This window comes from Cygnus olor, chromosome 20, assembly GCF_009769625.2.
Source record: "Cygnus olor isolate bCygOlo1 chromosome 20, bCygOlo1.pri.v2, whole genome shotgun sequence".
NCBI lineage: Eukaryota > Metazoa > Chordata > Aves > Anseriformes > Anatidae > Cygnus > Cygnus olor.
Window position 1 is genome coordinate 2,966,309 of NC_049188.1, and position 63,894 is coordinate 3,030,202.

Below are 63,894 nucleotides of genomic sequence, written 5' to 3' on the forward strand. Positions count from 1 at the left end.
GCACTTCTGCTTAGAAGGAAAGTGAACAAGTCCTCCTCCATTTATACCCAGTGCCTTTCTGTATTTTAGTACAGCTCTTCTTAGGCAAAGGTAACTCAGTTCCACATACCTTGTACACAAAAACGAGGCCATGCAAGACAGAGTACTAGCATGACTTTCACTTCAGCCCACCTCCAGCCCTACAGTAACCAGTCACCTCCTACTGCAAATGTATGAAGTTTTATTTCTCAACTGCTTAGATTCTGCTTCTAAATGCTGTATTAAACTAGGCTATCCCTCTTCTTAAAGTGCTCACGTAGGCCAGAACAAAGGTTTCAAATAATAAAATTACTGCTGGTCTAGAGTTGGAGTGATACTGATTTGTATCAGCTACACGAGGCCGTATTCACTTCACTGTTTACTCAGTCAAACTCATCCTGGTCAGATAGTCAGCTTTTTCAATATGCACTACGACATCTAAATTTTGAATTTTTAATAGCAGGTTTCTATGAGGGCTTCAGTTTTAATAAAACTGAAATTGTAGTTACAAAGTTCAAGTAGGCTTCACTTATGCGCACGGGCAATTTTTATCACATAGTCATGGGGAACAGGAGCAGCAGTAAGCACTATGACCAGAAATATGATTTCATCTATACTAAGGCTAGAATCAAAAGAACTTGCGATTATTGCAGTAATACAACCAGCAGCTGCCATCCATTAACACAAATCAAAATGTGAGAAAATAAAAAGTGCCATTACACATGGTTTCTAATTATTACAAGCCACTCAATAAATCTACAAAAAAGTGACATTGTTATTTGAACTGCATCCAGCTTAATTTCATGTCTGTTATGTAGGTCTGTAGCAAAAAGGCAATGAACTTCAGAGCAAAAAGAAATCTTCTGACTGGACATCTGTTGATGGCACACAGAAACTCTGGTTTCCATTTACCTGCAGAACAACAATAAAAACAGAGCCTGAGGTCTCAGGAAAGAAAAAAAAAAATCAAGGTTTGTAAAGTGACTTCTTTAAATTGGTCTGAATAGCCAAAAAAATAATGCAGATGCAACACACTGAATTGTGCATCAAAGAGCAATTCAAAGATCCATTTAGCAGCTGACAAACACAGGTATTAAACTTAGAAAAGTAGGATGTTCACACAGTCCTAATAGATATTTTGTCTTATATACACACAATTCTCGTTCATATACATAGAAATAAATTGTGTGTGTATATCAAACTATGGACATACAGTTTCGGAGTCAAGGATTAAGCTAGCAGGGTGGGACAGACTGCCTTTAGGCACATCAAGGGAAAAAGAAAAACTCTTTAAAATAATACATTATGCATTTTTAAACACAAGCAGGCAATAACACTCCTCACTGTCTTTGAACAGGTATCAATGTCAAACGCAGGGATGGAATGTCATCGCTGCTGGTAGGGCACTACTGTGAGGACACTCAAGTATGCAGTGGTCCCACTGACACCATCAGGTGTTGTTTATGCATGATCCAAGTCTGGATGTCAAGGCAAAACAGAAGGAGCCAGCAGGGAATACACCACAGAAGAATGGGGTAAGAGGAGAAGCATTAGCCATAGATACTAATAAAAATGAAAACATTTTTCCTCCTCTCTTTCAAAGGGGAGGTTATACAAAACTAAATTTTACTGTAAATAGGAATGATCCTGACATTAAGGAGTTGACATTTAGGCTATACACACACTTAAGAAAAGCTTAAAATTGGAAACACATTCCTATAATATTCAGTATCCACACACAAAAAAAATCCTAACCCCATTGTTTAAACCAAATTTTGCTACAGTCTGCCAAAACACAGGACCATTTTGCTAGACAAAGCCAATGGAAAACATACATATAAGTAGTTCCCACTTTTTAAAATGAGCTGACCTTAACGATACTTTTAGCTTCACAGTCCATACATGCTTTTGATTTGAACCACAGAACAGCTTTGAGGAAAAAAAGTAACTCATTTTAAAAGACTAGATCTCTCTGAAACTGGTCTCAGAAAGCATTCAAGTACTTTCCCAGAGGCTTCTTTCACTGCACAAAGAAGCTAAACCCACGGTGCCCAAACACTCTCTGCTTTTCAGACAAGACGCATCACTGTGCAAAGCAGTTCTGCTGCTGGGCAATCACACTGTATTTCAGGAGATCTGAATTCCAACTTCTCTTTTCCCACCCTAGACTCATTCTCCCCCAAGGGAGCTACAGTAAATTACTTGATTTCTTCCTGACTTCACTTCCCATAAATAGATAAAAATATTCCTTTGATTCCCCTCTGTGCCTACTGATTTGGATTTCAAGGTGTGCAGATTTTTAAACTACATCTGCGCAGCACTCTTCCTGTACTGTTTGATTCCCATTGACCTGTGCTAATGACAAAGTATATAAAAACCTCCACCAGCTAAAAGAAAACCGATAGGGGCACATCCAAGTTTACGCTTGCAATGGAACCAGCACTGTTTACACCCAGATGCAAAACTGGAGAGCCTGGCATACAGGCAGCATACAACTGCTGCAACGACCGTTCTACTGCAGGCCTCTCCTCTGAATTTGTAGGATGTGGAACAAGGAAAGCAGAGTGCTAGGGCTTTATGAAAAGGTTACAAACCTCTTCAGTTACAAATGTTGTTCTACGAGGAGACCATAAACAGTAACTATGCATTCACTGATGTAGCAGAGCACACCACGTGAGATGGCCATGAAGATTCAGGTCACAATACTGCTGTAAGGATGCTCTCAGGTAGAGCACACCAATGCATTCACTTGACTAATTTCCCCTTACCAAGGCAACATCAGCCTTCCATAATTATGAGACACACACTGACAAACATAAGATCCAAGACCAGGCTCAGCGTAGGCTCTGTGTTTATTGGAATCAAACTAGATGAAGTACTACTATCAGCCTTTAAACCTGGCCACAGAGCAATTGGTCGAATTATTTGCACGAAACCAGTGCTATCTTGGGACACTTTCAGTTCTCCCCCTTTGCTAAAATTCACAGGAGTCCTCATTAAAGATATGAAGGTGCATTAAATGAAGGCAGAAATTAGAGCTAATTTTAAATATGCACTGGTTTAACAGAGCCTTGTAATCCGCCCAGGTGCATTACACTTGTGATTTCCTTAATGTTTCTTTAATGATTTTGGAAGGCAATTCTCTGCTGCATTGCAAACCAGTTTTGTTCAGACACATTCAAGTTTTCCCACAGTGGAGTAAGCAAGTTATCAAGAGAACTAATTAGCTTGACCTTCTATTTGCCCAGTAATGAGAAGTGCATCAAACAGGTCTCTTTTCATGTCTGCGCCTGTCAATTAAAGCCCAGGCTTTCTACTCATTGCATTGTCCTCAGGAATATTTACCATAAGCACAGCCAATATAAGCTATGCCCTATCCACTCACCTCTTCACACCACCTGGTAATAGCTTTGAATTTTCTTCAGGGGAGGAAGACAGCTTTAAATGAAAATTCCTCTGCAAAAGCCACACAAAATACTCTGAATTTGGAGTTCCTTAAGCAAACTAAGAGCTACAAACTCAGACACTAAAGCACTCTACAAGCAAGAACCACTTTCAAAAGACTAACTACAGCCTGATTTATTAAGAAATCCAGGAATTGCTACATTTCACCAGCTATAGATCCTGATTTCTCTAGCACTCTAAGAGACAGCACACCTTTATCATGCAGCCACTTAGCTTTTATATCCCATCTCCTTTCACAAATAGAGGAAGCCAGAAGAGAAACCATCAAACCATCAAAACCAGAGACAAAGACCTGAGGACTAATGGGAACATGGACTCTGGTGCAGATTATATCCCTCACGTTACACAGACAAGCTCTTAACAGTCAAGGCTGCAGAATGACAGGGGAGCAAACTGGGGAAGGCTTTTTGTAGAGGAAATAAGGTGTTTGTATTTTTTCTACTTTGAGATAACCCAGAAGTCAGAAGTGTAATTCCAGCAATTTCTGCAAGACCATTATATGACCACAGAATCACAGAAGTAGGCTCTAACACCTAACCTAAGACTGTAGCTTTCTATTCCACGGCCTCAGTTCTGCACATTTATGACATCTTCTGGGAATACTTTTACAAACAAAACCAAAAGCCTCGTAACATAACATTCCACGAGAGTTCCTCTGCTTGTTAAGGAAATTTCTAGGTCTGCTGGATTCAATATTCTCTACCCAATTCATGCCAGGTATGCAAAGCACCCCAACTTTGCAGCTCTGGCTCCTCTCCTCAAGCGTGCAATCAAACTGCAGCGAAGCCAGGATCAGGTCCCCACAGAGACTTGCTTCTCACAAGCACCGCAGGTACCTCACCCACATTCACCAGTGCCATCCCTCACTGTATGTACTTGCTGAGCTACCCACCATCTAAACTGCCTTTTGCAAGAGGCAGCATATTTTGCGTCTCCTTCTGCAGGAATCCATTTTCTTTCTCTTGTAGTGTTCACACACCTGGCAACATCTTGACAAGCTGTGCACTTGCAGATTGTTTTACTGAAAAGCAGTGAGCTGTCAATCTTCCCTCTGAAACAAGGCTGACCTGGGGTGTAGTGGCATCCCCCTCTCACCCAAAGCCCTCGTGCTCAGGAGGTAGGAGGTCCAGTTTCAGTTTCCTCCTTTGCTGGAGGGAGGTTAAAACCCACACCTCTCATCGCCCTATCAGCCAGGGCATCCCAGAGCCCGGGAACTTGCCATCAGTCCTGGGCAGAAGATGATGCAGAAGTGAACTAGCTGGCAGGCAGGCAGGGAACTAGAACTAGACACATTCTAGTGTCGACATCTCAGAGCTTTTAGGAACGGCTTCTCAAGTGATGCTTAACAGACCTGAGAGACCAAAACCCAAGTTTAAGTCGCAGCTTCGATCCTATTCCACTTCACAAAACTAGCATGCTTCTAGAAACCTGCACCCACATTACTCCCTGGAAGAAACAAGAAACTTAAATCACTTCAGTTTCAAGCAGTTTTTGGCAGCAGTCTTAACTGAGAAGATATTATTTGCTCTATAATAAGAATACACTGAATTTTAGACAACATTAGACATCAGAATTCAACTGGAGCTGCTGCCTCATGGATAGAGCACTACCTGGGAACTGAATCTCTCAATTCTGCCTTAGAATTTGCCTTTTAAACCTCAGGAAGGCCACCAGTTCCTCCTTCTCTGACCACTTCCACAGCTGATAAATTGAGATAATCTGTTGTTGCATGTTTTAAGAACTACATTACAGTAAAATAATGTCAGTACTCGGGGGTAATCAGCACATCGTAGTACCTGAGGCTCCTTCAAATCACTGGCAAAGAACCCCTGCACTTGAATTTTACAACAAACCCAGGTAATTACAGTGAAGAGAGTAGCTCCCAGCTAGGCATCTTGTTTTCTCAGTCAGTTTTATACAACCATTGTGAAATCTGTTGGTCCAAATTCCCTGTTCTTCTGATTTCAAAATGAGTGCAGACTCCCTCATTCACTCTCTTGGGCCACCCAGGAGCTCATGCTGACTGCTCAGAGTCCTCAGCAGAACACACAAAGCTTTGAAGCAACCCTGAGCCCTTGCAAAAGAAAGAAAAGTCATTGGATAGGGGAAAACAACACAGAAGAACATTCTTATTTTATAATTAAGAGGAGTGTCTTAGAGAAACGTGTTGCAAGGACACCTGTCCAGATAGTACAGCCTCTGCCTTACTCCCATTATCCACACCACCTAATGAGAGCAGACAACCAGCACGGCGAGGTCAGCTTGCTGGTAGCTGACGTGTGTTTGATTGGCGACTGCATTCACGTGGCATTGTGCAAGTTAACGTGATACACACCAAAGGGAAGTTTTCCTTACACAGCACACATCCATTTTAAACTACTTTGCAGTATTTATATGACGCAGGAGGGAAACAAAATAAACTGGAAACAATTTTAAGATTATAACACCCATAACTTTAGCTGCATAATCAAATGGCAAAATTAACTCATCTATTACATGAGTATTTCTTTCTTAGTGCCATAAATTAAGCATATTTTTTTTGGCAGTTTTTCCTTACCAGGAACAATTCTTTTATTCATGAATCTGCTTATTTTAAGGGCTGAGTCTTTAGAGCCCATTAGGAAAACATCATCAATGCATTTTGTTTTTTTTTTTTTAATGCAAGGAAAACGTTAAGCAAGCTGCTGTTCCCATTTTTCAAAATAAATCCTTTCTTCTCTCCCACAGTTATATGCCAGTACATAAAACACTGATTTCAGTGGAGTTATTTCTGATTTACATGGCTATGGAAGCACAGTCACAAACCCATAGCATACGTAAAAATTTCTGCAGTGTCTCCGTATGTTGCTGAGTCGGCATACACACAACCAAGGACAGCAGAAGAATTTAAAGTGCTATTACGCTGTAAAGGGAAAACGTGCCTTGCTTCCTTGGCTAAGGATTATTATTCATATTGCCACAGTGCCCTGAGAGCAAGACCCTATGTGCTAGTTGCTGTACATATCTCAAGACAGAACATTCTCTGAATATTTACAGCCTGAACAGACAACAGCAGAACTAGAGGTAGGAAGCTGAGACAGAAACTTCCATCAGGACTTCCTCAAGGTCTCCCAGAGCACCTGTGACAGGCCTAAGTGCAGCTCTAGACCACAGCACTGTATTTCTTCTCCATTTGCACTCCCTTTGAACAGGACAGGGCTTTCTGCTACAGCTTGGTATTGTCCTTCTGAACTACAACATAAATACAGCATGACATACCAAAGGATCTCATACTTTATTCTTTTCACATATGTGGGGGGAAATGGCCTTAACTTCCTCTTTACCTTTGGAAGTACACACATAAGAGTACTTGCTGGTACTTTTTCTCTCTTTTTAATGACAAACAAATGGGAAAGAAAAAAAAACAAAACACGTGTATCCTGCCATCCTGACGTCTGGGTTTAAAAAACAAAGGTAGGTTGCTCCATGGTGATTTTACAATCTTTGTGTACAACAGCGGCTTTCCTGTAGGCAGAAGTACTCCTCTGCAAGTCCCTGGGTCAAATAAATTCAGTTAGGCTTTGCAATTTAATAGGTACTTGGAGGTATTCATGAACTTATGCCTAAAACACACACACTCCAGCTAGTCAAGGCATACCATTGAAATATCTAGCTCCAGTACTTCAGTCAGTTATTGACTTTACACCAACCAGAAGTTCTCATCAATGTTTATTCATAACTTACATGTCTTTATCCAAAAAAGACAAAGATAAATAATTCAGTTCCCACTTCACACTGAAAGTATATTAATTTGTTCATCAGTTAGTCTCAGATGAAAAGCAGAAGACAAATATTCCTTAGCACTGTCAGTGCCACAATCCGACCTGAAATAAAACAGCTCTCAGACCCCTCAGAGGCTACGTGTTTCACCAAAAATAACAAATGCCAGCAGCTCTGCCAAATGCCTCAGCATCAAGGGTGCCACTCACATCCATCCTATTCTCCAATTCACCAGCACAGTCCAAATTCCATATATCCACTTGCAAACCTACAGTAAGATTCTCTCTCTCACACACCTCTTCTTCTTCCCCTCTTTATCGTGCAGGCAGAGTCTGGTTTGTCTTGCACAAAGCTAGAAGCAAAGTGAGTGTGGGAACGTCAGCTGGCTTTGTACTTGCACCAGGGACACAGGCTGCTTGAAGACAGACCATCCCTTCAAGTCTAGCAAGTGCGTAGCACTGGGGGCACTGACAACCAACCTATTTTCTATAGCAGTGTTTTTGTACAGCAGATTTTTCACTTGTCAACGACTGTATTAAACACAAGTATTTAGACAGGGAGGCAACATACCCCACTGCATTGGATGCTGGACTTGGGGCCTGTGTCCAGTCAGCTACAGGCTCCAGTCCTCTGCCTGTCCTGGACGTTGGACTGCAGCTGTCTGGCAGCAGGTCTGTGTGTTGTGTTCAGCACCCAGAGCAAGCAATGTCCAAGCTCCACTGGAATTTCAAACTACCAATATCACAGAAATAAACAAAAACCTAGAATTCTAACTGGGAACAGTCCACTAAACCATGAATTTGACACAGGAATTTGTAGGTCAGAGACTGCCTTTCCTAATATAAAAAGCTGAAGCAAAACAACAATCTAGCTTCATGTTCTGCAACTTTTCTGCTTAAAAAAAAAAATAGTGAACAAACAAGAAGAGTTTGCAGACAATTCATTGATATCCCCCGACCTCAAAGCAGGTATGTCATAAACTCAGTTAAACTGGACTGAGACATATCTCTCAAAGCTGAACAACGGTAACATCTCCTTCCACGTCTGCAGTACTGACTTAGTTGATATCTGTATTTTGCCCCTAATAGGAGAAGGGTAACCAAAATCAAATTTCTTCTAGACCCAATCCTTTTAAGTACTAGCTGAACAGACACGTGAGACAGGAGAGTAATTCACACCTCTGTCTGCACCCTGATTTAGGTCATGAGTTGCAAGTCTGACTTCTTCCACATCTGATGCAAGAAGCTCAATAGAACAACACACCACATATCCCGAAGAGTCTAGTGAAGTTAGTGGGAAAGTTCCAGAAAAGTCATTGCTAGTTCTTCCTGTTTTGCTGCCCAACTTGGACAAAGAATATTTTTCATCTCCTGCCTGATTTATGTTCACATATACATATGACAGAAACCCACGTTACCCTTTTGTAATTAGGCACTGTGCAGCCACCTGCCAGCCTGACTGTGCTCCAGCAACTCAGCATGTTCTTGTACAAGGGAGGTACAGAAATCACTGCAATGCTGCATGGGGTAACAAACTGCAGTAGATACCTTACAGGGAGGCAGTTTGCTTTACTTACATCTAGGATATAAAACCCTACGTCCCACTCAAAAAACAATACCTAGTGGCAGAGAACAGCAGATGAACAGATGGGAGATGTTTTTCTCCTTCCTTGGTATTTTCCAGACTTGCTTTCTACCTTATTGTACCTAGAATATAATATTGTAAAAAAAATTATATTTTTCAGTCTGGGTACCGTTAATGTATCACCACTCTGTATGCGGTGTTTACATCCATACTTTATAAATAATAAACAGTGAAACTAAATACAATTTTCCAAACTGACACTTGATATAGAAGTACTCAACTTGAGCATTAGGGAGGACTTATTTTCAAGATATGGGGGAAGGAAGGGAAAAATCAGGCCCTCTCAAATGAATGTGCAAAAAGCCTCAGAAATCACTCGCTGTCTGTCCAAAAGTGGATTTGCACCTAATTTCCAACAAGGCATCATTAAAATATCAGTGAGACCATTCACATGCTCAGCTAGACATTTTCTGATCAGGAGGGAGAGGCAAAACTACTGAAATCACCTCACTCCCACTGAAATCAATGAATTCCTAATCAACAAGACTTGAGCACCTGAATAACATGAAGGATTTGGCCACGGTTCTGCAATTTCACACAGAGCTCAGATGGCAGCCTGTGCAAGTGTTTAATAATCAGATGACCCTTATTACCTATTATTAGAAGAACAGACTATTACACAAATATGTTAAGCAACACTGCAGCAGATTTATTTTTTTAATTTTGTGACCTACAAATCCATCACGACACATGAGCTAGGCACTCACACGCGCACTGGTCACTTCAGGCAACTCCATCCCTGCACCAGGGCTTGAACTTGCCGTGCTTTGCTGTTGCAATGTACCTACCCAAAAAGCACCTTTAACCTGCCCACTCAGGTAGATACAAAAATGGTTTAAGGGAAATACACGTATGCAAAATATCTGAAAAGGATGTCAAAACCAATTCTCAAGGTAAAACATACATACTTGTAATCCAGAGAGCTTGTATTTTAGGAAGTAAACAGTCCTAGCCAGAAAAGGTTTTCCTAAATTTTAAGTTAACAACTAAACAAATAAACAGACAAAAATTCCACGCTTGCTCAGTCCAGCCCTGCAATCACAGTTCTACAACTCATTTTCCTCTTTTCTTAAATCCATTAAAACCCACTGTATTTATAGAATGACAGAATCATCTAGGTTAGAAAAGACCTTTGAGATCACCAAGCCCAACCATCAACCTGAGCTACCAATTCCCATCGCTGCACATGCCTTAGTGCCACACTCGGTATTAGCCGACCAAATTGCCTACTTTCATCACATATGAAAGCACACATCCACTTTCTATTTGGGGACAGCAATCAGGAAGCAAGCAGGCTGAATGTACAGATTCCCTGTCTTCAACACAACACTCATTTCCCCAGCATATTGCACATTTTTTCTTATTAGGCTTCCTAGGCCAAGTTTACTGCAACTTCACTGGAAACTGGGTCAGACCCAACACCAAAAGTGGTCTTTGGTGAGAGGTGCAAGTCACTACTGGCTGGTCCTAAACACCACCATTTACAAGAAAAGCTAGAAAGCAAAATATTCATTCTTTAAGGAAGGATGAGAGTTTGACATTTGGTTTCACTGTGCATTAAAACAAAAGCTGGAAACATGAGAAAGAGCAGAAGAGAAGCCTTTCTCTAAATCCTCCCAGACAAGACACTGATGTGAAACACAGGAAACCCAAAATCCAATTACAGCTGCTGCTTTCATCCACCTTGAGCAGGGTCTTGAACCAGTTTTTCTCTGAGCAAGAGAAACAAACCTAAAACAAAGCCTAAAACAAAAAAAAATGCCAAAATCTCTCATCAGACTGTAAACTGTTTAGCTCTAAAATTACCACTATGTTGAAGTAGCATTTATACTCCACATGCAAACAAATATCCTCCGTACCATTTCAAATACTACACTTCCGCATGAGGGATCTTATCAGCCCTGTAGCAAAAAGTGCATCCTGTCCTTTGTCACATCCATTTTCATTATGCTGTCTATCGATCCATTCAAAGACTGAGTTCCTTCTACAGATGAGAATAGCCTCTTTTTTCTGGCTGAAGAGTAGATAGGCTATCTAGGACACTAACAGGAAAAGAAAGACTTCAACTTATCTATTATATCCAAGAGGTTTGTCTTCACAAACAATCCCAGTGCAATGGATTGCTCCAAAACGAATTTTCTCTGTTCTCCTTACTATTCAAGTCAGTGGGCATGAAGCACATCTGGATGTGACAAGAAAGAATGAACACGAAGACCAAAGAGGAAAGGTGTCTAAGATAAATTGCATACTTGCAAGAGAAATAAATTAAAGAGCAAACAGCTATTTACAATGGATTCTGTACAATAATTGCAAATACAGTGCATTTGACTTAAAAAGGGAACATGTAACAACCGCCCGTCACGCACAAATTCTCAGGTAAATGCTGTTTCCTCGTGCAGTTTCAATAACCTCAAATACCAACTTTTAGCTCCTCGTACCTCTTTCCCTTGCTAATGCAAACCGTAACCCAAACAATGCATCAGCTTGTGTGCATCCAACGATTTCCCCTCATCACCAGTATTTCTATACTCTTCAACACAAAAAATGTGTAAACATTAAATTGAAAGAGTTGTTACAGAAAATAGGCCTACACATAGCCTCACAGAGACGCCTGGATCAGGCACCCTTTGTAAGTGATATGCCACTCCAGAAGAGCAATAAGCTACATGTACATCAAAAGCAAAAGCTCACTCCTGAGAGATGGTTCTTGAAGACTCTCGCCCACTGCTTTGAAGGAACAACAAAACAGACGTGGAAGCAGGTGGCCAGCACCTAGTCTAGCACTGGTGAAGGCTGTCTGTTTGCTTACAGAAAACCCAGAGGACTGGCAGCACTAGTAGCAGCACCACAGACAACGGAACTTCACAGGCCTTTAACTGAGAAACGTGCAGGCAGGACATCAGTTGCAGGGTACTGTTAAAACTGGAGTAATAAGCTCCAGGAAGATGACAAGCTCGTGGGTACTAAAATGACAGTTTTAGACAGAGCCGTTATTCAAAGAGCTTTCTGCCACAGACGGAAATTTATTAGAACTTTCAGTGTGATCGTAGCAATATGTAAATTGGACTGTTCGAATGAGGATTTATGGTGTCGATGGATGATATAAGTCACCAACTACAAACTAGAAAGAGGGATGAAAAAATGATGTGACTAGTTTGGTAAGGCATGCTGAAGGCCTTAGTTTAACAGATTGAGCAAGATGTACTACCTCAAAAAACTCTCTAGAATATCGCTGCTCAATAATAATGAAGAGTCTGTCTTCAGCACTGAGCTACGGAGTACAGTATGTCAAGAACACGTTATTACAAAGACAGACAAAAAAACATGAAAAATAGATGATTTATGGTCAAGCTAGAAATCCCGCCATCAGTAAAAATTTAGCCAGAAAAATTTAGGGAACTCTTGGATTTGCGTTGCTAAATGGTTACTGTTCAACCTGTACTGATGTTCAGATGTGAAGAACAATTTATAAAGAGCAAATGATTACATTTAACCAAAGCAGGCATGCAAGTTCAGCCAGCACTACCTGACAGTGCTTTGGGCCCCATTTATTTATTTTTATAAATATACATACAGAATCACAGAATCACAGAATCGTCTAGGTTGGAAGAGACCTCCAAGATCACCCAGTCCAACCTCTGCCCTAACACCAACAAGTCCTCCACTAAACCATATCACTAAGGGCTACATCTAAACGTCTTTTAAAGACCTCCAGGGATGGCGACTCAACCACCTCCCTGGGCAGCCCATTCCAATGCCTAACAACCCTTTCAGTAAAGAAGTTCTTCCTAATATCCAACCTAAACCTCCCCTGGCGCAACTTTAGCCCATTCCCCCTTGTCCTGTCACCAGGCACATGGGAGAACAGACCAACCCCCACCTCTCTACAGCCTCCTTTAAGGTACCTATAGAGAGCGATGAGGTCTCCCCTGCGCCTCCTCTTCTCCAGGCTGAACAAGCCCAGCTCCCTCAGCCGCTCCTCGTAAGACTTGTTCTCCAGACCCCTCACCAGCCTCGTCGCCCTTCTCTGGACTCTCTCGAGCACCTCCATGTCCTTCTTGTAGCGAGGGGCCCAAAACTGAACACAGTACTCGAGGTGCGGCCTCACCAGAGCCGAGTACAGGGGGACAATCACCTCCTTAGACGTGCTGGCCACACTGCTTCTTATGCAAGCCAGGATGCTGTTGGCCTTCTTGGCCACCTGAGCACACTGCTGGCTCATATTCAGCCAACTATCAACCAGTACTCCCAGGTCCTTCTCCGCCAGGCAGCTTTCCAGCCACTCATCTCCCAGCCTGTAACTCTGCTTGGGGTTGTTGCGCCCCAGGTGCAGGACCCGGCACTTGGCCTTGTTGAACTTCATGCAGTTGACCTCAGCCCATCGGTCCAGCCTATCCAGATCTTCCTGCAGAGCCTTCTTTCCCTCGAGCAGATCGACACATGCACCTAACTTGGTGTCATCTGCAAACTTACTGAGGGTGCACTCGATCCCCTCGTCCAGGTCATCGATAAAGATATTAAAGAGGACCGGCCCCAGCACTGAGCCCTGGGGGACTCCACTAGTAACCGGCCTCCAACTGGATTTGGCTCCATTCACCACAACTCTTTGGGCCCGGCCATCCAGCCAGTTTTTAACCCAACAAAGCGTACGCCAGTCCAAGCCACGAGCAGCCAGTTTCTTGAGGAGAATGTTGTGGGGAACGGTGTCAAAAGCCTTACTGAAGTCAAGGTAGACCACATCCACAGCCTTCCCCTCATCCACCAAGCGCGTCACTTGGTCATAGAAGGAGATCAGGTTCGTCAAGCAGGACCTACCTTTCATAAACCCATGCTGACTGGGCCTGATCGCCTGGTTGCCCTGCAAGTGCCGCGTGATGACACTGAAGATAATCTGCTCCATGAGCTTCCCTGGCACCGAGGTCAAACTAACAGGCCTATAGTTCCCCGGGTCTACCCTCCGGCCCTTCTTGTAGATGGGCGTCACGTTTGCTAGCCTCCAGTCAACTGGAACCTCCCCTGATAGCCAGGACTGCCGATAAATAATGGAAAGCGGCTTGGCCAGCTCCTCCGCCAGTTCTGTCAGTACCCTCGGGTGGATCCCATCCGGCCCCATCGACTTGCGTACATCCAAGCTCCGTAGCAGGTCGCCAACCATTTCTTCATGGATAGCGAGGGCCACATCCTGCTCCCCATCCCCTTCCACCAGCTCAGGGTACCAGGTATCCAGAGAACAACCGGTCTTGCCACTAAAGACTGAGGCAAAGAAAGCATTGAGCACCTCAGCCTTTTCCTCATCTTTTGTAACTAAGTTTCCCCCCGCATCCAGTAAAGGATGGAGATTCTCCTTAGTCCTCCTTTTTGCGTTGATGTATTTGTAAAAACGTTTTTTGTTATCTTTAACGGCAGTAGCCAGATTGAGCTCCAGACGAGTTTTGGCCTTTCTAATTTTGGCCCTGCACAGCCTCGCAACATCCTTATAGTCCTCCTGAGTAGCCCGCCCTCTTTTCCAAAGATTATAAACCCTCCTTTTTCTCCTAAGCTCGAGCCACAACTCTCTGCTCAGCCAGGCCGGTCTAGTTCCGCGTCGGTTCGTCTTTGGGCACGTGGGGACAGACCGCTCCTGAGCCGTTAAGATTTCCTTCCTGAGGAGCGCCCAGCCTTCCTGGACTCCTTTGCCCTTCAGAACCTCCTCCCAAGGGACTCTGCCAACCAGTGACCTGAACAGCTTAAAGTCAGCCCTCCGGAAGTCCAAGACAGCGGTTTTACTGGTCCCCTTCCTGACTTCGCCAAGAATAGAGAACTGAACCATTTCGTGGTCACTCTGCCCAAGACAGCTCCCAACCACCACATCTCCCACCAGACCGTCACTGTTCGTGAACAGAAGGTCTAGCGGGGCACCTCCCCTGGTAGGCTCTCTAACCAGCTGCATCAGGAAGCTATCTTCCACGCTCTCCAGAAACTTCCTAGACTGCTTTCTCTGGGCTGTGTTGTGCTTCCAGGATATGTCTGGGAAGTTGAAGTCCCCCACGAGAACAAGCGCTGACGATTTCGCAGCTTCTGCCAGCTACCTGTAGAACTCCTCATCCATCTCCTCATCCTGGTTCGGCGGTCTATAACAGACTCCCACCAGGATGCTTGCCTTGTTGGCCTTCCCTCTGATCCTAACCCATAGGGACTCAACCTTATCATTCCCAACCTCAAGTTCCTGAGCATCTAAACACACTCTAATATAGAGAGCCACACCACCACCCCTTCTGTGCTGCCTGTCCCTTCTGAAGAGCCTATAGCCAGACATTGCAGCACTCCAGTCATGAGAGTGGTCCCACCATGTTTCCATGATGGCAACCAAGTCATAGCCTTCCCGCTGCACGATGGCTTCCAGCTCATCCTGTTTGTTGCCCATGCTGCGCGCATTAGTGTAGATGCACTTCAGCTGGGCCATTGCCATCTTCCCCGGCTCTGCCATTGTTCCCCCTGGCACAGCTCCAACAGGCCTTCTTTCAGCCCCATCCCCCTTCTTTCCTAGTTTAAAGCCCTCTCAACGAGCCCTGCTAGCTCCTGGGCTAGGATCCGTTTTCCCCTTAGAGATAGGGACCCGTCTGCGGCCATCAGGCCGGGTGCCGAGTAAAGCGCCCCATGGTCAAAAAAAACAAAATTTCTGTGTTGGCACCAGCCTCTGAGCCACGTGTTAATCAGGTGGGCTTTCCGTGTCCTCTCGGTACCCCTCCCTGCTACTGCAGGGATAGATGAAAACACCACCTGTATTCCCACTCCAGCCACTAACCGTCCCAGTCCCCTAAAGTCCCGTTTGATAGCCTTCAGGCTTCTCTCATCAATATCATCACTGCCAGCCTGGACTATCAAAAGAGGGTAGTAGTCAGAGGGGCGGACCAGGTTGGGAAGCTTCCTGGCAACATCCCTGACCCTGGCCCCAGGGAGGCAGCAGACTTCCCTACGGGTAGGGTCAGGTCGACAAATAGGGCCCTCCGTTCCCCTGAGAAGGGAGTCGCCTACTACGATCACCCTTCTGTCTTTCTTGGTGGAGGCAGTCTTGAGGCATGGGGTCGGCTTCCTCGCCCTAGGCATCCTCCTGGGTAAACTTTCTACCTCGTCCTCACCCACCGGCCTCTCAAGCTCCAGGGCCTCAAATCTGTTGCGTAAGGGGACCTGGGAAGGTGGGGCCGGTAGGGGGGGGCGTTGCCTGAAAGGTCGAGCAGGGACCTGTCTCCATCCCTCCTCAACTTCTAGGTCGCCACCCTCTGCCCGACAGCGACAGGGCAGGGGGTCCATCCCCATTTGGGGTGTCTCACCCCGGTACCTCTCCTTCAGGCCCTGCAGGGAGTCACTCCACCAGTCTATCTCCCGCTCACACTCCCTGATAGCCCTCAACCTCTCCACCTCCTCTTTGAGTTCTGCCACCAGGCGGACCAGGTCGTCCACCTGCTCGCACCTCACACACACAGCGCCTCTGCCTCCCTCAGATGGCTGCAACAGACTCAGGCAGTCCCTGCACCCAGAGACCTGAACTGCCGCATTGTTGAGCAGGCGGCCAGTCTGGGTGGCCACAGACTTTCTAGTGAGAGTGCTCTGCCTAGTGAAGACCATCGCAATCCAGTTAGCAGTCGACAGCCGTTAAAGATGTTGTTCTTATGGGCGGGGGGAAACTCTGCCCTCTCCGCCCTTCCTGCGCAAACTGCCGCGCCCACCCTTCTGACGTGCCACGCCCTGTTTGCCCGCCCTGTTCGCCGCGCTCCTGGTCGCTCGCGCTCCCTAGGGGCTGCTTTTGAACGGCCGGGGAGGGGGCGCTGCTGGCTCCGCCTACGCCTCGTCAGCCTCCCTCGCGGGGGCTGCCGGGTCCTGGCGGCTCTCTCGAGCGGCCTCGACGTCGGAAAAAAAGCCCTGCCTGTCCCGATCCCCCGCTCCGCTGCAGAACGCGTCTGCCCCGGAGCCGATCGCCTCGGCATACATATGAATAGAATATATCTTCTGAGAGGAAAAAGAGCAAAGTTTTCTTACATAGTAAGTCCACCTTCAAGTTTTCAAGTTACCACAAACTAAGACCTACAGCTTGAGAAAGCATGCATAATGTCCTTCAAATTTAAACTGGGATGAAATGCACGGAACCATAGCCATCCAGGGACTACCAGATCCTCCCTTGCTAGCCAGACACCTCGACAAACCTCTACTGTCATCAAGTGCCCAGCATTCTTGCCTTCAGAGCAGCCTCAAAATCATCTCTGATATCTCATTCCTGTACCCCAGGTGCTGCCCATCCCTGCTGGCGCATAGACGAAAGAAGCACACTGAACACAAGGTGTCACCAAGCCCCCCGCTGACCTGCACACCTCCTGAACCGCTGACATACTGAACAGCCCTTGGTACCCAGGGAACTGCAACCACAAGGAAAACGATTTGCAAAAATCCAGTGGGAGGTGCAAAACAGCCATATTGCACAGATTACAAGCAAAGTTTGTATCGTGTAGAAACAGGCACCTTATAGGCCAGAAGAGATCTAAAATAAGTGGAAAAGGCATGCTGGAGTACTATTAAGACACCTAAATCAACATAAGAGCCACCAGAATAAGTTACAGTGAGAAAACACAGACATCTCACCAGTTACTCCATGACTACACCATTTCTGCTGGAATGCTTCCCTCCTTATCTAGGTCAAATCTCAGAGGGCCACTTTCAACCCAAATATATATATTTTTTATCTACAGCACATGGATCCAGTGAAACAAATCGAGTTTTACAGCATCCCAACATATTAACAGTGCTGTTCAGATCACCACATAGCCTTGAACAATAGGGATGCCAACATGTGTTTCTATCCCACCACAGTAAAGCTAACCCTCAAGGCAGATGAGCAATCACACAGAAAATTCTGAGTTTTCTAAGGATGAAAAACAGACACACTTGAGGGCATCTCATCTATCCGTACCAGGGCCCAACAGACCTATCACTTTCCTGTCACTGAAATCAGGGCTCAGGCTGAGAACCGCCACTGACACCTGGTCTTTGTCCACAGCAGACAGGAGCATATGCACTACAAACCAAACTGGCAAGCTTAATACCCACCTGGATCCACTACAGGCAGGAAGGAGCTTGAATAACCTACCTGCAGTGTAACCTACCTGCAGTGGCTCCCTGAACAACTCATGATAACTGGGAGCCACAATGACAGCTGGGCTGTCAATAACAAGAATCTTTCTTTAGGGTGAGGGGGACAAGGTATCTTTTGGAGTAAGCTCAGCACTGCATTTCAACATGCTGCATCTGAACATAGAAAGCTGCTGCAACTTTGGCATGACTGTGTCGCAAACAACAAAGTCATTTCTACATGACAGGGAAGTACTAATTTCATTTTTTTTAAGCAGGAAATTAGAGGGTACAATTAGAGCACCTGTTTGATCTTCAGACTGCAAGTAGCAAGTCTGATATCTGGTATCCAGTTACAGGTTATACATGAGTAATCAGAAGAGTTTCTACTTCCACCTTCCAGTAAGAACAGAGGATTTATTTTGGATGTGTAACTGATGCAATCCTCAACAATACTCACAGAAGCATGAAAAAGCAGACATAATATGGAGGGGCTCCCAAGACAGATCTGTCAGGATCTGGTATGGCCCAGAAACTGAGAAACTGTTGTCCTAGGAGAAAAACTGTCAACCACCATATCTGTTTGGCATCCCTAGAACAAGGTGAAGGCTTCAAGGGTGTAAAATAACCACATTTTTATGCACAGCTTGCAACCTTGTTTCCTGCTTTAACAGAAGTGGTCATGGTAGGTCAGGGTTTTGTTGGCCTTCTACAATATAGCCCTTAAGGCACCTTATACTCAGTTGACTAATAGAAAAGAGACTTTCTAGTAGCTACTACTGAAAACCACAATATATGCCCTGGTGACTGGCAGAAGTCCAAATAAATCAATTACCATAGTGAACTACCTTCCAGGTCTTCTTCATAGCAACTTAACAATTTAATCTAGACTAGAAGGATACTGTGAACAAACACACACACTAAAGTAACTAACCTTCACCAACAGATAAAACTATTCCTGGATTTGCCATTTATAGTGATGAAGTGGCACAACTAACCTCAGCACGACGCAGGCTGAGCAAGTAACTTCTTCTACCAACAGATCCCTTTTTAAGGGCCATATTCGCAAAGGCCAAGTTCCACTCAAGTCCCTGTACCTTGCAATTCCTACCAGCTGACTAAAAATCAGACCACGGCTTAACAACATACTTCAGTCCCATGAGTTGTTCTCTTCGGCAGTTGCTCCATCAGTGGCTCTGCCACCACCTACAAGACACATCGAAGTCAAGTGATTTTAATCCACCTCTTAATTGAGTTACATGACAGGACTTCTGGGACCATCTTCTGAGTACTATAAACAACGACCACAGGTACTGCCTATCTGCCTTTCTACCATCTTCAACAAATGCCTTGCTTTGTTTTTTAAATGAATTCTGTGAATCACTGTCATCAAAAAGAAAGATGCATAAATGCATACTCCCTTTAGAACACAATTAGCAAAGCCTGTACCCTCTCGATGCTGAGATCTCAGCAGTGAATCTCCAGAAATATCACAGCAGTCTTATCTGTTGCATCCTACAGCTGAATGGGGGTGAAAAAATAATAATAAGCAGGACCTTCAGCTTAATCAGCAGCGCATTCCAAGATCACAAATTGCTACAGTGTGCAAAGAAGGATCTGAAATGCAAATGACCAAGAGGCCATTAGAGACATTAAAGATTTAGCAGATTTATGTTCATCCTGTTTTTATTGTGGGGGGGATAGAAGCACTAATTCCAGAGAAACAGATAATGAAACACAGTTACCATATTCAGCCCTTCACAGAATAGTTTATGTGTCTCATTAAGAGCATTCTTACCATCCAATCTTTAACGTTTCATGTATTAAAAATAATTACTCCCCATTCAGCTCTAACTTTAATGACTGCTATTTACACCAGTGATTTCACTTATAGGAAGTGCATGAAATGGAGGTCTACCCCATCGGTGTCCACGCACAGACTTACCTTCAGATGACCTTCCCTTCAACTTGGGACTGGCCATACACTCCTCAAAGGGAAAGAGCATCTGAGATTCCTCTGCTGCCTAAGCTAGCGTAACATCAGGACTTGACAGGGTGGTCTTGGGATACAGATTTTGCAATCTAGATTTTCCGAAGCAAAAAAAATCTAAACCTATTCCTTTTTGAAGGGCACTCCTGACATTTACTGCAGGACAGACATGAAAATAAACCTCATTCATAAGCACATCCAACAAACACCTATGTATGCATGTCAACAACTGGAAGAATTTTCTTTGGATTCATTTAATTTTCATTTCTAACCATCTTTATGATCAGTAGTAAAAAGGTCAAAAACCATACCCTTCAACTAAAAGCAGATCTATAAGCTTCTATTTTCAGTCTACAAGCTTTGGGACTGTATTATTGTCACAGTCACATCATGTTATTTCCACCAAAACAGCTGGAGGTTTCCAGTGTAGGAAGCAATTATTATGAAAAGTGTCAATGTGTCATTCTCCCCAAGTCAAATGTTTAACTTCATGTTACAGCATTTGACAAGTATCCAGCTCTCAGTCTACACCACGCAAAAGGAAGAAAAAGAGCACATGCACAAGTCACAAGAGAAAAGAATAGTTTATCCACTGCTACGCAAGCAAATTTTGACATTGCTGACTGATGCCACAGTTGTGTTTCTGGAGTTTAATTGCTTTGGTGGAAGGCAGGCTTAAGTCCGTATGCATGAATGAACACACCATTTGCCCTGACTCAACAATTAATATACAAAAGGTGTCATTCAAACAACATGCTAAATAATTACAAATTCTACGAGTGGTGCAAGCATTTTAGGAGCTGATAGTCACAACTCATGGAGGGAGGACAGCAGAATATGTCCTGCCTGCCTGCCAAACGCACAGTGAGGAAATAAAACGAATCTCTGCTGCCTTTCAGACCTGAAAGACTCGACCCAACCACAGCTCCAGGCAATAAGGACTACACACACACCTGAAACTTCCTGGCACAAAAACTTCCTGGGATGCACCCACACAGCCACACAAAGGTGTGGCTGTAACCTCTAGCAGGTGTATATAGCAGCACATACCATACCTACTAGCTTAACATACCCACTGTGGGCAGTTGCATTAATACATAATAAGCACCATACGAGCTAATAACAAGCCACTGACCTGACCGCATGTTCCCAAGAGCGTGCAGGAGTCCCTGCTGCTACACCTTCCCAGTAACTGCTGGCCAGTAGGCACGTGCAGCTCAGTCTGGCATGTCCAAGCACACTGCAGCATGACGCTCCTCGGGGGCACAGATATAAATAACCTCCATGTCTTCTCCTGCAGAGAAAATGTGCCAGCCACCCCTGGGTGACCCAGGAAGCTTTGGCTCATGCCACAGTCAGTACATCCCAATGGATGCTCCTCGGGTTCGTGGCTTAAACCACTGCTTCTGACCCCCCACACAGGTCCTGACCCAGAACACCCAGTTGCGTGGACGGGTTTCCTTTCAGAAACACCCCCAAGATGCACTACACAGCAAAGAGGGAAGCCCACAGGTAGCAAAAACCACTCCGCATCCTGGAGTGCTAATGTCTCTTTCTCCCATTACATTTTGGCAAATCAAGGACCATGTTATTAATTTTGAACCTAACAATTTGCGAAGCTACTTGGAGGGGAGACGAGGAGTAACTTATCTAAAAGCACTTCAATACTTTTTAAAATGGAGTCAAGACAAGGAAGTGATACAAAACATATGAGACCCCAAATCCCAATTTCTGCTTAGGTGAGGGAATCTCCTGCTAGTACAGTATATTCTCCAGCAATGCATGATATATTAAATTAATGGAAACTCTGAGCTTTAGCATATGTTTAATAGTTACAGTCTGTTTTTCAGGGCAACTTTCTTACCATATACAAAAAACACATATGGATGCACTTATGTATGTCAAAAATACCTGTGCAGGCTTTGGTATTACTCGACACGTATCGTCTATGGCTAAGCAGTGCTTCAGGCTGCATTGAGCAGCTCATAAGTAAGCTAGTAGTAAGTGCACCAGTTCCTCAGAACCTAGCAAAATCTTAAAAATCAGGAGTAAGATGTTCTTCCAGTCAGCCTGAGTCCAACAAAGTGCTGTGCCTCCCACAGCAGAACTAGAACACTATGCTAGAGCCCAGACCTCTCGCACCCTTCCAGCTGCAAAGGGCTGTGGGATGCAGCAGGACAGCTGGCAATTCTTCAGATGAATTACACACTGCCACTGCCTAGCTGCCCAGGCACATTTTGCTAACCCTTGGTGACAAGTCCCAAGGCAAGAAACCCAAAATCTAATCCTCAGTACATGCTGCCCAGGATGAGGGTGGCATCACTTCCACGTTTCGAAGGTGCTACATAGCAAAATACAGCAAGAATTAGCTGTTGTTGCCAGTGTACCAAAATAACTGTGGAAATGTAATCAGTTGCCTAGAAAGTTAATGAGACAAATAAAAAAAAATTACAGATGCATTGCAAGTCATGGCATTTTGTCACACGAACACTGCGTGGACGCATTCGAAAAAGTCATCTCCATAAACTACTAAATCCGTGTTCCTCAAAATCACTAGCATGCTGCACACTCAACCACAGGAACATCATTCCATTTTCCTCTCACAATACTCGCAGCTGAAAGAAACGCTGTACCAGAACACATGACAACCACACCAAGGTAGCATCACAGCAGTGTGCAAAGGGAAAAGCAGTTTGGCAGAAAGAATGGGGGATTTCTCAAACAGCTTTCTCCCGCAAGTCAAGAGTGACATCTGGTGGGCCTCATGCTGCTGAACACTGGGCTTTCTTCATCGAGAGGAATGAGATTAAGCCTAACCCCAAGAAACCTCCCTTCACTGACTGCCAACAGAAAGGCTTTGATCCAAATAGCCGGAGGGTAGGAGGGAAGGTTACAGAGAAACAGGACAAACTGTAATACCGTCATTGCTGTCCTAGTAATATGGGCAAAGATGCCTCACGTCTGGGCTTTAAACACAATGTTGTGTTGTAGCTTGGATGGAAAACAATGGGCAACGTTATTGTGATCAGATGTACTCCACCTTTCTGTAAAATTTGTACAGGAAAAAAAAGAGGACACAAAATTGTCCCAAGAGTTTCTCCTGCAGTGTCTAGTGTCTGGCTGGGGCCACCACTCTGGTACCTCTCTCCCCATATAACATGCAGATATTTTTCAAATAAGTAATCCCAGACCCATTCATGACAGGAATGCAAACACTTTCTCTGAATGAATGAAAGCGTATTTTCTATGAAAACAGTTTGAACAGCTGTTTCACAGAATTGACAAATTCACGAAGAGGGCCATAATGGAAATCGATTAATGAGTTATTAGCAGAAAGATAAGGCAGAGCAAAGGCCAACACAAGGTAAAGGCATGTCCTGGTTTTGGCTGGGACAGAGTTAATTTTCCTCCTAGCAGCTGGCATGGTGCTGTGTTTTGGATTTAGGCTGAGAACAATGCAGATAACACCCTGAGGTTTCAGTTGTTGCAGAGCAGTGCTTACATGAAGCCAAGGACTTTCCAGCTTCTCACACCCCCTGCCAGCGAGGAGGAGGCTGGGGGTGCACAAGGAGCTGGGAGGGGACAGAGCCAGGACAGGTGGCCCATGCTGCCCAAAGGGATGTCCCACACTACACAGCATCGTGCTGAACAGTTAATGGGGGGGAGCTGACAAGGGGGTACTGCTGCTGCTCAGGAGCTGGCTGGCCATCAGTCAGCAGGTGGTGAGCAATTGCACTGTGCATCACTTGTTTATTTTTTTCCAATTCCTTTTTCTTTTTCCCCTCTTATTAAGCTGCCCTTATCTCAAACCAAGAGTTCTTGCTCTTTTCTCCCTCATCTCACTGCAGGGGGAAGGGAGCGAGCAGCCGTGTGGTTAGCTGTCTGCCCAGCTAACCTCCACAAGGCACCAGAGGTGGCGAGCAGCTCCCCCGTGACACAGACCTGGCCTGCACACACCAAGGCAGAACTGCACGCTCCAGCTGAGAACAAGGCTACATGATTACAGCCAACACAAGGCCATTTCTGAGATAAGGCCCCAAGAAGTCATTATTTAGATTTGTTCTGAAGAAGACCACAAGAGAGCTTGGTAGAGGAAAAACACCTTTTTTCTGCAGTAAGTAACAGAGAATTAGATTTACACCACAGCATGATTTGACGGTTCCTGTACTCAGATCTCACCCTGTGCTATCTCAGCCCCTCTGGTGTGGCTCCATGTGGCCTGTACCTAGCAGAGATCTAGCAGTGACTGGAGAGTTGGTGAGCACATTGCAACTGATTTTCGTACAGTACCAACCTCAGCAGGATTCAGTTTGCGTGGGTTTGAGGAAGGAGGCTCAGGTCACACATTTCCCATTCTATCCCACCCCTGGACCTCAAGGAAAAACAGGAAGAATGGAACAAAGTGTGTGTGTGTGGGGGGGGGGGGGGATGCAGATGAAGTTATCTCTGAGGCAAAAAGTCTCAGCTTTGCATTCTGCAGCTCTTAGTGTCTGTTCAACTCCAGGATGGTGAATGTAAAAATAGTAGAGCATTACTGCCATCTTGTGCTACGTGAAATCTCTACAATCAAACTTTCTTTGCCTGTTCCCCTGCCCTCTCCAAAACTAGGACCAAAACCTGGTAGTAGCCTGCTCAGAACAGCGGGTGAGCAAAACACTCCCGTCTCACCCCACAAAGGGCCTGCCTTGGCCTTTCAGCTGAGTGCTGTGGACAGGGAACCCAGCAGGCTGCGCTCTCCTGAGCCCGGTGCCCAGCGCCCTGCAGGCACCAGCCAGGGCAGAGGGGCCCAGCACAGCCACCCACACAGCACCTCAAGGTGCCAGTTCCCCCAGCTGCCCTTTAACCAAAAGGCACCGATCATTTAACACCTTATTTTCTTTTAATCCTTACTCACTGGTCTAAATCACCCCATGCCTTTTTACTCATGAATTGAAGCTCGCTCATCACAAATGTTTGACATGGCACTGCTTTCATCGTCCTACAACGGGAAGCAAGCAGCCTATACAATCTCTTTTCATTATGGTAATCAGAAACTCCGATTCTGGCTGAAACTACACCAAGTGACTAAACACCAGCACTCACTTTACACAGGCTGTTTCGCTGGCAGAGCTTATGTTTGTTTCCATGCTCAAGCACAGTTAAAGTCATATTCCTATCAAGAAATTTTTTGCTACACTGATTTCCCAGAAAGATATTTAAAGGGGACTGCATGATAATCCACATCTTTGGCAGTCACATACAGATCCTTTATGAAGCAGACCCTTACAATTTATTATAGATGAAATTGAATACCTTCTTCATAAATGACATATAAATGCCTATAAAATGATAATAGAAAATGACAGATATTCTACAGCATGTTTAAACAATCCCCGAAAGCTTACTAGAAGAGTAGAAAATTCTGCAAGAGAGAACAGTTCTTCCACATGACCACTCTCCACTTTCCACAAGAAAGGAGATCTGAACACAAGATTAATGCATTTTAACCAAAATATTTGGCTCATTGATACTTGAGGTTTTTTTTTTTTAAATTGTGCTCATCTCCTTTTATCCCTTGTTTCTGAAATCAATTTCAACTGAAAACTCATTTTAAAATACGTAATCGTGATCATTCTCCCACAGCAGCTTCACATTAACAGAAAATTATCCAAAAATGGCAAAATATTTTCACATCTTAAATATCAATTCAAACCAATGCTAACACAGAGATGGAAAAAAAGGCAATTGGTGAACGAGAAAATAAAGGAGATCTTAATTCCACCACTAAGTACAGAAATGATCTCTCAGAGGGAGACAGGACTTCATTTCTGAACCATCCTGGATACCTGTCCTTGACAAATTGGGAAGAGCTACCTTCTGAAGGCCCTATGTCCATCTTCCATGGTTCTTACATCACAAAATCCTCTAGCCAAAAAGAAACACAGAAGGCTCCTCTACCTGCTGGTACAAGAAGCTGCAGAGAATGTGAAGTCTCACTTATCTGACCAAGGGATTAGCTCTGGCCAGGCCCGTTCCTTACCCAGACCAGATCCTGTGCTGCTCGGCTGATGCTTTTTTCACAAGAAAAAAAAATAGTAGGTCTTGCAGAATTGTTTGATTTTTCCTTCCCTCCATTCCTCTTTCTTGTTCTGTGCTAGGCACCAACATTCAGCAAAACTTTGTGTATATAACAAAGATCTGTACAAAATGGTAACTTTACTTCACTGTCGTTCCTTCTGTCACCTGTTCTGCTAATCCTTAGGTTTTTCTACTCATATTATCCCCTCCTATCAGTACTGCCATAGTTTGGAAAAACAGCATTTAGGTGTGTGAAGTTGGGTAAAAATGAATCCAGGTATACCAAACAGATATTTAACAGGGAGATTCTCTTTTATCCCCTGCTCAGTATATGCAGGAAGGAAGAACTTCACCATGAATCAGGCAGAACGGACAATAAACATGGAGCATCCCCCAGCCCAGTCAATCATCCCATAGCTACAAACTCCAACCAGAGATATGTGCATGCCTTTCCACAATGCGCTTCATAAAAACATTCCCAAAGCAGAATGAAGAGCGTGAAGCTTCCTTCTGCTTCAGCAGGACCTTGTTGTCTCAGATAACCGAGGTATCCAAAGGCTATTAAAGGCATTCTCTGACTAGAAACATTTTAATACTTTGCTAAAGAATACAATTCCTCTTTTATTCATAATTTGGACTAGCAATGCGATGAGTTTAGCAAATTCAGTGCTGCAAGGTTAAGCAGGCACACAGCAGCTGTGCCTTTCTTTTCTCTGCACGATGCTGCAGCCCTGCTGTACGCAGGCAGCCATTTTGCGTTCACTTCAATTAAAGGCAGTCACCAGCATGACCCTGCCACGGCATGCTCACCAACAAAGATCCCACGGTTGTTTCCAGCCTAGAAGAAGTAATTTTGACAGAGACTACAGACAGCCTCTGTGCATGGAGAAAAACCCAGCATTACTGCTCTAATGCTCTTCATCCATCCTCTAGCGAACATGCAAAGCATGTGTATTGTGACAGCCACCCACGACAGGAGCTTGGCTCGTTCACTGAAGCTGTCGGCTCTCATTGTTTGAGCTCTGGAGTCCTCCAGTTCAGTCCCAGCCCGTGAGCCAAAAAACGTGGCTACAACACAGACATGGCTGGAAATACCAGCAGCCAGGCAGCGGGTCTGAGAAACTAGTGCCTTACTAGCAAGTAACTCAGACATATCCTGGGAAGATGGTTTTTGGACCACTCTGACATACACCACAGAACAACTTTTCAGAAAGGAGTTAAAATTTTATCCTTGCCAGCTGCAGAGAAGCGACTCCGACAAAGTGGCAACACCTCTGACACTGCCTCCTCTATCTGGTACATAACCTTGGTGTATTACAAGCTCCAACTAATCCTTTTCATTACGGACTTCAATTTCATATTGTAACTATTTAAGTCCTATTCAGAAAGGTTATTCCCAGCTTAAATAAAACATTTGTCTTTTAAAAGAGGATAGGAGTAATGAATATTATTTTAGTTATGGATTAAGTGTGTTAATACAATACTTCACCCTAATCCTGTTTTCTGAGCAGCATGGGTACTTACAATCTCGAAATGAACTGTGTAATGAGAGCAATTTCATACAGCGTCAAGCTCCTACAGGTTTTACACAAACGTCACAGATGCTGGGGATAACACCCACAACTGATTAAGCCCGTTCTGAGTGGTACTGGAACAAAGTATGAATTAATTACCATAAGAAGGGCAAAGGGTTGAAGGTGGCTGGAATTTAAGTGTCACATTTATCCAAATAAATCAGGGGTGAATGAATACATTGATATACTTCTGTGTTTAAAAATCAATTTGTTTCTGTAGAAAAGAAATCAAATTCTGGATACAAAGCAGTAAGCTCTAATAAAGAAAGACAGCTTCCAATTTCTAGGTTGGGTTCTTGTCATAAATTCACAAAGATTTTCTTGCAAACAATACTTCACTCGTGTTCAGTGGTACACAGGATCCAGGTGCATACACTGTACATGGTGGTGTTACTGCGTACAGTCAGGAAGGGTGCTAAAGCGTGCACAACCTTCCTTTGTATGATCAGCCTCCAAATGACAGGGGTCATGCTGTGATCCTTGCAACTGTAACGTGCTGCTTCCATATTTCTGTCCCTAAGAAATACTGAAAGTTTGTCCATCCCAAAGCATGCAGAGATGAATGAGCTTGTAATCACTTAATTGATACCAGTTGACATACAAGTAATAGGGTAATCACAATTGCTTCTGTGAAGCTGGATTCCTCTGAGCTTCTGCTAGCCGCAGAGTTGAAGAGGCTAGCTTTAACCTCACTGCAGTTACAGCAGGGAGGAAGTTTAGAGTGAGGAGGGGTCTCAGCTGTAGGCCCTGGAAAGGGCCTGAGAGAAGACAAGAACAGAGTCCAGATTTTCTAGCAGAAATGTATCAAACTAAAGGAACATGGTGCTTTTCTAGCAAATCTGTGCCCTCTCATCACCAAACTTGGAATTGGAAATCCCACCAACAAATTAGGATTTTCTGGACCATGGTCTTGCATATTGCAGTTTGGGAACAGGAACAACTCTCTGCACAGAACAGAACCCATGAATGCAGCTCAGCAAGATGCCTGAGGTGGCTACACGTCCGTCATTATTTTATCAGCTGCTTCAAGATCTGACAGTTTCCAGGGTGCTTCATCCTCAGCACAGAAGGGAACTGTTAAACTCTGAGACATCCTTTGCAGGTCAACTCCTCCCCACGTGAACACAAATGTAGTATAAAAGTAAGTAACAAATATAAGCTGCTGCCTTCCCCTGGTGCAGAAAATGCCTGCAACTATCACAGAGCAGCAGCGAAACCGCAGCAATGTCAATGCCATCAGCTGCCTGCCTCCTTGGATTTCTGTAGTGCCAACCAATAAAATCTAGTTTCTCACTTTATTCTTAAAAAAAATACCCAGACTTGATTGAGAAAGAGTGGTGGTCACTGGCTCCATGTCCAGGTGGAGGCCAGTGACAAGTGGTGTCCCTCAGGGGTCTGTCCTGGGACCGGTGCTTTTCAATATCTTCATCAATAACATGGATGATGGAATCAAGTGCACCCTCAGCAAGTTTGCAGATGACACCAAGCCGAGTGGTGCAGTCGATACAACAGAAGGAAGGGAAGCCATCCACAGGGACCTGGACAAGCTTGAGAAGTGGGCCCACGTGAACCTAACGAGGTTCAACAAGTGCAAGGGGCTGCACCTGGGTTGGGGCAATCCAGATATGAGCACAGACTGGGAGAAGAACTCACTGAGAGCAGCCCTGCAGAGAAGGACTTGGGGGTTCTGGTGGACAAAGAGATCAACATGAGCCAGCAGTGTGTGCCTGCAGCCCAGAAGGGCAACTGCATCCTGGGCTGCATCAACAGAGGAGGGGAGGGAGGGGATTGTGCCCCTCTGCTCTGCCCTCGTGAGGCCCCACTGGGAGTGCTGCATCCAGGTCTGAGGCCCCCAGCACAAGAAGGATGTGGGGCTGTTAGAGCGGGTCCAGAGGAGGCCACAAGCATACTCAGAGGGCTGGAGCACCTCTCCTATGAAGACAGGCTGAAAGAGCTGGGGATGTTCAGCCTGGAGAAGAGAAGGCTTTGGGAAGAGAAGACCTCAAAGCAGCCTCTCAGTACTTAAAGGGGGCTTATGAAAAAGATGGAGAGGGACTTTTCACATGGACAGATGGTGAAAGGATAAGGGGGAATGGCTTTAAACTAAAAGAGGGGACATTTAGATTAGAGGGTAGGAGGAAATTCTTCACTCAGGTGGTGGTAGGCACTGGCACAGGCTGCCCTGGAGGTGTTCAAGGCCAGGATGCCTTGGGTAACCTGATCTGGTGGGTGGCATCCCTGCCCTCGGCAGGGGGTTGGAACTGGATGACCATTCAGGTCCCTTCCAGCACCAGCTGTTCTGCGATAAGAAAGGAATCTAGACACTTAGTAGCAGGGATAAAACACAAAGACTTCATCCATGGAACAAGCCCTGCTTTTGGACTGGCTCTACACTAGTTCTTTCTTGCAGCTAAGGGAACTTCAATACTCTTTCACCAGGGAAAATTTTCTTTTTATTCTAACAAGGTTTCTTAGTAATCAAAAAGAACAAAATAAATTCAAACCAAAAGCCCATAAGACAGCACGGTGCATATGTCCTTCTCTCATTTCTAGCTGCAGTTAAGTATCAAGTGAAAAGCAATATTATGGCTTTTTAAACAAGAATATTTTTAAAGACCAAAGATGCAATGAATCCCTGAACCTACAGCACTGTATGTGCTACTGATATTTTATGGAACACATGGTTCAAAAAAATGTCCATTTACATTGTACACATGCTTAATCATAGATTTAAGTACTTGGCAATGAACTGAAACTCTATAAACATCTTTAGATTATTGCACATAAAACAAAAGAACAAAAGAAGATTACAAGCTACATGCTTATGTCTCAAGAGCAAAACGTGGAATTATGCTCAAATGAACTTACCTCTTCCATTTCATAATCAAAATTCCTATCACTTCGCCTACATGGAGTGGAATCTAACTCCCTAAGCGTTTTTAACAACACACGGGCATGCAGCAGAAAGCCCACATAGGCTGTCTAGTTGGTGAGATCAAGAGCTCCAGAGGCTTGCATATAGTAGCACAGCATATCCATCAACCATCTATGGGAAACATAACATGAGAACCCCAAAGGCACTTTTAAATGCAAACCGTTTTTCTGAAGCTCCGATTCCTGGCAGAGCTAGACTGGCTTAGCTCAGTTTTATTGTTTAAGAGTGCTGAGGTTAGACTACACTATGCACTGCAGCACTGGCTGGAAGCCCCAGGGCTACAAGTACTCAAGGCAGAGCAGTCCCACTCAGATACCGGCTTTGTCCCTGCGAGGAAATACAAAGCCACCATAAAGAAATAAAAGTCTTCCATACAAAAAAAAAAAGTCAGTGAAGCTCAGATAGCATTGTCCACTCCTTTTCCCATTCCCCAACCCCACATCTCCAAGCATGGGTTTAGAACACCAATTCCAATCCTACGGCTCCACAGACTGTTTTCTTTTAAACCCCACACTGATGGTACTTGCCTAGCAGCTTTCTGTCAGCGCTTCCACTGGGGAGATGGTCCCTGAACCAGCAAAGCCTGCCCAAGCTGTCCCTAAATATAAGTTGAAGGCCCCTACTAACATACCAGGACACTAAGGGCAGTACCTGCCTGTCACCATTTAAGTTCCTCCCAGTTTTGACTCCTGCAACAAGGCAGAGGCTCCTCAACTCAACACAGTTGCTCCACATAAAGGCCCCCACCACTGCCCCAACCTGTACCACCTGTGGTCCTTCAGGAGCCACACAGCGGCATCCACAAACAAAAACTGACAGAGCTTCCTTTTCTGACCTGAAGTCAAACACATTCCACAACAATTTCACTTGAGATTTTTCTCCAGCTGCAACTATCTGAAGAGCAAAGTAGTAGGTGAAACTATCTGAAGAGCAAAGCAGCAGGTTAATCTAGCAAGTTCAAACCTGCCTTCAAACGCATTTTCCTTCACACTTCAGGCCTTACAGCTTTGGCTAACAACACTCCTACACCAGCAATTTCCATCCTGTGGTTCACACTTCTCTGGGGGGCAGGGAAGGAGCTCATGAACTATTTGTGACAGATTCACAAAAGGAATCTAAGAAAACTGGGTTTGTGCATGCTGTATAGCAACCTGCGTGTGGACCCATCTGAAATTTCACACAACTCCTTTGAAATACGGAGGGGAGGTTGCAAGAGCCTGAAACTACTGTCCACCGTATTTCCCATGTCATTAGAGAAGTCATGGGAATTAGATTTAAGTCTTGAGAAATCCAAGTTATTTTATCAGCTCTCCCTGTCCATCCTCCAAAGTGACAGACAGGACTTACCACTGTTCTGTACCTTAGTTTCTCCACCTGTAGAACAAGGAAGAAATTATTGCATCTGTAGCTTAGGATCTAAGACCTACCTGGGAAGAAGCATTATTTAAAAGGTATGTGTTGCTCTGCCTCTTAAATTCACCTCCATAAACCTCTGCTCAGTACAGCAGGTAGTCACCTTGAATTCTTGAGTCTCCCATAATCAAGTTCTGGGACTCAGCACTGGATGCCACAGAGCTATAAACCATCTTGCTTGACTACACATAAATAACAGCTGTCATGTTGCTTCCGTGTTTACACGGGGTGGGGAGGCAGAGGAGGGACGGGACACCATGATATTCTGCTAATTGCTCTGTAAATATTAACATAGCTGGTGACAGTTACACCATTCTGAGTCATCCATTTCCAAACAATTGGCCACCCAAATCCCAGTAAACATTATCACATAAAATTAGAGCAGGAAGAGAATGCAAAAAGCATCAAAACAACAGGATAAGCCATGCTACAATTATGATGGCATTAAGAGAAGTCTTACCTAGAAGAACTACTTAGTCACCCAGGAACAGAAAGAGAAGATTTCATATAACCAGCACGTTAACAAAAGTATTTCCATTGCTCCCAGTCACTAGGTAGAACTGGGTAATGATATAAATCCTGCACATCTTCAAAGATGCTTTGGTCATTCACACCTTGAAGGATGCTGTTTTATTCAAGCAAGTTTACTATTTGTTATTAATCATATATAAGGTTTTGCATACAGACCAATGTGCTAGCTACTGTCCAAACACTAATTTACAAACGTTACCCCCGTTCTTGCAAGTATACAATCATTTTAATAATTACATGTGTATTCAAGATCTCATATACAATTCTCCCATGTTACATGACCTGGCCTTCCCAATATCCATGCTTTTAAGGCTCCATCTGCATTCCTATTGCCTCCTGGAGGACTCCCAAGGAAAAGATTTTGTACATGCTTATTACTCTAAAAAATGCTTGACTTCATCAGAAGTAGTCTCAGTTCTGCTCTGTAGAAGCATGACCCAAAAGCAGTTTAAAACCAGTGGACGCGTCCCATTAGGTACACTGGGCCTGTACAGTCATATAACTTTAATTACTTTATTCACTAATTCGTGCAACAAATGAATCTTGCTGCTCTCCATCCATCATATTGTTTCTTCAATTTCTACCTTCCTGGACATTTCTGCTGGTTTTAAAATATAAACATAACAATCTATTTTGACCTCATTCTACCCCACTAACATCCCAGGAGTCCAGGAAACTAGATAGGCTTTCAGCACCAATCAGCACTTTCTCTGTCCTTCGTCCAATGCCTCAGCTGATGCTTCCTACCGTGCAAGCAGTTCATTCACAGGCTTGCTCAAACACGCAGTTTCCACAAAGAAAGCTTTAGCTGAGCCTCTAGGGAAACAGGACACAGGTCACAAGTTTCCTCAGCTAGAAAGAGCCCAACTCGCAGGTACCACACTGCAGACGACTGCCTGCTCAAGTTTGCTGGGCTTATTTCTGTAGAGGCAAAGCCAGCAGGATTCCTTCAGACAGAAACATGTATCCTTAGCAGAACATAGAAGGATGGAGGAGTGAGAGGAAGAATGAGGAAAAACTTGAGAACAATGAGATTACAACTCTTAGCCTAAACATTTATGTTAACTTTGGCACACTGGGCTGCACAGCAAGACCTACAGTGGTACAGCATCCTATCCTTAGGAACACTGCAACACAGCTGTGCCACATCTCCCACAGCTGTGGACAGGGCTACAAAGGTGCTTGTGCTTTACTAACAAGTCTCTGAAGGGAAACAATTACCAAAAACTCTACTGTTTGAAAAACAGCAGTCCTCTTGTTATGGTGTTCCCACAGAATGTTTGCACTTAAGTCTCATATTTGTTTTCATCCCGCATCAAAATGAGCACTTAAAGTTTCCAACACTTCATTCAGTAGAGAAATTAGAAGTTGGCTTCTTTCAAATGCATGGTAGTCAGAAGACTTTCACCTGGCTGCAGCATTGCAAAAGCTACCACATTATGCAAAATCCACCCCAGCTTTAGGCAAAAGGCATTACTGCCAGGGCAGCACACTGTTAGTTCTGAAAATCATGTTCCTCTATTAACACAGGAGTGATGTAGCTGTTTGTTTTTTTTTCCAGGATAAGCATATTTGAAAACATAAGGCATTAGCTTCACTATCGGAAAACCACCATTCTGACCATGGTGTCCTCCTTACCTGAACCAGACCCTTGGAAAGTTTTATTAATTTAAGTTAGGAGATGACCTCCTCCTCAGACTGCCACCTTCCCAGGCATTCCGTATGTTTGCTTTATCAGCAAATACACTCAGTCTCCCAGACACATCTTTTTGCCATAAATGAGAATTGCTTTCATAAACAAATGCCTTAAGGAAAAAATTCTAATGGCACCTTGTGGGTAAAGTAGCTACTATAGACTAGTTAGAACCATACATAAATCTTCAATTTAAAAACTAAATAAATAAATTACTCGAGTGCACAATGTTATCTTTTTGCCTCCAGACAAAAAGAAGAACGAGGAAGGCAAAATTACTACAAACTTACATTTTACTCATTTTGATCATTTGCATTTCATGGTAGATCAGCTAGTACTGCTCCCGTGAGGGTTTAGGAGTTCTCACTTCCTTTCATCTAACCACCAAATTCTTATCTAATTGTCCTGTACTGCCATCTCTCTGAACTAGTGATCCTCTGGGATGGCTTCAGGATTTTCCGACTGTAACTATCTAGCACAAGGGGTCTGTTTATTTTTGGGGTTTTTTTTTTAAATGTCTCTTTGAAGGAAAAGGTCAAATGTCTCATCGTACCGACATGAATTATATCTTTAAAATACTGCCAATGAGTTAAACTTGGGCAGCCAAATATTCAGCAAGCTTTTACCATGCGTTGGTGGGAAGCCAGAAACAGGGAATGGATGTGTGTGTTAACATTAAAACTAAGCTCACCACATCAACACAAGTTCTATAGAGCAATTAACACGATCAGCAACACCGCACTGCTAGTAACATTTATAGGACTGCCAACAGAAAACCTAAGCAGGATTAAAAAAATCACAGAAAATGAAAAATGCTTTTAAGTATCACATTGTCCTAACTTAATAATTGCAAGAAAGCTATACTGCTTCGCTGTTGAATTACAACACAAAAGTCATAAAACAAATATTACGGTAACCTACGTCTAGTGAGGTACTGCCCATACACAGATGATTTTGCAAAACATTTCTCACTTCCATGCTTTTGCTAGTAGAAGAGGTATTTTTCTTAGAGGTTTCTCTATTGTTCCCCATTCACTTGCTGTGTTGCACATACCGTTCCATTTATAGACACAAGAACATACTGCTTCATTAATGCAGAAAAATCCTTGATCAGGGAAAAGACTTTTAAAGAAAAAAAAATCAATTCCAGCCAGGAAAGCTTAATAAAGCACAGAAGACCTGTCAGATTGGCACAGAAATAAAGGTAAAGAGGGTCTTAAGAGGAATGTAAGAACATGCTGCAAAATACAGCACCAGTAACTCATGCTGTGTGGCAAAGAAACTGCTGCATTTAGAATTTATTATTTTTATTTATGTATTTAAAGTACCACGCTCCTGGCAAAGGTGAATTTTTCCATGGGTATTTTAAACATCCACTCTCATTTACCTCAGGTTGAAATCCTTCTTACGCAACAGATCACAGGGAAGTCCCTTTAAAAAAAAAAGGGGGGGGTGCAAAAAGTCAGTCAGTGAAGAGACTGGAAAATAAGAACGTGTAGGTGCCATCTCTGAGGTAAAGCTGGTCCCCAGGTCCCAGCCCCACCACGTACCTCATCAGAGCCGGAGGAGAGCTCCGAGGCTGACACGGGTCTGCAGCCAGTGGCATTTCTGTCACAACTGCAAGCACACTGCATGGCCCAGAAAGTTTTCTGTCAGAAGAAACAAGAGAAAATATGATAGTATAATTTGTGGGGCTGAAAGCCCTCAGGCCGCAAGCACGTAATGCTCCAAAGCCTGGTCTCCCTCACAAGCCACTTGAGCAATGTTATCAAGCCTGACCCTCCCTGCAGGACGGCCCTGTAACTTGCAGCACCCAGAATTACCATGAGATAGTTTAACAGTAAGTCACCACAAACTCATCTTCCTGGCTCCACGTTAGCATATCTTCAGGGCAGGCAAGAGCAACGAGTCTTTGCTGGTGGCACCGCCTTGGTTATGGGACCACAGACCCGGGATGGGGCAAACGACAGGCGTGAGGAAGGAAAAGATGGCGCCGTGGTGCTTCAGGGCCTGTGGAAGGGGTGAGGAAAGAAGACAAGATGGCGCCCCCTAGCGTCGGGTTGGGGCCCGGCCTGGTTCTCTGAGGAGAAGTGGCGGGAAGGGGTGGAATAGGCAACGCCCTCAGCTAAAGCCTTTACTTTTTCCCCCAATCCATAAAATGAGTGGTTTTGGTGCTTTCAGAAAGTTATTTGAAGGGGAGAATTGTGTTATCTTCTTATGTACTGTTAGAGGTGGGGCAGCATAGGCTGGAATAGTGGGATTGGCTTGTTTCAGCAGGTTAGTCAGCTTTTAGTGCAAGCAAACAAATGTGAATGCTTAGTTGGAAAAATCGCTATTAGTTCAAGATGATGCTAGTAATATCTGTGTTTTTTGTTTTTTAATGTTGTGTAGGTGGCTTTGTGCTGATAAGCTCCAGGTAATCCTGCTTTGATAACCCCAATAAAACACAATGGCTGTCAGGGGATGGAGAAGATACAAGGTCCGTTGTTATTAACCAGGAGTTTGCAAACGTTCGGAGATTAAAGCTGCACTCCGGTAAGATGCACAAGGCAAACAAATTCCCTCGGCTTTGCTCTGCCTGTGTGTAGGCCTGGCTTGAAGCAGGGGGCCTCTGGGAGCTGTAGATGGAGGAAGCTGAGCTCACTGCTGGTGATCGCAAACGTTCTGTCCCTGAATCACGGGTTCACGGGTAAAGCTCATTTGTGATAGTTTCAGGCCGAATTCATCTAACCCAAGGGGGTTTTAATTTTCTTTTAGTAATCTTATTCAATGAAATAGCACAGGCTTTTTTTAAAATAAACAGCTCTGTTGTTTGATGCTGCTTAGATGCAAATTAGGAAGAAATAAGCTGAGGCTAATACTGTTACTTTTTTTTCTCTCTAATTTTGTTGCTTGAAATCCGATTATGTATAAAATTCTCAGACTCAAGATTCTCTTTAAATACCTGATATTGCAGGCAGCATATGAAGCCAACAACACTGTTGTTCCTAGTGCAATGAAGTTTTTGTGGTTTTTGTTTTTTTCACACAAGACTGCTGCTAGCCCTAATATAACTCAAACTGTACAGTAAGCACTAGTCTCAGTCCTAGAGTTTGCCAAAAAAAAATCCTTCAGTATCAATTAGACAGTTTTTATAGAGGCTAAAGGCTGAAGGTCATATGTGCCTTTCATGATGGCCAGCAGTGCTGCTGTTGTGCACAGAGGTAGTATTCTATATAGGGCTGATATTTTTCTAGTATTTCCCCAACCTTTTCACCTTTCCATGATAAGTACTAGGAAGAAGCAAAACTGAGCGCAGTGTCCAAAGTTACTCCAGATCTCCAGTGTGATTTCTCTATGCATACATTTTATCTTGCTGTGCTGCTGTTTCTCATACCAATCATCTGATCTAATTGTGTAGGGAAAGACATACCCATCTATTGCATGATCCTTATTTCCATTTACACAGACCTGGAAGGGATTTTTCCTTGCCAGATAGCTATTGTCATTATCAACAGGAACTAATTTTATTTTTCTGCAATAAAATGCAATATTAAAGTTAAAATGCATAGTGACTGTTCAGGCAGCACAAAAAAAAAATCATATAAAGGTTCTGTTACTTTAGGAACACTTATGTAATATGGAAGGAGGTGCCATGAAAATTACCTATTTGTCCAGCTGAGAATTCTTCTCCTATGTAACCTTTGTAATATGCTGATTTTTCCATGTGTATCATGACTCCAGCAGTCTCTAGGCAGAAAATGCTGAACTGTGAATGACTTTCCACCCCTTCAGGAATTCTGGCAAGTCTGAGTAATGATCACTTCCATTCTGAAAACAGCTGCAGCAAGGAAAGTATTGGCTTGCTAAAGATTTCCCTGACTAATAATCCCTTTGCATTTCTTTTATGTATGGCAGAGTGGTGTTGTCATTTGTCTAATAAAAAATGTTCTAAAGCTCAATAGGCCAGTGAAGATGTAAAGCAGGGTAGATCTTTATCTGCATGTGAAACACCTGTATTTAACCTATAGAATTTAAAGATAGTCCTGAAAATTTCATACCAGCTATTAAAATAATAACTTTCCGTGGGAAAGCAGTATAAATCATTGCTGCTTGTGTTGGTCGGCAGCTTTCTAATTTGTTCTAAACCAGGCAGTAATATTTCACTGTTCTTGTGAAACTCCACAAATATGTCTTTTTAAAAGTAGAAGACACTCTGTGTATCCAGAGTAGGCCAGACCCCAGTGTGTTTGTCTCCCTAGTTAGCTGTCTGTAAACCAGTTAAACTGTTCAACTGTTTCAGAAGAGTGTGCAGAAACGATAATGCATTATAGATTCAACTTAGGAGTCAGGGGTGTAGCTCCATTTTAAGGCATGCTTTAGGAAGTTTTGTAGCATTTCTTAATGAATACGACACATTTTCACACGTGGAGTAAGAACAATTCTCTCATCAAGAGAAATTGTAAAAATTCTTTGTTTAGAATTGAACTTTAAAAAATTTGATGTGTAAGGAAATCTCAAATGGCTTATAACAGTAAGGCTTGCTCTTCTGTTGTTCTTGCTCTTCTGTTGTTGAGAGCATTGTTGAAGTTAAACTCTTCCATTAAATTCCACTAAATAAAACTATCAGCATAATTCACCTGCTTGAGACTAATTCACCTTTACCCCATGGCTGTTGTACTGGGGTGACCTTTTATGAGCTAAGACATTATGTAATCTCTGGTGGGACCTAGGCCATCTTCATGTGTGTAAGAGTAGTTGTCATGTTATAGACTTAGACATCTCCCATCTCCAAAGCCAGACAACTGAACACACTAAGTTTTGGTTTGTTTTGATGGTCCATCTCACAATGTTTGTCATTAACTTTAGCATAATACACCTTTAAAAATATTTGTTAATGTCTCATAAAAGTCATTTCCAGGTAGCATTAATTCACTTACTTATGATTTTATTTATTTATTTATTCTTCATCAGTTAGCAAGGCAGTCTCAGTCTATGCATCCACAGAAGTAGCAGGGCCAGTCAAGAAGCTTTAAACTCATGCTTCTTCGTTAGAAGGTTTTTGCATTGTAATATTTTGGTTTTGGAATGCAAGTGATACTTGTATAACTTGGTCATGAGTCACATTTTGTCATCTTTAGACAGGCTGAGGTGGTACTCTTCTGGAGGAATAGTCCTGATGGCATCAATAGCTTAAATGTAATGCTGATTGATTAGCTTGGTTATCAGTAGAGGACTCTGAACTTCATTTATGATTTCAGCTTTCTACTTTTCATTCATGTTGAGTAGAGGAACTTCAGTGCTCTTTTCCTATGCATTATGTAGCCATTGAAAATTAGAAGCAGCATATATCAAGCCATGTACTAGAAAAGAGATTGCAAGGTCATCTGATCTGTCATCGTCTTCCAAAGAAGAATCATTGCTGCTCTAATCGCAGAACATGGAAGGTGACACAAGCTCTGCAAGTATCTTCTGCAGCCTGGAGACAGGGGTATCCATCAGAGACAGTTCTGTGAGATGACTGTGATATTTATAGTTATGACTTCTCTGTCTCTTTTGCTCTGGTTTCCTGTCACATAGCCTATGGCAATCACTACTGTCTCAACTATTCCCTTCACGTTTCTTAAGATAAAGGTATCTCTGCTATTCTGAAGCCCTGCCATGAATCCTCTGGCAAGTGGTTACCCACTCACTGACTCAGTGAACTGGAAGTAAGGAAACTGCTTACCAGTATGAGTAGGGGATTTGCAGTCTGGACATTTTACAAGTTGCACTGTTTGACCTTCAGCTTGGGTGGTCTGACCAATCTGCATGACTCCTGTTTAGTGTGTGGGAGTCGTGCAGCGCAGGATTATGCACATGTTTATCCCTGAGACCAAGGGAGTACATTAGTGAAACTGCATACACAGCATTGGCTAATAATGCCACTTCTGCTGGTGATGGAGTCAATGACTCGAAAGGGATTATGTTTGTTGACAGAGAGCACATCTGGCAGCCATACAGCCGTGTGCTCAAGAGGTCTAATTCTGTCCTGATTTACTCCCCATCCGGTCCATGGCTCTAACTCTTCCAGATGTGCCACATGTTGACAAATATAATTCTTTTATCAGTGACTAAATCAGGAATCAGGATAGAACTTAGCCTTCCGTTTGTGCCTGTAAGATTTTAACTTAACTTTATCGATACATCTGGGTTTAGGAGGCTGAATGTAAGTGCTTGCTATGTGTCTAAATCTATAATGTCAGTGCTTCTAGACTGGAATACAAAATTGTTGAAATAGGGCCTTCTTCAAGTTCCTTGTTTTATTTAAAGGAGTGTTTTTCCTCTTTAAAACGTTTAACTTCTAGGTTAGAACAGCTGCACTGTGTATATATTAAAAAGTTTGTGCGTGTATATAAAGAATGATAATACTAAGAACCTTTTGGCCGCATAAGAACTTTCCTTTTTCCCTGGTGTTGAATTTCATGATTGCTCAGTGCTGCAGCAGGACCAGCACTAGAGTACGGATTTTTTTTTTTTAATTTTTTTTGTGTGTGTATGTGTAGACAATGCTTTTTAGAAGATTTTCTAGCAGCTGTAATTGTTCTTAGGAGCGGTGTTGCTTAGTTGGGACTTACTTAGGCATATGATAGAGGGGAGCAACAAAAACTGTACTTAAAAAAAAAAAAGTCATTCTCATAGGGTGATGGCTCTTACAGAATCTTTTCCACACCCTTAGATGGTTCAGATATGTACGGGCAGTTCCAGTACTAAATTTCAAATTAAATATGTGATTTACCTGTGTCATCATTCATTCTAGTTTTATTTCTTTTGTGATTACTTAAACTGCTTCTTTTTATGGCAGCTCCTCCAAGTTATAAAAGGAAATATACCTAGCATGTATTAAAGGAGGTTCAGTTACGAAGTTGCATCTTACTTTTTACCCTGCTGTGACTGGTTTCTCTGTGTAAACTCATTGACTTCAGTGTACTCTCAGGAAAGCTTTCATTGCGTCTCGTTTTGTGTATAGGAATTCACAGCTTCCATCCTGCTGCTGTTTGGAAAGGAAGTCAAGTGAAAATCTGATGTACTTCTGGCAGGACAGTGAGAGTGCTTTCAACTACATTTAGAAAAACCAAGTGACTGACTGTTGAATTCAGGGAAAATACATTAAGTGTATTCTACTTGCATATATGTTTTCTATGACAATTCTACTTTTGCACTCTTTTTGGCCCTCTGATGAAGTAGAGGAGTGTAGCTGTCCCTTTTACAGATGAGGAAAGTATTTTTGACCAACTTGTGAATTTAGTTAAATGGGTTTCAGGCTTCCCTGCTCATTGATGTGCTTTTAATCTTGTATATTATATTTTGATATTACTCTTTTTTTATTGCACTTTAGATACCACAGCATGCTCTGTGTATTAACTGTACAGTTAGGTAGCTTACCTGCTGTCTGTCCATGTCCCTGTCCTGCCGGTCCTCTGTGTGTGTGAGTGTAAATAAAAATAGTTCTTATATTTCTGGTTGTAAGATACTGATGTATTTACTTTTGTATCCACGCAGAATTGAGATGATGGAATCATGAATGCAGAATAAATTTAATGGAGCTCATCTGGTAAGCATGAGCCAAAGGAATGAAAATAAAACTTGGAGCTGCATGCTTATGAGTGTAAAGTTAGGTAATGACAATGATTAATGTTTTTGATCCTTTTTTCCTATCTGTAAAACAGGCATGGTTATGTTTATACCTTTCTAACAAAAGCTTTGAATGGCTTAATTAATACTTTGAACATGTCAGCTGCTAATATGGGTGTTGCATCACTAAATCTCTAATTGCAGCTTTCTTTAGACTTTCATAGTGATCCCGAGTTTGATAACTCACCCCTTTTTTTTTTTTCTTAAGGAGAATATTCCAGTAAGTCTGCAATGGTTTTCTGTTTGTTTGTTTTTGTAAAATGTCAGCAATTTACAAGTATGTTGTAACTAATTTCTCCACTGTAATTTCCTTACGCTGAACAGATTCATTCTTCAAATACCATCCTCAGCAAGCTTGCAAATAAGTTTAAAATACATTATTTGGTACTCCCGACGAAACACAGTTTACTGGTATCTAAAAAAGGTGATAAGGACACATCAGGAGACTCAGAGCCTGTGCTTTTACTTACTTTGTTCCAAGTAGCACTTTGCTGACCTTTGGTTTTTTTCCCCGTTTTGTTGTGCACACTTCCTACTTTTTAGTCACATAGGGAGGGAAATGACAGCAACACATACTATATCAACTCTGGGCAACCAAGGAGCCAACAGACCAAGTTCTGGTCCAGAAGGTGCGAGGACATTCATTGGTGGTACTTTATCTGCTTTTTTTGTTGTTGTTCAGCCACACACAGGCAAAATTTCTGTTGAAAGAAAGTATAGCATAAAGATCTTGAATTGAATGAGAACCTAAGGCCTTCAAAGACCTTTCTCATCAGTTCGATAAGTTTTAAAGGTATGAGCTATAGGCGAAGGGGCAGGTGATTGTGCAAAATTATGAAAATAGTGGCTCTAAGCCTCCCTTTCACTACTCTGAGTTCAGTTCAACTCCCTTTGATGTCACTGGAGATATGTGTGTGAAGCTGTGCAATGCAGTAGAGAATCCTGTCTACACAAATTCTGCAGTTGTTTAAGACAAAATGATGCTTAATTAAATGCCTGCTGTGGGCTTCCCTGATAAGTTTATCGGATGTGCAGTAATACAACCCATCTTAACTTAGGTAATCAGAAATCTAATCAACACATTAACCCACAGAGCCATAAGTCTGGTTGTTATGATGAAAAACTGTTTTCCCACATACTGTGTTTCAGCTACCACCATTTCAGGTTCTCCCTTTGCTTCTCCTCATACTTAACCAATACTTTCTTTCCTTTCCACTTACCAGACATGCACTTTCTTGTTATTGTTGTTGTTAACAAATCTGTTCCCTGACATAAGCCATGGTGCACTTTACAAGAACAGATCTGCTTGGGGGTTACCTGAAAGTGTGGATTTTTTAGCTTCGAGATTGTCCTTTTTCTTAAGGAGCTACGTTTCCTACAGATACCTGTTGTGATAGGCCATATCTATATTTCATCAAGGACAGAAGGGACTAAAGAGGTTGCTTCTCAGCTCTACTCTGACCTTCTTGTTTCCTGCTAACGGTCAACAGTCTCTTGAATCTGAGAATTCCTTTTGAGAGTCAAAATCAATCAGACCAATACTTCAAATGCTTGGGTTTTAATGCCTTGGTTCATCTTAATCAAAAATGTAGCCCAACCTAATATTTACTCACTAATGTAAATTGTTTAAATATGCTAACGGTTATCTCTGTATTCATATTATTGTATTCTCCTGAAATAATATAAGCAAACATACCTAATAAAAACTGGTTTGTAAAGAATTTGCTTGACAACACTCATTTGAAAAAATATATCTATATCACTTGGGCTTGTCTGTTTCCACTGAGGATGAGCTGGCTTTCATGGATGCTGTTTAGGTCTGATCATTTTAACATTTGTCTCTGCAGGCAGCAGTGAACTGTGCTACCTATGTGAGTCAAACCCTCAGCCAATTTCTGGTTGCTGGATACCTTCTATTGTTTTTAATAGACAAAAGGACCATCCTACTCAGAGTAAGTGTATGCTCACAGTAATGTATCTTTTGCCTGGGAATATGTTTTCAGGTGTCTTGTGTAAAGAAGGTGGCAGGCTGCTTTCAAGTAAGGCAGTCTGTAGGAGCTCATCACGGCAGTGCGCTTCTGGTGGTACGTTTTCTGCACAGATAACTAGAAAGGGAAATTGGCTGCGTGCACTGCAGTGTGGATCTTGGCTTCTCTACTTAGAGCAGAGATAAGTCTCCCAGCCTCTGCCCGTGCCCAAAGAAGCTGACAAACCTGATGAATGGAAAAGCATCGTATCTCAGCGTCATGAAAAGCACAGAGGTGAACTCAGCAAATGTTACATTCTGAATGCGCTTGAATTATCAGCTGTAGCCTAACAGCAGCTGAGCAAATGGCTTGCCCTTGAGAATACAGCCTTCATAATCAAAGCCAGGGATGTGGCTGTGGATCTGTCAGTCAGACAGGTTATCTTGCCTTAGAAAATGATGTCAGCAGCAGGGTGTATTTGTGATACTTTGGGTTTGCATCTGTTTTCTTAAGGAGGAAAACTGTAAATCTTCTAAGTATTACAACTTTGAGGTTCTTGCCCTGTTCCCTTTAAAGAATTGAAGAGCAGCGTTTCTCCTCAAAGTAACTCTGTGCTCCAGAAGAGCAATGTTGCTGAGCACCCGTGTTTTTGACGGCATTTGTCTTCTCAGGAGCAGCTCTGCAAACTACTGTGCTGAGGCAGTAGTTGGGTGAGCACGTATTAGTGAGAGAAGAACCTGGAGCTGCAAATGCATCCCCTCGGCTTGCTCCACAGGGTACTCAAACAGGAGGAAGCCAGAGGGGAGAGAAGCTTGTGATGAGGAGACAGTTATACGTTGATGGTTAGAGGTACACCTTTACCTCTGTAACTCAAGATCTTGAGGTTAAACACATCTCTGTGCAGTGGTGTACATCATATGCATGACTTCTCCGCAGATAGAGTAGGGGAAAGAAACAGAATGTTAAATCCCAGAGGTTGCTGTATGTTTGGGGCTGTAACCTCGTGTAACTTTAGAAATTTTTCAACCTGAAAATTGAGAGAGGTAGCTGATTTAGTGCTACCATTAAGGGTAAGAAATTAATAGGTGAGATAGAGGCCTTCACACCTGTTATTCCAGTGTCTATGTGCAGTAGATATGAGCAAAGTAGCACAGAGCCTTTAAGGAAGACCTGAAAGAAGCGGCCTTATGTGAGTTTTGCCAAGACTGCAAAAGGGAGGAAAGATTTCAGGCAGTGGGCACTCAGCCCCACGGCTCGCAGCTTTGTTATTTCAGGAGAATTGTGTCAATGAAAAAAGAGTATTGCATTTCTTATCCAGGTGATCAGTATGCTGCATAGCATCTCTTGCCTGCCGCTTTCTATACATAAGTTTTATTTTTCTGAACACAGGTGATCTTTAAAAATATTTAGGGTAGTGTTGGTATTCCCCTTATTGCCTTCTCATCTCTTTTCCTGTCTTGTTTGGTGTATCCTGCTAAGCTCTTCCTCTTCACGTCTCGCTGAAGTGTGTGTGGCACTGCCCCTCGTTTGGCTACCTTCGCACAGGCCTGCTGATGGTGTAAGGTATTATTGCAAGCATGGAGATGAGAATAAAACTGGGAGCCGGAGATTCTGCTTCATGCTACTGGCTGTGCCGCCCGCTGACAGACGGACTTCGGTGCAATCCCTTCACTCGGAATGCTGAAGCACAGAGGGGTAACTTCTTAAGTGGCTTCACCTCTCTCTGCCTCGACGTTGCAGTCTTTTCAAGGGGAGATGATTACTTCCTAGCTCTTCAGCCTTGTTCAAACAAACTGTTGAAGACCAGAGGTCAGCTCACTCAGACTGATCAAAACTCACAGGTGGGAGAGGTCAAGTTGTTCTCCAAGAGGGAAACAGATGTTTGCTTTTTTGACCTTGATTTCAGCTGTATTTGGCAAGAGAAGCTAACTGATAACACAGGTGCCCCAGAGCATGCCTCTCAAAATGCGATCTCTGTCTCAGTGAGACCATCTTCATTTAGTAAATGAAAACCTACCATTCACAACCCAGGGCATGGGAGATGGCCTCTGCTGTTAATGATTTTGCTGATTAAAATATCTTGTATTTAATTGCAATGTGTGCTACTGGTATGTTCCAAGCAAACAGTGTGTCATCAGAGAAATTGGGGAAAGTGAGTTGTTTGCTCTGCCAAGAGGTCAGGCATTTTTCTTCATTTCTCACTGCGATCTATTTTGTGTGTTCCATATTCATGCACGTTAATCTATGTGGACAGTCTTTAATTATAGGCAAATGGTACTTACCACTTCACAAATCAATGCATCTGCTAAAATATGTGCTTGCATACAAGGAAAAAACTCCATGAGCAAAAATTAAAAGCTTTTCTTTGCACTGGAAGGCATCTTCATGACCTGGTGAAATCTTGCCTGATCTTTCAAGCAAGTAGCCTTCAAAGGAAAGAAAAATTATTTTCTTAACTCTGTAAAACACAGAACTAATTTATAGCAAAATACTCTTTTGATCAGAATAAACAAGGAGCAAGCATATCAGTGAAGTGTCTCCCAGCAGGCAGCTTTCAGTATGTATGTTCAGCAGATGCAGTGAACTATACTGCACTTGGGCCAAATTTCTTTGACAGTGAATGTATGTCTGTATGGGGGATGAAGGAGAGGCTTGCAAATTCAGTATCATGACTCTTAAATCCATGGCTGTGTTTTCGGCTGCCCTGCAGATGCTGACTTGAGTCACCTAAAACAGTGTTCGTCTGGTGCAGTTCTCTGAGCTGCAGGTAAAGCTTGCTGTTACAGGGTGTATGGGATGTTGAAGTTGCATGTGCATGTGTTCTGTATGTTTTAAATAGAAAATTGCATCCTAATCACCCTGAAGGAATTCACTTGTTTAGGCTGAAACAATGCCAGCAAGGAATGCATAGATGTTAATTAGCATACAGCCTGTTATTTACAGATATGAATGTGTGTGGGGTGTGGCTGCAGGGGTGGGTTATTTATGATGTTATGGACACCTGGTTCTCCTGCCTTGGAAATCCTTTCCCATGGCCTGATAACTATTTTAAAATTCAGAGATGACTTCAGATGTTTGAGGTGTTTACTTCAGGTAAATGTTTCCTTTGTAAATTGAAGGAGTGTGAGCCTGAACAAGTGAAATTCTCATTCTGAAGGCATAAATGCTTTTCAATCTCCTAGCTTTGCCACTGTGCTGTTTATAGGATGCTCTGCGACATGAAGGTAAATACAATGCTAGTTTTAATTTGTATTAATGTATGTAAGTTCTGCCTTTTTTTTTTTTTTGCTTAAAAACTGGTGTAGTTCAAAATGAAAGATTTGCAAAGAAGTATAAGGAAAAATCTTATCAGGATATTTTTAAAACATGAATTCTGAATTAATTCAGCTCTTTTATTGTTGTTTCATAAAGATGGGGAAAGAGGTTGGAAGCAAATAAAGTCTGGTTTAGCTTGTAATTTGTTCCTCTTTCAATAATATCCAGTGGAAAACTGTCGCATTTGTCACTATTAGTTTCTTAAAAGCAAAACCACTAAATTCAAAGCTAGTTGGTGTCACAGGTTTAAGCTCCATGTAGCATATGCATGTTTTGTACTTAAAATTAGTAGTCCAATTTGCTGTTCCTTTTCCCTTTGGACACTAACATATGCTTAAAGAAATGACACATAAGATCTTCCCTTACCAGATCAATGGTGTTATATCCCTGTATTGTGTATCCCCTCGCACTGTAGAACTGAGTATATACAACAGTAAAGGGTTTTGTCTGTATTCTGTTGATACCTAATAGGATGACTGTATTATCTTCATTGTTTATGATTGTACAGTGTTTTCTTGTCCTAAAACAGCTTCTCCAAAATAATTCAGAGTTTCATAGTATAATGTGACATTGCCTAGGCTAACAAGGGACACAGTGTATGGTCACAAATGTATGACCTCCTTACAAAAATCAGTTTATCTACCTGTCTGCATTTTTCAGGAGCAGCAGTTGTTAGAGAGCAGAGATTGACATTTGTATGTGAGGCTTTCTCCCTTCCAGGGCACTCAGGGCAGTTGTAAAAGGTTAAACTATGTGATAAAATATGTATTTAGGAGTGTGTGTGTATATACATGAAGGTATATGAACAAATCAAGGCATGGAAGTGCTGAGGTTCTTGGACCAAGACGTGAAGAAGGCATTAACTCTTCTCCGTTGCCTTGGTGGCTGTACCATCCTCCCTCTTTACACTGCCCACGTATTACACCTAGTCAGGGTATCAGATGTAGCTCTACAGCTTCTTCGCTACTCACAGTGTCTGAATCTTGCCTTGAGGCTTCACTCATCAGTTCTCTTCTTTCAGAGTCGAAGCTGCCAAAGCGGCTTACCTGGCAAATTAGATAGCTATAAATGCTGCCATCAAAAAGATCGTAAATAAGCAATTAGAGTAACTTGCAGTGATGTTCTGCTACGCTGACAGTTTGTGACAATCTGATGCATTACAAATGCACATTTTAGAAGTGTGCTTAAGCCTAGCACAGAAATACATAGGAACAGCTCAGCTCAAACATTGCAAGTGAGTGCAGGTGGATTGGAGCAGCAATGTGTTAGAAGACTAGTGATAATGATTTCTAAGGTGAGCAGCAAGAAGACTTATAGACTTACTGTGTGCAAAGAATTTACTAAGTGAGCCAAAGCTAGAGAGGTGATTTAATTGTATTCCCTGTAGAAAACACTAGCTAACCCAACTACTTGGATCCTAGACACAGATTGACACCGCTAACTGCAACCATCAGAGATTTCAGGAATCTTTGTCAGGTGTAAATGAGAGACTTGAGCATTTCTCTTTAAGTCAGTTGTTCAAATCATTTGATAATTAGATGCCCAACCCAGGGGAGTTCTTGAGTCAGACCTTTAAAAACATGAAACCCTAATGTGGGCTGCCTTATCAGACAGTTTAAGGAACCAAAACTGCAGGACTTGTTGCTAAATCGAGCTTTGTCTATGTGCCAAAGCTCCTCTTGTTGCTCTAGAATGCTACAGAGAGATTGGGATCTCTGGTCAAGCAGTTGTTTACAGCCATTTGTTCTGCTACTTTCTGTTTTAGCTCACTAGCAGGAGTTCATGATTCATATTAATGTGAAATACATGCTTGCTAATAGAAGTCATCGAACTTGTACCAGACCTAGAGTCAATACTGTGACCACTGTCACCAAAACTAGGAGAGGAAATGCTGCTAATGTGAATAATCCTATAATGAATAGTCTTTTTAATAGCCTCTGGCTTTGTATCTCATCCAAAAGGCCAGCATGTTTCCTAATAAATTAAAGGACTACCTAGCTCTTGCGAAGGTGTTATCACAGAAGCTTGTAAATTGCAATATCTGACATTAAGCAGGCTTCCTTAAAAAGTCTAGGTTAGTAACCTTCGCTTTTGATTCACCTGGCCCTTATCTGACTGCAACAGAGCATCCTCTCCTGCTGCACCACTCATCGGTAACACAGTGGTTGTGATCTTTGTTGTTGAAAGATCTGTAGAACTAAGAGCAAGCACCTTTTATAGTTTAAAAGGAAATAACATGTTTCCTAGCTGGAAGCTAACATGCGTTCACATTGTCTGTGAGTCAAGCACAGTGGAAAAAGTAATGCATGTTGAATACTGTGTTACATCTCTGCCTTCTCTTAAAGCATAGCAAAAGTAGAAATTTAGGCTGAAGAAAGCATCATGCACATTAGTGCAAATTTACTAGATAATACTGTTTGTATTTGATGAATTTGCTTTTTAGCTTGCTTACAAAAAAATAGTGTACACTGATTATTCTGAAAATAATCCTTCCAGGTAAAATGACAATTAATTTGCTACAGGTAGTGCTTAGGCAATTGCTGTCTCATTATGGTAATCTGCATCTAAAAGATACTAAAAATGTCTTGAATGAGTCCCATAATTATAAAAATAATAGTAATAATAGTAGATTACAAACACTTTCTGAATTTTGTTCCTGGCTGGGGAACAGAAGCGAATTGGAGGCTTGAGGCTGGAATTTAGCTGTTCTTTGTCACTGGCTGGGATTGGTGTGACCTCCTCAGGAAGACTGTAGGGAGGACTAAAAAAAGATGATTGATGGCAGGAAGGGACTTAAGTGAGACTGGCAGTTTAAATTGAGCTTCAGGTGTATTTGTGTCTACCTTTGACCCACCGTTTTTCTTCATTAGTGCCCACTTGACCTCATCTCCCCACCCTCCCCGACCCCATTATGGAGTTTCTCTGCCAGGTTTGGATCTGGAACCAATGACAAATATCACTGCATCATCTTCAGGCAGAGAGAAAATCTTCACTAGATTTCAGGAAGAACTGAAAAACAACTTTACAAACCAATTCATACAGGAATTGTTCCTCAACAGTGCAAGTCCTGCTCTGAATTTAAGTCGAACTTAATAAACCTTACAGCATGCAGCCAGAACGTTGTGGACAGCAAAATACTCAATGTAGCTTCAAAAAACAGTTGAACAAGCTTATCAAGAATAATTGAATACAAGGAATCATTGTTAGTTCAGGAAGCCCCTTGATCTGCAGCTCCACGGAGGCTGGCAAGTTGCTGCAGATGAGCAGTGAGGTTTCCCCTCTTCCTATGTTTCCCAGGCTGTCTGTGTCAGGGTACCAAGCTAGTCATACACGTTCTCATACAGGTTGATATAAAACCTCTACTGAAAATATTGGCTGATTTGTATTGCCCAGCTCTACCTCAGCCTTACAAACTTTTTTTCCCTTGTTTTTTTTTTGGTTGTTTTGTTGTTTTTTTGTGTGTGTTTTTTTTTTGTTTGTTTGTTTTTTTAAGAATGCACTAGTATGTTTTATGAGTTGGATCATTTCTTCTCAGGATGGATGTTTTTGTCAAGTTCTTCAAGATCTGAAAAAGGAAACCAAAGAAAACTTCAGATATGCCTGTCTGCCCCAGAAGGGCTATTGTTCTGTTAGTTAGGAATGAGACTAATTGAAATCTATCTCAACTTAATTCTTAATGAGATGCCCTCTGTGACTGATTATTTTTAATAGTTGATTTATGATCCTCTGGGAAAAATTTAATTTCTTAACTACATTTATAGCAAAAGGCTTCCATGTGGGTACCAAGAATTTGTAGGATTTAAGTCCTAGATCTAAAGCTTAATTTTTCCTAAGGTAAAGCAATTTTATTATGATGATCTCATAGTTAATCCTAGTGGCTGTTTCCTGAACCCACATCAGTGCTTTTTTAAAATTCTGAGGTGGCTTTTGCTCAACACTAATCATTACAGAGCTCCTCTCCTTTTTGTTAGTGCCAAACAAAATCTAGCTGTAAGCTATAGGGACTTAACAAATCATCAGTGCCTGGGCAGAGAGGCAATTGGTTTTTATCTTCTGCTCTCAATTTCTTAATGTCTGAACAAGCTGTGGCAAGATAACTTGCCATGGGAGTTTTCATCTGAACTTACCCGAGGCTCTGGTTGAAGCAGACCCGAAGTACTGGGAACCAGGTGTACCTCCAGAGGAGCAGTAACTCATACACGGCGCCTTGGTTCAGCAGACTGCCCAAGTCAAGCAGTGCCACTAGAAAACAATTTTCCCGGCACCCACCAGATTATGCACGTACTTCAGATCAAAATGGCATCAGAGACTGCCGTGGCAGTCATCACATGAGATCAGATTGGATGTGGAGCAATATCCAACTTTTTTTTCCACTCAGTTAAGAAAGATTATGGCTCAGATTTGGATATTTTCCAGATCCCTTGAACTCTACGTTACTTTGTCAGGAGTTTCATTGATCTGAAGGTAAAGAGATTACTCAGGTTCAATCCCTACAAACTGTTCTGTCACCCAAACAGCACATTCCTGCAGGAAGTTCAGGGGGGCCTCTCTAGGCTGGTTTACATGACACACAAGAAATGCATAAATCTGCCTAGGTAGGTTTAATGAATCATGATTCTTGCGTGTTAGAAGTAAAATCTGAATAATGGTTAACACAAATAATCCTTGCATATAGTCAGGTTGGTTGTCAGTGTGCTAGAAAACCAGTCCACAGCCTCCTCCTTCCTACCACGGCAGTATGGTAGCGATTGACGGATTGCTTGATTGGCAAATGTGCAAGGATTGGGATAAACTTCCAATGGGAACTTTGCAATATGGAGAAAACTCATGCTTATCTTTTTCATGCAAGTTAGCCAAGAACATTTGCATCCACATCAAATGTCTGCACTCAAGACGGAAGACTAAAGTAGAATACTTTTCATTATCCTTGTCCCCTTTTCTCTGAGAACAGGGACAAAACATCTCAAAGGCACTTAGAGAATTCTTCCTTTAAATAAAAAAAAGATCTGGGGGGGGAGGAACAGGTTAGTAAATGTATTAACTGAGCAAGAAGTACCTCAGAGCCACTGTGGAAAGAGAGAGCTGCTGAAACGTATGTGACATTAACAGGTTGAAGAGTTTGAATAACGTGTTCCTCTACTAAGGCAAAACTAATCTGGAGGTCAAGCCTTCATGGACTTGGTAGCAGTCCTCCATGGAAGGCTGTAACTAAACTCTAATAACGTTTTCCTTCTAACTCATGTGTGGATTAGATGGAAGGTTATAGAGTTTTGAAGCCTTCTGATGACTCAGCTGAAGTGGGAATAGATGGCTCACTGCTGTGTGGGGGTAGATCTTGATCTAGATTCCACTTCACCTCAACAGAAAACTCATGTTCTCAATAAAGAACTGTCTGTATGAAACTATTCTTTGCACACTCCTTTCTTTGTGCAGATAGGTCTTTTTTTCTTTTTTTTTTTTTGTACTTGTTTTTCCTAATTAGTCATCTCTGAGGGTTTAAAAAATGTACATTTTTTGCAACACATGAGTGGCTGGCTGTTCAGTAACTGCTTCCTATCTGTAAGTTGTCCTGACAGCATCTATCGATCCACAGTGCTTGGACATCTGATGTTTCTGTTCCCGATTAACTTGATTTAAATGACTGAAGGGTGACTTAGCCATCCTGTAAGGAAAAAGCCTGACTTGAGTTATATCTGGTAGTGTGCCGACAGCCCATACAGCATAGTCCTTGTACTACAGATTTCAGGAAAAAAGATAAAAAGAATTTTTTTCCTGCAATCCATTGATATCCAGGACTATGAGATCTATGTGGAGTTCCATGCACACAATGTGTGTTTTGGAAGCTTATTTATTTCCCTTTCAGAGTTGGAGTTTAAATATAGTTGACTCTGCATGTTGCTTTGAGATTTTAAGTGGCAACAGGTTCAATGTGGTTGATGTTGCACGTGCAGATTGTATTCATATAATGAACACTGTGTCAACGTTTATTTCTTCCTACATGATGTATGAGCTCTTTTTTGACAGGCATGTTATACAAATTAGAGCAAGTGAAGCACTATCTAGGAGTTGAATATTGTTTGAGGTATTTTTGCAGCCCATCCTTTTCATTATTAAGTGAAAAGGTATTGAAGGGCTGTGTTGCCCTTTTTGGAGTGGGAGTTAATCAAATTTCCTGTGTGTGTATTCTGGCAGGAGAGCAATTTAAATGCTGAAGGTTTAGGCAAGTGTAATTTCAACTGGTTCTTGATTTGTTGGCCTCGTAAAAGCAGGTGGGGAACTGGAGCTTGGCTTGACTGAGTTGTGTGTTTGTACACATATGTGCTGCCTTTTGCTTTCTGATGCAGCATTAGCAGCAGCTTCTCTATCATCCTATTGCTGTCTGTAAGCACCTGATAAGGAGCAGGAAGCACTAGAAGATAAGGAGATGGAAGCTGCCACAGCTTTCAGCCTTGAGCGTTTGAAGGGGCAGCTGAGTCTTACAGAGAAAATTGAGTGCTGCTTTCTTGTAATACCCTTTTGCAGAAGGAGAGCCTTGGGAACATGATGCTTCTCTTGACTCCTCAGTGCAGTTCCTTGTACAAAATGCTAAAGGTAAAATATTGAGCCTTATTCTATATTATGCTTAGACCTGTCATGACCCAGTTTGTATGCTGAAAACAATACAGCTTTATATAATGCAGAGATGTGCAGAGATATTTATGCAGAGATGTGGTTGTCTAAGTATTTGGCTTGTTAAAGTACATTTTTTTCAGAACCAGAGAGCACTTGGCCAAGTGGAGGACAGCTGGACAGTTTCCCAATAAAGTTCTGCTTTGCACAGCCAGGAATAGCAGGTTTGGGCTGGGAAGCTCCTGTGTATGCTTTGCTGTTACCGTTTCTGAACCACCAGAAGGAGGGTGCCAGGGTGGCCCATGGTTAAACACGGAGCAGTGCAATGGGGGACACACACAGTCCTCTGCCCTTTATCTTTCAAAATACAGGAAAGTCAATAAGAAATCTGTACTCTCACCCTGGCATATTACAAGACACATTAATTCTTTATTTTTCTTTTTAGTTCAGTCTACTACATGATATCCAATTAAACTCAATGGAGGCTGCAAGACCTGAGTTCAGTGTAACAAAATATTAAGTATCAATGAGGCCTATGAACATTTAAAAAAAAACAATCTGCTGATGTTATTTGTAAGCTTGTCACACACACACACACACACACACACACAAAAAGGTAGGTCAGCAGTTGTTGGTTATGTAGCCTGTTCTTTTTACTACAGGCAATTGCTGTTGGTCTGTCAATAGGGGTGTCACTTGGCAGAGGCATGGGAACCTGTGCTAGTTCAGGGTCACTGTGCCTGAGACTGGCCATTGAACAGCTTGCAGTACCATATAACACCGATACAAGGATACCAAACGTTCTTAGTTCTTCCCAGCTTCCTCCACGTTGTCTCCAAACCACGTCTTAGAGGACTAAGTAGAAGTGTGGGCAGTTATCCTGAGCCAAGAGCTGCCAGTGTAAGACAGCTTTGCAGATGGCCAAAAAATATATATATATTTTTTTAAGTCAGGCTTCTGGAACTGTGCTGGAGCTCTGATGGGTGTGTACAGACAGCCATAACGTCAGGCTAATACCCCTGGGATAGTCCCTGAGCTGAATACACTTCCATCCGTATGTCAGACTTCCTCTCACAAAGAGACCGTGTATCTGAGGTTCTGCTGCAATTTGTCCAAGTGAGAACAAATGTCCATTTTCTGTTTTTAAATTAAACAAATGAAACATCAGGGAATATGGCTATGCTATTTGTGTCTAGAAGCTGAGATAGTACGGCACAGATTCTGCCCCTTTAAAAATATGGTAATATGTTAATTGGAGTATATGTTGATGAGAACTGCATGGGAAGTAGCTAACTGCCTTAGAGGAGACTTCATTGCCTATTTTGAAATTCTGGAAATGCTTCTATTGCATGATGAGGGGTGGAAAAACAAAGACCAAGTATACATGAGTACTGATAAAGAGGTGCTGTGAATCATCTTTGCAGAGCAATGAGAATGGCAGACCTGCTTTTAAAAATAATATGATTATATCGTTTTGCTTCATGGTTCTGCTTATTGTCCCTGAGTTTACTTGGGGAACAAAGGGAAACACTAATATGACAGATAAATCATTGTCTGCCAAATGGTATAGAGAGCAGTAAAGAAAAGAAGTCATCACTTTTGTCTCCAAAGCCAACAGCACTCTGGCAAATTCAAGGTCACCCATGGGTGCTGGGTAGAAGACGAATGACTCGGTGGTGGTTGAGAGAGGGTGTTTGCTGCAGTGCCCGAGTTCACACCATGCAGTCAGAGTCATCTGTCTTCTGGAGGCCTCCTGAACAACCACGGTGAGGCCAAGGTCGCTGAAAACTGCTTGGATAATAGATGTTTTCTCCATTGTAAAGGGCAGGGAATTGCTGAATAGGACAATTAATGGGCACTACTTGGGAGTGGGAAGGTGAGAGGAAAGGGTCAGGTGAGCTTTTCTCAGCAGAAAGTTTAGTGATTTCCTTTCATAGCAAATGCTGAATGGAAAAGGCACAAAAGGGGGGGGATGGGGGGGGGGGCAAAAACACCTTTCAGAGTAAATTGGCTACGTCAGACTAGGTGCAAACCTCCTGTTGTGTTGTCCGTGTGTGGCCTATTGACATGCTACATTTTCTTAGCTAGCCAGACTTGGAAACCCACTGAAGCTGACACATGCTCAGATTTATATGATACATTCTGAAAACCAAGCCAACACCTTCAGAACAAATACAACTAGCATAGCTCCTACATGATGGGAAACAGTGAGGGGTAGTTTCTGTGAGTACTTGTAATTATTGCTATCTTTAACTTTTAATTTATTCAATTTTTTAATGTATCATCTTGAACATCTGCTATAAAGATATTTGGGGTTTCCAAATGAGAACAGAAACCAATGAGATCAAAGGATGAAAATCTCATTAAAAAAGAATGTTCACTTCTGCACTGTCATACAAAGTTTCGTTTCTAAGAATTACTAATACACTCAAATGAAACTGAGAATCCCAAATTTCCTTAACGCTCTGGAAAATATTATGGTTACTGTTTTGCCTAACCCTCATTTCTCAATCCCGATAGGTCCATGCAATGGAGTCAGTGTGGAAGAGAGACTGCAAAATACATTCCTGCTCTCCTAACATTGATTTAGTGGCCATTTCCCTTAAAAAGTGAAGTTACAAAAACGGGCATACTTTTATGCCAGGGAAAATTCTTTGTGGCTTAGCTGATGCAGATTTAACTGTGCTAGCATAGCTATCCCTCTTTCACTCCTTAATCTAAAATTAAAGTGACTTTTATTTTGCAGAGATACGTCTGGAGCTGCGCTGGGCAACTGAACTGCACTGAAAGGGGTATTGTGAAATAGTTCCTTTGTAGTAGCTATGGAGCTCTGTTTCCCCTAGGTATAGAAAGGCCCTCGTACATTCAGTATCCCACCAGTTCTTTAAATAAATCAATTTATTTCTTTCTTGAAATCCTGCAAAACTGAATTTGAAAATCCAGCTGGGTTATGTATGTAACAAATACTCTCCATCTTTAAGGAACTTGCATTGAATTAGGAAAAAGACATGTAGAAAAAAAAAACTCAGAGTGGGGAAAATGCTAAACTGAACTGTAAACAAAATAAAAAGCCAAAGCTGTAATGAAGAATACAATTGAGAAATATTTTCCTATTAGATACCAGAAACTATTCTTAAAGCTCTACAAACTCCTTTGCCTTGTTTCCTTTCCAGTGCATACAGGCTGATTTCTAACGAAATATGATCCCAGTAAATCCTGGGTTTATGGTGAGTTGCACTGACCCCATGAATCTTGTTTTTAAGGGTATTCTGCTAAGCCTTCTGGAAGATATTTGTTGTCTTTCATTGCTGCCTTCAAAAATAACTTTTCAATTTATAGAGACTGCAGTACATCTGACCACTTTTAAGCATGTGCTTCAGTTCGTGCGCTCAACAGAGCCTTCAAGCACATGCTAAGTCCCTTTGATATCAGGCAGACTTTAAGAAGGGGTTAACAGTAAGCACACGCTTACGGGCTCTGGTAGATGCTCACAGATGACTGTCACAGTTTTGGGCATCATCTCTGTTGTTTGTACCTCTTCTAGGCCAGAACCTTCTGCTGAACCACAGCAGCGGACGGAGAACCCGTGCAGTGCCAAGTCCTGAAGCCCTGTGCACGTCTCTGCCTGTGCCTCCTGTCTGCTCCCTGCACAAGACCCTGCGATTAGACTCCGTGCCTGTGTTGTCGGGTTTGCTGGTTTCAGGGAAGCTTACCGTACACAAAGAGGAGCTATTTGTTTAAATGGGTCTGTAGGGAGAGATGACTGCAATAATTGCAGGCTGTTAAATATGCACGTTTGAAAGTTAATTCATGTACTGCATTCAAAGCCAAATATCCAGGACAGATAACTGTTTTTAAAAATAGCCTGGTTATTTAGCCTGGTTATTACAAAACAAACAAGGGAATATAGATGAAACAGCAAAAGCCCACCTGATTCCAGTACTATAAAAATGTCAGTGACATACAGTAGGGGCCTTCATGCCTATTTAACTATTGCTTTTCTTCCAGAAGGTGTCAGAAACAAGCCTGTGCACCGTCAGGCTTAGGCACTAGTAGTGTGCTGGCGCTAGGACAGGGGGAAGGTGGTAGTGGTCCAAATCAGCTCCTTATGCCTGAACTCAGCTTTTTTTTTTTTTGTTCTTCTAGATGTGAAACTTTTGTGTCTGAGTGTGATTAAACAGAATACAGCCACGTCAATCATGCTCATGTCCAGGACAGTTGTTCCAGTAGTAATTCCTCAAGGCTTGCGATCAGAAAGCGGAGAGCTGTGTATACAGAACAACATATAGCACAGCAGGAGGAAAGAACAACTATCTTGCAAATGTATACATACGTGTCTATATGCAGGACATAGCTGTGAAACGCTGACCTTTTCATTCCCCCTGGAAAGTACTGGCAGTACTAGCTTCTTCATTTCCTTTTCTGCTGTTTGCTGTATGAGCTGCAGCAGTGTGGCCTGGCTGCTGCTTTGTAGTTTGTGCTCCCAGAGCCAAATATTGGTCCCAGTGAAACCAAGGGAGTTCTGCCCTGCAAGGGAGGGGGAACCTCTGTGAGGAAGATTACAACTTGGCCTTGATAGGATCCAGTAGATGTAGCCAGCAACATAAATCTAATGGCAGAGCTCTGTATTTCCTTGTAAACGCAGCTCTCTTGAGGGTTAGTTGGTGGGATGTGCATTTGTTTTGATGTTTGTTAGATGATATTATCATGACAGAGGGTTGTTTTAAAACCAGATACTGCATTTACACAGGTCTTATGGACATCACTTATAAAGATAATATACCCTCTGCAACCAGCTGAAATTGGATGCAGAGCCAGGGAAATGACCTGGCTGGCTGTTCAGTGAGCAGAATATTTCCCTGTGAGCACTGATTGTAGTCAACATTGCTTTCCTGTTGATAGGAGTATGTGTGAGGTATGTGCTTTCTGCAGCAAGAGTGTTTGGTCTTCAGCTTTCCAATTAACTGTGGAGCTTGTCTGTGTCCCCATCACGTGTCACCCCCCAGACTCCGCCCCCGCCCAGTCTTCTCAACAGTAAAATTCATTCCCTTTATTCCAGACCAGTTCCTGACCAGTTCCAGTCTAACAGAGGTGTCAGAAACAGTCATTTATTTTACTGTGGATGAATAAATTAAATAAATGGTTTGCCATTGTTTCCTTATGGAAATTATATTGTCTTCAAGGCCTGACCCTAAGAAATAATAGGCTTCTACATTTGATATGAGTAGGCATATGCCATTCTTCATATTGAGTTCTTAACGTGTTTTCTAAGACAAAATGTAAGTGGATCATGGAAGCAGGTACATCCCTGATGCTTGTGGCCTTCTGGGTCTCATCTGTCCATCTGAGGCCCCATGTGTGCCTTCTTCCTTTGTCTCTTTGATGAGCAGTAACACAGCAGAGTACAGTATGTAATCACTTGTCTCTTCTCAGTTGTAGAGCAGAAGAGAATCTTGTTTGTAAGGTGAAAGTCTTCGAGAGATGAATAAAGGTTACAGAGAGAAGGTTTGACAGGTATCCTTAATGATACTTTTTGGCTTAAAAATACATAGGTGAATGTTTTAAATGTGTGCAACACATTGTCATCTGACTGTACAAACTTCTGTTCAACAAAATACTGTGGACGTGACCCTCTGGAACTATATTAATGTTCATCTGGCAAAGTTCTGGAATTTCATAATCATATAGTTGTCACCAAGATCTTTTTCTTTCCCTTCTATTTTTATATTAATGGCATCTGTATTCTGTGAAGGTTTTGCTATACTTTGCTGCTGCATAATGAAAAATGATGAAAGTCAGCAAGCCCATACTGAAAGAAAGTTTAAGCCATGTGGAGACTTCTGTCCACCTGCTTGGAGAAGAAAGGTATATGCAGGAGTGAGCAGTGAGTCCTGTATTTGGGTGCAGGTTGCAGCATTTTTTTTTTGTGGGTTTGAAAGTTGCAGGTGTGGGGAGGGAAGAAAGTAAACTGCAGCACTGACACTTGGAGGCTGCAGTTAGGAAATCTGTCTTATCCTCTTGCACAAAAATTTACAGTTTTCCAAGTCATTGGCATAACCATGGAAAGTCGACAGCATGATGTGTTGTTACCTCAGCTCTAGTGTAAACTTTTCATCGTGGAAATGTAATTGATGCTATCTTGTTCATGGCGGCTCAGTGTTGTAATGGCAGTGCACTCCAATGAAGAGTGGAATCTCAAGATGGAGAACATGCTCCTAACTCACATCCTGGGGTAGAGAACATACAGCCATGCTCTAAAGAATAAGTTTAATACATTTTATGTATATCATCAATACAGGTTCAGAACAAGATAATGCACAGTGGTTAAAGCCACTCGATGTACTCTTCTTGTATTCCTCATTGAAGAGCGTGCAAAAAGATATTAGAGTGACAAGTGAAATACAACATTCTTTGTTCTGTCCTGATTTGTCAAGGGCATGTGAACTGCATTGTTCTGTTGTCGTTTGGAGGGTAGTATTTTCTCTGTGCTCCCTCTGAGGCTACCAGAGTGTGTCATGAAGGAGAAGTACCCAGGTGGCTTTGAGCACATACCTGTCTCTAGCACCCTTCAGCATACTTGCTCAGTAATTCCAGGCTCATAGATAGTAAAAGGATGTTCTTTCTTGAGAGGTTATTGGGAGGAATTAATCAAGAATTTCTTATTGAAATGTCTCTGTTGTAAAACGATAATTCATTAAAATCAAACATGTTTGCAGGAGAGGGCTTGTTCTGAGACTATCCTATCACATTCTGTCTTTTTAAATCATTTTTACAGGAAAGGTTTTGACATTGTTGAAACATCTGCTTTGAACAATTTCTTTTATAAACTCTCTTTGAAACATGTAAATGGAAGTCTAAATTGAAAAAGATAAGACAAAATGAACAGTTTCACTGAAAAAAATCAAGCTGAATTTTTCATCCCAAATTAAATGGGGAAAATATTTTTTAAATCGCATTCATGTTGGATGGAAGAATGTTTCTCATTCTGTTCTAAAAAATAATGAATAATCTAGCTGTAAATAAGTGAACAGAGAGCAAAATGACAGTTAATTTCTGTTCTTTGTAGAGAGAGTTTAACTCCTGGTATCTTTACGTTAGTGTATGATGTTGCAGTTTAACATTCCTGGAGTGTTCTCAGGACCACTGAGTCCCTCCTGGCATTTGCCCTCACTATGTTTCTGTTCATGCATGACCTTTGAAACTGAATTCTGCACACCTCAATCAAAACCCTGTGGGAATTCCAACTTCATAAAGATTGCAGGTTCAGTACTGTGGGCTGCTTGCTGCTACTCGGTAGTAAATCTATATTTCTTGTCCAATTTCAGATGCAGGTGTTGCACAAAGTGATAGATCAGCATAGCAGGAACCAGCTTCTAGCTTAGCTATGATACTGTGAGGGCAAACAGGGTTAATAAGGAAGACATCTGTAAATTGGCAAAACATGGTGCAAGAAAACATCACAACTACAGAACCACATCAGTCTTTTCATTACATCTCTCATAATTGTTTCCACACATCTTACCAGTAGGTAGGTAATGTGCCTGAAAATCAGAGCTAGTGTAAACTAATATTATCCCAGAAAGGTCTGGTGGAGTTGTACTATTTCATGCTAGCTTCCCAAGAGGGACTTGCACAAAAATGACCATAATACAGAAATGACAATGCTATCCTCGCTGCCTAAATTTGCTCCACCTGCTGCTGGAGCAGATGAAACTGGATGTAATATGAAAAATCTGCTATAAGAAGTTTCTTTGAAACATCTCTGCAAAAGCAGCTGGAGCTATAGCAACATGCTTCTCATTTAATTGCAAGGATTTGGGGCTGTATTTGCTTTCTGCTTAAATATAATCTACAAGTGAGGGAAGAGAAAATAATTATTTCTGAGGTGTGCTGCTCGGATGCAAACCCCAGCGTTGGTTTATAGCCATTTTGAAAAGCAGCCACAACACAACTGCCTTTCTCCACGCAAAAAGATGGGGACTCTGCTGTGCCGGGGAGGCAGCCTGCCTTCTGTCGGCTCAGTGCCTTAGCAGTGCCACTCTCTCCAGACAGTCAGGACAGACTCCCTTTAAAGGAAGGGGGAAGGAAAAAAAAAATAATAATTTTAAAGAGGAAAAACAAACCTTTAATAATTCCTTCAGCAAAGGCAGTTAAAGGTACTTGGAGTCTCGAACAGAAGTTCCTTTTTTTATTTTGTGAGTAGGAAAAAAAAAAAAGCTTTGCATTAGTGGTCTAAGCATGATATTTCTCATTTTCAAGCCATTTATGTTCAGAGAACTTGATTCTTTTGCAAGCCCATGTTACTTGCAAGATACCTTTCTAATGAATCTTGGCTTCTGTGTTGGACAACAGCATAATAGTCATATTCTTCTTGCCTATCGGATGAAGCCTCCTGTGATCATGTTTGATATCTTCTAATTTGTCATGGATATTTCTGTGTTTTCAAGAAATTGTTTAGACTGAAAGTTAGAAAGAAACAGACTTAAAAGGCTATAAATATGCCAATGATTCTGAACGCAGAGGAGACAAGTGTGCCAAAATCTGAATTTGAAGTGTGACTGAATAAAACTTTACAGGATTATATTATGGACCTTTCTCTTACCAATAATGAAAAAGCTTATAGCCAAGCTTTAACTTCATACAAAGCTTGTAAGTATCCACAACAGTACTGAAGGTGGGTACTAAGGGGTTGCTAATGAAATCACAGCTTTCTTGTGCATCAGATGCAGATACATGGGTGCAATATCCTAATAGAAACTATGACATGGGGCGAGTTTGTATTACTGGTTTGATCCGAGCAGATTTCCACTGACCCACTCTTTGGCAAATAGCCCCTCCCTCTCACCTACTGGCTCTTGAATTTTCATGGCCTTCTCTAGCCTTTCAATTTTTTAGCTCAAAAACCTGATGGCAAACACAGCCTGGGACCGGACCAAAGTGTCTCTGCTAACCTTCCTTTGGATAATTTCTTGTGAAGGTTTGATGGCATGGCAACGTGCTTTAACTCAGCCCTCTGTATGTGGCTAATGCATGGGTCATTGCTCCTTTCTCCCTGGGCAGTTTCCTCTGGAGTGGCTTGTACATCAGTAAACCCTAATGTGCAAGGCACTGTCCCTTGTTGCCACAGTAGAGATTGTGTACAGCAAATGGGGGGCATAAAAATGTCAGTCACATAATACTGATCCACAAGTAAAGCTTATTTTGGACCACAGAAGGACCTAAGATTAGGTAATGCCATGTTTTTTGAAACAACCATGGTTCAGATTTTAATCCTAACTGCAGACTCATGTCAAGGTAGCTGTGGGCTCACAGCTTGTTTGTGGACTCATTACTTGATTACTTGGAACCTCAATTAATTTAAGCTCAGCTGTGTTCCAGCAGGCAATGTCTGCAAGACCTTGTCTTGATCCTGTTCTCATGGCCTGTGGCTTATTTTATAGCTAGGCATATGAACATATCCAGAAAGTAATTCTTTCATTTGTTTTTTCCCCAAGTTTGATAGCAAGCTGATAGCGCTGCCTTGGGAAACAGAATCAGGAGGAGGCACAGTTCTCTTTGGACTCTAAACATCTACAGTGAAACGTGCAACACCTGCCTACGGCAGAGATGCCACAGAGCAGCACACCCAGCTCCTCAACCTTCAGCGCAGTCAGCAGCAGCCCCCTTGCAGCCATCAGCATGGACAAGGGCATACCCAGAGTGAGCTAACTGGGAATTTGCCAAGCAGCTGAGATGTTCTAAAAAACCTTGGGGCCTGAGGTATTTGGGAAGGGAGTTAGAGAATGTGATTGCTCACAATAGCACAGAATGGGATTCAAGGACCAAAAAGGTCTTTCCTGTGCTTTCTATCTGGGCTTAAAAAAAAATAAGAATTTCCTGCAGTTATATTCTTACAAACAAAATCTTACTGTAGCCACATCACGTAAATGGAGGATCTGGCATTTTGGGGCAGATTTTTAATGCTTCTGAACACCAACAGAAAATGCAGTTCCTCTGGTCAGGGGGCCTAACTTGCATCTGGTTCCACTGACGTAGCAAAATGGTGCTGGCAGCAAGTATAGAAGTGTGCATGTAAGGAGAGTCAGCCTCAGGCTGAAGGATAGAGAGGGAGGCAGGATTTCTTTCATTTTGGATCTTAGGCTTAATCTTTCTAAATGTAGTGCTATCACACA

General features: G+C 42.5%; 1 long non-coding RNA gene across 1 annotated transcript; it reads left to right on the forward strand.

Annotated features, from left to right (window-relative positions):
* Positions 1–36,007: 36,007 nt before the first annotated feature.
* LOC121057840 lies at positions 36,008–60,440 on the forward strand. The gene is made up of 9 exons (XR_005813973.1): positions 36,008–36,455; positions 36,570–36,713; positions 41,700–41,815; positions 43,679–43,783; positions 44,470–44,647; positions 45,278–45,974; positions 46,509–46,565; positions 57,267–59,236; positions 59,475–60,440. It is a non-coding gene; the product is annotated as an uncharacterized LOC121057840 (long non-coding RNA).
* The last annotated feature ends 3,454 nt before the right edge of the window (positions 60,441–63,894 follow it).